Below are 67,579 nucleotides of genomic sequence, written 5' to 3' on the forward strand. Positions count from 1 at the left end.
GAGCAGCGGATTAGTGGTCACGCCTGCTGAACAGCGGCCGAGCCCACAAAGCGATGCCGACAGGAGCGATGGCTTTATAGCTGGAGGAGCGATTGGTGTCGTGGCCGATGGGACCTTCCAATCTGTACCGAGGACCAAGTGATGAAAAGGTGGCATAGCTAGCCACGTTGGAGCTTGAGTACTGTCCTGCCAAGACGCACATGACGAAAGCTGGGCAGATCCAGGGAATGGTTGCGCGCGCACCGGTGATGCGCACGGCGTTGATCTAGGCAGCACAGGAAGGAATAACAGAGCTATGGCTTGACGGATAACCTCCATGACGAAGAGCAGTGGATTAGTGGTCACGCCTGCTGAACAGCGGCCGAGCCTTTCTTTTTTTATTGTTGCTTGAGTAACGAATCTCGAATTTTGGGATAGCCGGCTCTAACGTAGCCTACCTGCCCATGTTTCTACTTCTAAATAAAAAAATAATAAAAAGAAAAGAAACATGTCATGGGGTGTTCCTATGGGACCAACTTCGATACTGTATCTTTTTTTCTACCCCCGACTTACGCCACTGTTATCCGAACCACATTAATGAACCGCGTTCAAGTGCTGCCCTGAAAATCACTGATTTTTGCCGCTGTGCGAACAATGCCTACTCCCAGGCACAAAAGAAAACTTAGCAGGCACTGTCATTCTAACCCGGCACTGCGTATTACTGCGCAAATATTTATCGACTTGGTGTATTCGAATGTGGCTGGTGTCGCTGATACAATCTCTCGCGAGCACCTCATGCTCCGAAACACCTGTCACTAGGGAAGTGAATCCGTTCAGACGGCGGTGGATTGCGTCCTGTGTTCTTCTTCATCATCATCATCAGCAGCAGCAGCAGCAGCAGCAGCAGCAGCAGCAGCAGCAGCAGCAGCAGCAGCAGCAGCAGCAGCAGCCTATTGTGATTATGATGATGATGATGCGTCCTGTGTTCACTTTCTACCAATTCTGTCTGTCAGTGTGGGACGATTTGTGACACGCGCTACTTTAACGCTTCCAAGTGACAGTTTCTTCGTTGCTTTCGAGCAAGTAGGAACAACCAACCAGAATGAATGAATGAATAAAGCCTTTATTTGAAGGAAAGGGACGGCTCTAGGCCACTGTTGGGGATTAGGTGGGAAAGGAATGTGGGTTACCGGATTGTTGGCTGGGGCACATCTTCATCTCAGTCTTTGATCTTCCGATTTATGCAGACTCAGGTGCATCTTCAGTTCCGTCGCTCTCGCATGGGCTGTTCGACCCCTTCTACACTACTCGAAACAAGCCACTTTGTCTGGCATATGTCGCAATTTCTTTCTGTGTCTCAGGGTTAGTTTGTATTCCAATTCCTAGGGTTATAATGTCTCCGTGCAGTCACAAGGGAGATCCAACATTCAACCGACTAGAATAAAATCCGTGAAATGTTTTTCTGCTCGCAATGCAGATGAGCACCCGCTATAACAGCAGTGTTGTTCTGCAACTGTTACACGTGGTTTAAAAATGTCCGTATGTCAAGACGGGGCCCGCTCTGGCTAGTTTTCATAATCGGGGTTGTCGTTCCAATCCTGTAAGGACTTGTCGCACAAGTCAAAGAGCGCCAGTATGGAGATTGTTACAAGCCGACGTGGTGTGCCGTAGAGCTGTCACACCACCTGTACATTCGTAATTCCCCACGTGGAGGGTTTCCAAACTTAACTTTAAGACTGGTACGCCCCCAGCTGTACACAGCTGGGAATCTTGGGCCAAAACGTGATGGCGTTCGCCGTTTTCTCGTGATTTCCGCAATCCTTCTAGGTCACTTATGATCGGTGCCGACGCAGGTCGCCTGCAAAACGTCGCAAGAACGTTTGGGTCATGTATTATTGGTTCAACAGTAAATCAAGCAGACATGGTCAAAATAAACCTCTTAATTTACCATCCTCGTAAATGTTAACGCGTGAACCTTCTTTGTGACAACGACGGAACCTCTATTCCGGAATACTGTGGCAGTCGACAATATACCGGGTGTTTTATTTTAACGTTAACAGAATTTTTGAACATCAGCTGTGGCAATTAGCACAAATCTACTTATTGACCTGGAATACTCGAAGAGGTATACATTACTTACACTAGAAATCAGTATGCATAATCGAGTCAATAACAAAATTTAAAGAATTAAATTTTCAACTAATTACTTCAGCGCACATATTGCAATACTCGAATTGAAGCCAATGATTTCACAAGGCACATCTACTTAGAACGAACTTGGAACTAGCACAGGTTTTGAGATAGGCGCAGTCAAAGTTGCCGTAATAGTGCACTGTTGTGCCACTTCTTTAACAAAACTAATTTTTATGCACTCAAAAGTTACTGGAACACCAATGCATTTTGTCGCAAGCTTTGGGAACTCACATCTCGAAACTGATGTCATCCTTAGAATTCGTTCCAAGATGGATGTGACTCTAAAGGTCACCGGTTGATATTGACAAATTGCAATAGTGCCATAAAGCAATTAGTTTAAAAGTTAATTAGCAAGAAATGTTTTCATTTTTCAAATATTCAGTTTAATTTCTTGTGCAAGTAATGTCTGCCTATGAGAGTAATATAGCTCAATAAGTAGAAATGTGCTACATGTCACGGCTGATCATTAAAAATTATGTTAACGACAAAATAAAACACCCCATATAGCTTGAACAGGTTAAGGGGAAAAAAGGAACTCGGTAAGAACTGTGAAATCTGATACCGACGTGACTTGATTATAGTTTTGTCGCCTTTGTAGATTTTCACACCTTGTTAAGCAGTTCCAGGCGCTTTCAATGCTTCCACTGGTCCCATCTACGCTGTTTTACATCTGCAGCCTTCGTCTACGCGAAAGAGGGCAGGTGGTGGTGGAGGTAAGACTCCCCTCCACCCACGCTGTGCCTGGTGAAACGTCGGATGCACACCCTGTAATCCGCGAGCGCGGTTATGCTTCCCCCTGTTATTCAGAAACCAAATCGCCCGTTGCTTAGGACTGTGACTCTTCCGACTGTCTGCGGGCGTTTGAGAAAGCAGCAAGACGCGCAGTGGTGCGAAGAGGTCCTGGAGCCCGAGCCTCAGCTCGCCAGCGCTGACGAGAGTCACCCTGTCCCACGGGAAATCGAGGGCCTCGCTGCGCAAAAGGATCCTCTCTGTGTTGGCCGCCTCCTCTTGGGGGTGCTTCCCTCGCTCGGGCCGGTCCTTGCTCTTCGGTGTAGAAACCGTCTCCATCAAAGTGGCCCCAAAATGCCACTCTCTCGCTGTGCTGAGGGTTCATCCTCTCCGAGTCTTATTCCCAGCGCTCCAAGGCCCGCGCCGGCCTTCCGCTCTCGAGCTTCCTTCGTAAGCGTGAATTGTTAAAGAGCCGTGCGCTTACGCCAGAGTCCGCGAGCGAAGTGCAATCTTGCATCTTCCCGCGCATACTGCGCGAGCCGTTTGCGCGCTGCGTACTTTCGCAATGTGCATTTTATACGCCCGCGCTCCCTCGTCGACCGAGGTTGGTAAGTCGCGAGAGCGCTGCTATAGTAGCTGGGTGACCTTTATCACCCGCCGGGTGACCCCACTACGCAGTGTTGCTTACATAGTAAGCCCAGTTCTGTAAACACGAAGCCAAGCGTATTCACCGCAAAGCGCCGGTGTTTAAATTCTTTTGTCTTCGTATAAGCAAAAGAACGTGCAAATGTCAAGGAACGCCCTTTCGAGACACAGCGTACCCCGCGCGTTCCCTCTGCCCACATCGCGAAGAAACAACAGAAGGGGCACCTCGCATCACTGATTTGCGAGCATGCTGCCGGCAATTAAACCCCCCAAAAATAGTCTTCATATTTTCGTCTCTTTCGCACGCAGTATCTTGCTTTATTGTCTGCGTGGCGGCCTCTACTCAAACTAACAGGGCGTGCAGCACTAAAAAGTTTACGCGCTACTTTACAGGTCTTCAAACTAGAACCTTCCCCAACCCGGTGCACCTACATCGCATCTACCCCGAACTATACCCAGATCACTTGTGCAAATTATGTAGGACAGAACACGCCACGGTAGAACACATTCTATGAGATTGCGCACACCTTCTAGATAAATATGCAGTCTCCCCAGAACAGCTTGGGGTGCGGTGGAAAGCCGCGCTGATCAGCTCAGATCTGCAAGATCAACTATGGGCCATCCAGCGAGCTCGAGAGGCGGCCGGGAGACAGGGTCTCTCTACCGCCCCTGGCGCGGCCTAGGCCCAGGCCTCAATCCGCTGGTCTCAATAAAGTTGTTTCACTCACTCGCTCACTTAACACGTCTTATAAGGTGAACAATAACACGTGCGTTTCTGCTCTGCATGTACTCGTTTTACAGCGAAACTGTTAGGCCTCTAGTTGGTCGGCATTTTTCGTGGGCTCGTTCTGTGCTCCCCCAAAAACATTACCGCCACCTAGCAGCCACCCAGACAGACCTCAAACGGCAGCGGGAAAAGGGTTTCAGTTTCCGCGAAACAGAATTACGTTATCTCGTATATTCGAATTACAATCCGAAGCTATCATGTCTGCAGCTTGTAGGTAAGTCGTACTTCACGATGTCTCTGACGGAATTTACTTTGAAAAACTTAATTAGTTCGATAAAGCACTTGCGCTTGGCGGAGGGCCTAGACGAATGAGCATGTGTGCTGCACTTGCGCACACGTGCGTGCGCGCGTGACGTACGTCGCTTGTGGTGATGGTGCTTGTGTAACGTCGTCTAACTTCTGCAACAGCTCAGTTGTACATCCACTTTCACAGGGTGGAGTGGAGGCGGATTTTTTTATTGTCTTTTCTTTTTCTTTCGCAACAGTTATTAAATACAAAGCAGGTGACCAATGGGGCATATTCCTTCCTTACTCTTCCTAAGCAACGTTTCCAACTGCTACTCCTCAGCCTTCTTGCGGCAAAACTCGCAGCGCCTAAATCGGAAAAAAAAAATTTGTTGTGTACAGTGTACACGCCTTCGACACGGCTGTAAAAGTTAAAGCCGCATAACATCGGCTTCTCGTTATAAAAGTGAACACACACCTGACCTTTTGCGCCGCGGTATGCAGCATGATATTAACTATTCGTTTATGAACCTGAAAAAGCGAGCTTATAAAATAGTGAAAGCGTAATAAAATATCCTAGACGTTGTTTATTTTTTCAGCCGACTCGTCTGCTGGCACTCTCATAAATTAGAGAGAAAAACAAGAACACTGTTCATGAAACGCAGGCCTCGGCAGTTTTGTGAAAGCACAACGGCTGGCAAACGCAACCCGGCTTGTTGTCTTTTGCACCACCGGTCGTGATCCCGCAAGCACCGCCACTACGCCACTGGTAGGACTACAAGGAAACAAGCCAGCGGCACAGGAAATTTGGTTAAAGCAGCAGCGGTTGTTTTCCTTTCTTTTGCGTCCTGAGACCTCGACTCTTTCTACAAGCATTTTCATTTTGCTTTGTTTTGCTTTGGAAATTTCCAGCAGCCGGCCATTGTTCTTAAAGTTGCCGGTTACTAATATTGAGGCAGCTTATAACAGCTAAAAAGGCGAACCTTCCTACGGTGTTGCAACTGCCAAGTCGCCGTGTGCGACCTCACTCGTTCACACATTCGACGCTACGAAACTTCAATATTATTTGCCATCACTTCAGTTTGGCTTATCAATTCGTAATCAACTTCAAATAATATGGTGTTAATTTATTGTCGCCAGTGTGGCACTTTCAGCAAAGAATTACGGCTTTGCGTGGGAACTCAAATGACGAGACCTTGGTGACTTACGTATACGTGGACTGAAATGCACCGTACTTGCCTCACCTTCTACTGTAACTTCAAGCGCGGCGCAAAAACAAATATCAAGACGTAATTGAGGTATAAATTAAGGCCACGAATTTAAAGGGTAAGTGGGTAAAAAATAAGACCCTTTATGATATAAACCGAAATTAGAAGAGAAGAGCAAAAAAAAAAGCGATTAGAGTCCGGCTGGTTCACAAAGGAGCTTATAATGTGAAATCCTCTAAGTTCATATTCCCGGATTCCAGTATACTTTTGTTATCTTTGTTCTCCCTGTGACAGCATGCGCACTTATACTTCACCATGTTCGTTGCTTTTCATTAATGATATACTTTACTTCTGCTAATGTGGTTCCAGTTGCAGACCGGCAGATCATATCCGTACTCTGGCCATGAATGGACGCTCTCCGTGTGCTTTAATCAACCAGCACGAAAAGCAGTGAATTTACTAGATACACTGTGTGCACTGCTGGCATCCCCTCCGTTAGTGAAATGTCCAACCATCATTTCGTGCACACACAACGGTCATTGCAGAAGCGACCTCACCGATCGTTCGCGCAAAAGATAGTGCGCTTCCTTTCAACAGCTGACGCATGCGAACAACTACAACACTTCAGCGTGTGTGTTTTAGTTTTTATTTTATTGCGATAGCAATTATATGGACACTCCAAAGCAGATTTCTGCCGTCGGCGTCGCCGTCGTCGTCGCCGTCGCCATTGCCGTGAGGTTCCGTATGACGTCAATGCAGATGAAATCGTCGCCGCGCGCCGAACGCTGTATGTGCGAGTGAAAGGGCGCGAGGGACGCGCTCTTTCACGGGGAGTGAACCCACGGCGGAAAACAAACGCGCGTTCTGCGCCGTGCTTCCTTAAGGGCTGCAGAAGTAGGCGTCTCTTTCCTCCTTTACAATAACCCTATATCCTCCTAAGACCCCTTGTACAATACGTTGCACGTTGCCTTCAACATTCTTTTAACGCGATAGCTTTAAAAGAACGTACTACACGTAGTTCCATCTTCATCCCTGCTCAGGTGTCGTGTTTTGTTTTCTCGCTTAGTCCTGTCCCTTCGTCGTTTTGCGCTAAAGTGTTAAGTATGTCTAACCAAAAAGCCCACTTTGGAATTTTCCTTAATGAAATGCAGGTTTTACCATAGCAAACATGAGGAGATGATGATCTTTTTTTTTTTTTCGCGTACATGGAGACGCACCTTTTGGCATCAAACTGCTGTATAGGTAAATTTCAAAAATTGCTTTTCAAGGTAATAACTTAACAGTAGACAATAAAGACCACCTTGAAGACCGATTATATCCCATAGTTGTGTACGGGTTTCATGAGTATATGTAGAGCAAACGCGCCTTCTTCCGAAGCGCTAAAGGCGGTGGGGGGGGGGGGGGGGGGGGGGGGGAAGGGAGGTGACATTTAGCTGCGGTACCAAGTGCCTATGTATATCAGAGGCTCCGGCACCAGTCAGCAACGCCGCACGCATTTTGTGCGAACGCGGGCAAAACGCCGACGGCGTCGACATTAGTTCTGCGTGTTGAAGGTGCTGCTGCATGTCCAAGTTTATAGAGCTGATAAAGCTACTATCATTTACTCCGTATAGCTCTCTACAAATTTGCTATCGCAATTGATGCTTCGCCTTTCAGGTGAAACTGCGACCACTTTTCTTCCGCGTCATTGTTGTTCTGGCCCGAATTGTGGCATACTATCTCTCTCTCTCTCTCTTTCTCTCTCTCTCTCTTTCTCTTCATTTGCATTTTATCCTCCCTAGTTTCCCACCCCCAGTGTAGGGTAGCAAACAGGATATTCCCACCTGGTCAACCTGCCTGCTTTTCTCTTTCTACCACTCTCTCTATAGATACTGCACTTTAACATTTAGTATAGCATCATTTTGGACTATCCACCTAATTCACAGCCAAATGCTCATAGTGGATGTGTGCCACTGAACTTAAAGGTTGAAGTTCCTACATGCCACTCTGGTGATTTACGATGAAATCGCTGCTTCAATTTCCAAGTTACTTTCAGATATAGCGCAAATAAGTGTGTATGTGTATTTATTTGCGCTATATCTGAAAGTAACTATTTTAGACCAACTAACCCAACAGGATGTCCTTCATTTTCCAAGACCGTGGTGAATGGTGTGAGTTTCCACCGCAGAAGAGCCAGGAGGAGGTCTTACTGCGACCGTGCAACAAAAAGAAAAAGAAAGAAAAGGGGGAAAAAATGTGCGCCTCCATTCCACCCTGTGAAAGTGGATGTAACGCGAAGCTGCTGCCGACGTCACACAAGCGCCACTACCACAGGGCGTCGCACCGTCGAGATCAATGTAGCGTCCACGACCTCGTTCACACCCTTTCTGTTGGTGCTTCGACGACGCAGTGCACGTTCGCGGCGTCCATACGCTTTCGCGTGACCCGCGTGCGCGAAGTGAACGTCACTGTAATTTTAACAGCGAAGCTGTTTAAGCTATCCGTAGAACCGTGCTCGTCGATCGAAAAAGCCTCGCCTGCTCCTACTCCGCCAAGCTCCGCCCACCTGCCTAGACACTGCGCGCAACTGCGCCCCTTTACTGCGCCCGAGGCGGGATTGTGACGTCGGCAACGACGTCACTGCGCGCCACCTGCTCTCCACTCCGCTAAGATCCGCCCACTTGCCTAGACACTGCGCTTGCCTCGCCGGAGCCCCGTATGTCGGGAGCCGAGCCTGGTCAAAGTCGCAACTCCTTCCGGGATGTCATGCGATAACAGATGTGGAGGCGGAGCTTGTTCGTGACGTCAGCGATATTATAAAGCTCGGTGGTGTATTGTGTGTTCCTTCCGCTTGCCCTCGTTCTTTCGCACAGTTTTAACCTTCCTTCAAGTATGAATAAACTAGCCAGCAAGAACGTCCTACCCATTAAATAATTATCTCCATTGGCAAAAAAAGGACGGCGAATTTCGGGTTCATACGTCATTTACCTTCGATAACTCCCTCTGTTGAACTGATTCCCAAACAGTCAGCTAATAAATACTTTGCTTGAATTAATTCAGCGATACAAGATCATTGATAACAAGCAGTCTCCTAAGCAACAAAACAGAGAGCTAGTGTTGGTTAATTCCCAGGTTAATGTTACACTTTCACGTGGGAGCAGAGATAAGCTTAAAATATGTGGTGCTCGTAGCAAAAGCTACGAGCAATTCCAGGATGATAAATTAACAAAAAAAACTACAACAAAACTATAAATTACAATAAAATGTCAATAATACTAGTGACTATACATGGAAAACACGGAGAATGCGGGAGATGGAAGCAACTCATTTTTTATTGAGCTGCTTAATTTCTTCTTTTTTTTCATTATTCGATTGGCAATAATAGTCCAACCTCCCTTTGCTTTCACTCATTCCTTTCGTTCCTTTATTTATATACTGCCCCCCCCCCCCTCCCCCGCGTTTCCTTTTCTTCTTTTTTTTTTTAATCACGAGCACAATTTTCTTGCCGCTACTTTTATTCTCTCTGTCAGACACGATAGTTCACTGACCTCCAGCAGAGCAGATACACCCCCCTTCCCCTCCCCGTCGTCCTGGCCCCTTCCGCGAAAAGAGGAACCTACAATGACAAGTCAACCGGCTAACACACGGCACTGCCTCAAATTCATCCACCGACTATTAGTAGCGCATTATCTTTCTTTTCAGTGTTACACCCTCGCCGCTAACACACTCTCGCTCGTTACCTCACATGCCCGCCTTACCTTCTCTCCCATTTAGAAGAACTCTACCTATATATATACTGTGCCGAGGATAGCATATGTCGCCTTGAAGAAGACAAGTCCACTCGTCGAAACGTTGGCTCCTGCTCTCACCTTGTTAGCCCCGAGAACGACCTACAGGGGCGCTGCGAGCGCCGCTCGCGTGACGTCAGGGCACGGACTCGCGCCTGTCGTCTGTTGCCGTTCGGGCACTGTCCGGGCGCCTGCGGCAGTGTTTCCGTTTGTTCACTGTCGTTCCCTGTGCTCGTATACTTTTGACGGTCATCTCAAATACATTTTACGACGTCTTCATTCGCGCAAACTTATTCAAAGAGCTTATTTCCTTGGCGACAATTTATTTCTCAAGGACAACGCTGCAGTGCCAGCCGAAGGAGCTCAGACCAGCCCATTGCGTGTTTTTCATGCGCGGATCTAGACATTGCAGATTGAGGGACTAATGAAAAAGCATAAATAGCACATGACTAATAAAGGCGATAAACGCAAGAACATATCACATAGGAATCCAGTTAGGATACCATACCTGCAGTGGTGCAACGAGCATGTATGTCACTGTCTGCTAGATATGACTGCTACATTTACCTTGATTTTAACCCATTAAAACGTGTTTGTTTATGACGAGTAGCGCATAGTATAATATCTCATTTTTCATTTCTAAACGCTCGACAATAACACGAGGACCTGACACTGCAGTTTAGATTCAATCAGCATCACTTGTTTCTTTAACTGCTTCTCAAAATTAGGCCGTTCTTCATCGGTTAATGTTTTTTGCGGTAATTTGAAGTAAAGGTAATTGAGGCTTACAGCTATTTGCAGAATACGCAAAAGAATGTACCAATATTTATTCACGGTTCCGTGCTACACGTTCAACTCACTTGTGCAATTTACTGCCGCTTGTTTCTTGAGAAATAGACATCACGAATCTGTTTGGCGAACTGACACAGGCTGCTCGGCCCAATTTTTTTATTGAAATATGCCTTTTGGAACATATGGCTGCAGCTAGAAAGAAGCCTAAGCCTCATTCATTAGTAGTATGGGGCTTATTGGAGATATCATTGTTCCCATGTGGAGGTCAAAAATCAAGTGAATTCATTTAAGGCTTGTAGTGTCTTCTCTATGAGGCGGATATGTGAGGTTCTCTTTTATGTACTCACGAAGCAAATAGTTCACAGTTTGTGTAGTTAAACAAACGCAGGATCGAGACATGGTGAGGCAGAAGGCGTTTGAATTTTCCTCTTCAACGCAGCCTAAGCTGTGAACTGCTTCATGGTTTCAATTCGAAGTTGTAGTGAACTGATGGGTTTCGCGAATAATGCATCCTCGCCATATCGACAGTCGGTAGATTTGTTTGCGTAAGGGCTGTGCCATGATGTCGATAAAGGCAACTGAGGGTCACTATGAAACATTTTCTCGCTTGCAATTGATAGGCTCTCGATCTTAACCACGAAACTGTTCTTTCAGGTGATTACTGCTATGGTATTCGTGTAGTATATACATACTATACGTGACGCACCGTCGTGTAAACAGCCATGAGCAATGCGTTTCCTGGGTACCTGTTTCAGAGAACGGTGAAAGTATTAGCAAGCGTTTTCATGCAAAATGCGCGCCTAAGTTTTCCTTTTACGCATTAATAAAGTACCCATATTTGATTAGAACAACTCACCATAGTAATAAGAGTCATCATAAAAGATTCGCTGAGCAGCTTCCTTCCAACACGCATTTATAATATTGACATCAAATACCAATACCAAGCTTTTTCTTCCTTGTGAAATGCAATGTCTCTCATAGCTAAGCACTAAGGGAATGTTAAGTGTTTTGCGGAGCATCATACACAACTTCGTGTGTTGAACTTGCAGACATCTTTTTTACGCAAAGTTTATGGACAGACACTGCGCATATACGCATTGCAAAACCAGTACACCCCTTCAATGCTACATACCTGGCGATATCCACGCCGCAAATTTTCACGACTCGCGGTTTTGAAGAAAAAACTGCCGTTCAGGCATGACAGTAAAAAGAAGCCGGCATATCTGTCAATAAGTACGGCTCGAGCCACCAATACTCCAAGCATGCACGAAGGGAACGAGCGCGCGCAGCAGCCGAGCGAGCGCCGTCCTGTCCGTGACGTCACTCGTAGAGGGCGCCACTCCAAGTTCTCGCCGCTAATAGTGACTATACATGAAGGTTTGGGACCAACATCATATCAATACCTGCTTCTGGAACAAACTATATACGTGTATTGATACGCGTAAAAGACGTAACCGGTTGTCAATCAGAATAACAGAATGTGTGCCATGGGAAGAGGAACGCATGTTAGCGTAGCGAAGGACCAGATAAGTAACAAAATGAGAAAATTCGCTTGCATAAATAGGGTATACACACGTTTGATGAACGACATCGGTAATTGGAGTGCTCTCGGAAAGGCTACTCTCATGATGATGATGATGATGATGATGATGATGATGGTGGTGGTGGTGGTGGTGGTGGTGGTGGTGGTGGTGGTGGTGGTGGTGGTGGTGGTGGTGGTGGTGGTGGTGGTGGTGGTGGTGGTGGTGGTGGTGGTGGTGGTGGAATCTGTTCTAAAAAACTCATTTCTACAAGACCAGTAAAACATTGGAAAGCCGAATATACAGCTTCACTAAGCCGAGAGCTGATCAAAAAGGTGAACATTGTGCGGTGCCCGACTTTAAAGTGGTATGTCGAGGTTTTCGAAACAATTAAATAAGTAATGCCGAAATATAGGAGCCGCAACGTCACATCTGTCAAAGGAGGGCGATTGAAGATTCCTCCCAAACGACTGCAGTACGATGATTCGGCAAAAGAATGGGAAATGTTCGCGGCAAGTGGCGAGAACCGCTGCAGGCGAACCAGTAAGTGAGCTTGGAGATCAGTTTCTTTTCAGCAAGGCTACGTTCACGGTGGCGTGCTGGCGAGGATCGTCTATTTCGACCACACCCCCGCGCCAGCAGCGCCAGAAAAAGTGACAAATTTTCGAAGAATTCCGAACACGCACAATGGGCTAGCCTAAGAGCTATGAAGCATCCCTGCTTCCTTCACCCAGCCCAACGCGTGCTGGGAAAACTGGACTGCTCCCCCTAATGAGCGTCACACTTTTCATATGTATATAGTCGATAGTTTACAGACACCACATGCCTCCTGCGACCCGAGACACCAGAAGACTCCACGAGAGGAGGTCACCACCCCGTCCTTAACAATACGGCTCGGACCATTTCTGTTCTTGTAAAATTGTTTTCGCCCCTCCTATAGACGTGCGGCATCGCACCTGAGCATGCAGCGCTGCGTATGCAGGTGCGAGGCCGCCCTTCTCCATAGGAGAACATCCTCAGAAAGCGCTGGCAGAAGTGCAACACTGAAGAGGAGGCGCACTCTCCGAGGTGGCGGCAGCTCGAGCGGACACCGCGGGCGTAATGGTCCCTGATTGATGGGGCCCGCGTTCATTCGACCTAGCGACACCGGCACTGGGTGGAGGCCCATCTTGCGTCATCTTCTTGCGGGACACGGCCACCCCATCCCCGAGGAACCAGCCCATGTGAAACTGCGCTGCTCCACCCCCACCCACCGTACGTATTTACGGCCCCAAATGTTCTCCGGCACGCCAACCGCACGCGGTCCGTTCGTGACTGCGCCAGTCGGCGTAATTTGGTTCACGATGAAACCGTACGACTGACAACGGCGATCGGCGTACACGAAGAGCCAACGCCGACACACTTTCCGGGCCATCGCCTCCGAGAACAAAGGCCTCTTGACTTGACAGCTACGCTGTTGAGTGAAATTTGTCTTTCGTTCGTCGCTCTATTCGTGCGTGAGCGATTGATGAACGCGTAATGTATAGAGCCTGTAGTAGCGTACGGGCAGCACCAATCGAAGACAACGGTGGCCATACACGACGAGCACCGAGCGTCGCTTGAGTCAACTGCAATTAGGGGCTAGCGTTCTTAACCACCAATTTTCCTTCTATCCATTCACTGCTTTCGCAGAATTTCCACGCTGCGATAGCAAAAATAAAAAGTAGAGAGTCCGTAAAACGACTTTTTCGTCCTATCTCTAGCGCTACATCTCTGACTACATGAGGAACCAAATTGCTCAATTAAAGTTTCAGGACACCCACAAGTGCCCACAAGATATTGCTCCTAAGAGGACACATCTATCTTCAGAAACATTTCAGGCATTATGAATACAATATCAACCGTGTGTCCCAGCTAACGTTAGAAAAGCTGTTAAAGGAAAATGAAGAAAAGAACACGGCGCAATATACAATTATAAAACCTACCATGCTCATTCGTCATAGGTCTGGTGACCGAACATCACCGTAGGTCTTATAACCGTATCTTAATTGCACCATGTTGTTTTTTTATTGCGATAGCAATTATATGAACACTTCAACCGGATTTCTGCTGTCGCCGTCGTCGTCGCCGTGAGGTTCCGTATAAAGTCCTATGGCCATAAAATCGTCGCCGCGCGCCATATGCGCGAGTGAAAGCGCGCGGGAGACGCGCGCTATCACGAAGAGCAAACGCACGGCGGAAAGCAAACGCGACCGTCGCGCGAAAGGCCATGGGGGTATGGGAGGGAAGGAGGCGGGGCGACGCTGTGCTGCGGCACGAAATGCGTATCTTGCAACCAGACGCAAGGGGAAGTGGCCACTCAATCTCCCACGCGAAAGCAAGAAAGCGGGAAGGCAGCGCGGGAGGGAGGGGGGGGGCAGCTTCTACTCTGCCAACAAATGCGCTTGTACTTTGCCCGGCTGTGCCGGTCGCCCGCACCGTCTCTTATCTCCCCACGTCTTTGACCTTTGTATGCGCTGTGCATTCGCCGCTCAGTTTCCGTTGAAGCGATAGACCGCACCAACCTTCGCCTGCTGCGGCGGCTGCGCTTGCTGCCAGCGTTTCGACAGTCGTTGTCTGCGGTCATTCAGTGTGATCTATTCATGTTTGCTTGTGCGCGCTGACACCACGCTTGTTAATTCAGTTAGTAAGCGAATGTGTCCAAGTTTATGCAGCCGATAAACCTACTATCCCTACTCCGAATAACTCTCTACTAATTTGCTATCGCAATTCATGATTCGCCTTTCGGGCGAAACTGCGACATTTTTTTTCTTGTAACAGCTTTTTTTTCTTCTTGTAACTGGGACACACTAGATAAGCACGGTCCTTATTTTGCAGGAATATTACTGACCATGGAAGAAAAACTAAAGGTAAATGTGAAAGTGGTGCGCGTCCTTGTGGTCAGTTTACTCAAAAGAAAAAAAATCAAATAAAATCATAGGGGGCCCGAACCAACGCACGTGTTACGAGGGACACCGTAGAGGAAGTGGTGTCTGTGTGTGAAGGCAGGAGTTCTACGGATTAATTTCATCCACCTGGGATTCTTCAACGTCCAACACCAAATCTAACTACACGAGCGTTTTTGCATTTCGTCCCCATCAGGATGCGGCCGCCGGGGCCGGGAATTTAACTCGCGACCTCGTGCTCAGCAGCAGAGCGCCATAACCCCTAAGTCGGTACTGATGAGAACAAACGAGTTCTCATGCTCCACCATTTTCGTCGGGGTTTATCGGCAGCAGGAATCTTTACAAGTACTTACTGTGTGGAGCGAGCACCTAACTGAAGGACGCTGCAGAAGTGGTTGACTCGATTTCAGGCAGGAATGATCCGTCAGAAGGACGACCACGAACAACAACTTTGGAGGAAAGCGTTGCTCGGGTGAAGAAGATTGTCGATGAAGTACCTCAAATCAAAGTCTTATTGAAATAATCGTCAGTGATGAATTCCACTACAAGAAAAAGTCTCCTAGCTGGATTCCTCGCCAGCTCTAAGCTCGAGTGGAGTTTGCGAAGAACTTCCGCACAAAGTTCAAGAATTGGAAGCCCCGAAATTTCGCGAATATATTGCCACTGGAGATGAAGCCTCGTTTTTCGAAATGGACTCAGCCACCAAGCAGCAGAGCATGGTTTGGTGATAGCAGGGACACGAATTGTGAAGTCGGCCGTCCGATTGATGTTTGCCTTTTTCTTTGCTCAGGATAGAATCATTGCAGCTATTATAAAGAAAGAAGGAGAAATGGTTACACCCGATGCTTACGGCAAAAAAAAAATGTCTGAGCGAGCAGTTCAATAAGCTAAAAAAAAAGGCCATTCCATGAAAAAATTGAACGAATGACTCTTCCATCACGACAAGGCTTCCACGCATTGAACCACAGTGACTTTTCTCTTCTTCGGCGCCTTTCGGGTGAACCTTTTGAAAACCCCAGCATACTTGTCTGAATTGGTCCCTTGCGACTTCTTGCTCTTCCAACAATGTCGAGACCAACATGTGAAGTGCTCAGTGACCATGGCATTCTGCTGTTGACCACGAAGTCGTGGGTTCGATTCCTGGACACGGCTGCCGGATTTCGATTAAGGCAAAACGCAAGAGTGGTCGTTAGTTTAGATTTAGGTGCACGTTAAGTAATCTCATGTGGTCGGAATTATTCTGGATCCCTCTACTAGGCGTCCCTCATAACCCACTGTGCTGTTTGTGTAGGTGAAGTGCTACAATTTAATTTCAACATGTGAAGTAACAGCTACGAGGACCGTCAAGATGGGATACGGACAGTGAATGAAGGGCTGGCCAAGTTAGGAAAAGGTGATTTCCGGGATTGTTCTACAACGTGTATCCACCTACTGGAAAAGTGTATAGATGTCGGTGTGGTTATGTTGAGAGGAAATACACAAAAAAGGGCCCAGGAAGAGAGAGAGAGAATTTATTTGAAGGAAGGCAGAGAGGTCGGCCTGAGCTAGCATGCTCTAGCCTGCTACTCTGCACCAGGAAAACCAGAAGCACAGGTTGCATCTTGGTTATAATACAGAAAGTGAGTGGGCTTGTTGAACTCCGTTTTAATTCCAAGTACCCACTATCCGACGTTATACTTGTAGCACTGCAAGATCGTGTAAGGCGTGCACTTTCCAGTGTCGAAATTCGCACGCAAGTTTAAATACCTAATGGTCAAACCATTCACAAGACAAGCGCACGACCATTGCACGACCAGTTTCCCAATTCAAATTTATGTGCCTCCTAGGCACCGTTGGTTCTGCTTTTTTGCAAACGCCTTCTGCTTTCTATTCTCGCTGTGGAGCACGCCGAAAATCAAACGTGCTATTACAGGCGCCTTCAAAGGAACAAGCATCTGATACTGTACCGATTACAGGGCACTGACAAAATAAACATTCTGCTTTCAATAAGTGGTCCAGATTGCACAGCCGCCTATTCACAATGCACAAGGTACACATTCAATTCCCTAAAAATGGTGCGATCAACATCGAATAACATTGTCGTTGTAGCGACCACGAAGTGCCATCCCTCAGTGATCTCAGATATTTGCGTGTGCGGTGGTGGTGCAAAGCTATATAGCCAGAGCGTACTTTTTGCATATTAGCCAGTAATCACGCTAATCAAGCTTGTTGAAAAAAAGCATGCGTCGGAAGCATTTTGTATACGAAGTGCGGCGGGCGTGAACACTCAGGGCGGCGTGATTCGACAAGTGCGGCTCAAACACAGCCGAGGCAACTACGCGCGGGTCAAAATGCAAATGCGGTCGAGCGCATTAGGCTGGCCGCAAGTTGGCTTTCCCTGCGCGGCACACGGGCATCCACTGACACGGAGTGTCGTAGCACTTGGAAAAGTGTCCAGTTGAGATAGGTCGCGCGTTCAACATTTTTCTCCCATTACATCCCCTCCAGAAGGGGCCGAATGAATTAGCCGGCTTCGGCGAGCTTAGCCCGCGAGCAGCCAGAAAAGGAGTGCTCGTGAGCGGCAGACTGAGATCAGAGAGCGTGCCTTCATCTGCTAGCAGCTCGTGAAGACGGAGTGCGTGTTATGGGTCGGTAGAGTAGTGCGGGTGAATGGAGTGGGCCGTTTGACCCCTACGACCAGCGCCATCCCCCGCCTTGCTTCCTGTATTATTTATGCCACGAATTATATAGTGCACTTAGCGTTTAGTGTTCCGAGCCCTGGCGATGTGCCCGCAGCAGATCTGGTTAAGACGCACTGTTGCTCTAATTGTTTTGATAGGTCCTTTACTTGAAAGCAGTAAAAAGAAGACGCGTGGTTAAAAGTTGAAATATCAAACACACACGGGATCCTCACTGTTTGTCAACTTCTTGATCTTTAGTGTTTCTTTGTCGTTGCGAAACTAAAGGCCGCAGGGCGCAACCAGCGCGCATGTAAGCGAGTGTGCTTTCCTGTTTGATCATGCTAAGCGAGGGTGGTGGAGTTGAGCAATTTTAATCCTCCAACAGCGGACGCTCTTTCTCAGTCAATGTCGATACGTTAACTATTTTGCGACAGATGAGGGAGAATCAATGATCCGGTGGTCTCCTCCCAATAAGGATTGTCCGAATTCCATAACTGGCTAGCCTCCCTGTCTTTCCGTCTGTTACTGCTTCCTTCCTTCTATGCTGCTTACTTAGCTTCGGAGGTACGATGAGAATCGTCAGAATACGCAAGACATGGCCGGTGGCTTCGTCGTTATTCTAAATTTTGCGCTTCAGAAGCAGGAAGGTGTGGGTATAACTTATTTTAAATGACTCAGTTGCTAAGCATAAAAAAGAAGACAGCTAACATGAGCTATCAGAAGCGCAAAGCTACGAGAATAGAAGTTCACACACCGATGCAACCCAGTAAAGGTATAAAAAACAAGGAGAAGTAATAAAAATGTCACAGTTTTGCCCGAAAAGCGGAAAATTGATAGCGAAGTCTTATTGGTCATATGAATTCCAGCAAACATTCGCTTACTAACTAAACAAGCAAGCTTTCACGCGTGCACAGGCAAACATGAACAGACCTCACTTGATGACCGCGAACACTCTCTGTCGCAACGCTACCGTGATAAGAAGCGCCGGCAATGAGGAGCGAATGCTTCGTGCTGCCGCTCACTTCACCACGTCCTTCAATAAACCACCGACATAGGCACTCGGGAAGACAGAGCACATGAAGCCACCAAACATCTCGGCTCGCCCTAACCATGGCATCCGCCGCATATGTCCTGCAACATATACGGCACGTGGTCCACGTATGCGCTCATGCGTGCTGACAGACGTGCACAGCCACGGCCGATCTAGAGGAGGGGACGCGCGCTCTCCTCCCCCACGGACGGTAGGTGCACGCTGGCGTCTAGAACGCGCTTGATCACGCGCTAGAACGTGCTTGATCACGTGACCTTCACCATCGAGTGCGGGGAAAGTCTGCGCGCACAAAGCCATCAACCTTCTGGGCTCACCCTCACACCCTCAGGATACAGTGCGCGGGCCGCTCATTCTCATCGCACTTGGACTTTATACGAAACATCACGGTGACGGTGACGGCGAAGACGACTGCGACAATTCGCCTGGAGTGTCGAGTCGCGGTTTCGGCGAAAGGCGAAGCATTCATAGCGACAGCAACGTATTAGACAACGCGCGGAGACGGCGCACATCAAGTCATCGTCCTTCTCGTGTCACCATCGCATACGGCGCGCGGGGCGCAATCTTATCGCTCTTGAACTTTATACAGAATATCATGAAAACGGCAATAATTCGCCTGTAGTGTCCGTATAATTGCTATCGCAATAAAACGACTAAATATTAAGGAACTAGTGGCTCTGAGAAAGTGCGGATCTGCCGGAGAAAGCTGTACTGTTTCGGTCAGAAAAGAAGGAAGCATAAAAAATATTCACCGCCGAGTACGATACTCCCTAATGCGAAATTTGAGCGCAGTTCTATGCGCGTTTTCATTTCGCGATATATCGGCTGGCGGGGACAATCTGTCTTGTGCGGCACGCTCCAAACGGAGTGAAGTGTGGCGCGACTGCCTCGCTAATCGGGAGATCGTGAGAGGCAGCGTGTGGCTGACGTGTGGGCGCGATTCACAGCAGCCGCCACAGACAGACATCCGCCCATGCAGCGCTTTGGTGAACAGACGACGCGTAGAGGGCTTCGATGAGCGCGCCCCCGCGAACGGAGCGGAAGCGAGCGAGCTCATCGAGGCACCCTAATGACGCGTGGTACTCTGGCGTCATTTCGTGGCTATCGTCGCCATAGTCAGTCTTGCACGGCACTTCGCTTTTCTTCTCACGCTTTCGCCATACCCTCCTCCTGCGCTTTCCTCCTTGCCCTCTCTTCGCTCTCGCCGTCTTCCATCGCCCACTGCGCTCCGCGATCGCTCTCAACTTTCGCTGTACTCGTTCGATCGGTTAGAGGTAAGACGCCGACGCTCGCCACAGGAACGCGCGCCTAAGGCCTCATAATTCACACAGCCGTCAAACGCTGCGTCGCGTCACCGTCACGGCACCGTTTTTCGTCCGGATAGAGGGTTTCCGAGTCGTTTTCCCCTCAAAAACGAGTCGCCGGCGACGCAGAGCAGTGCTCTACGTTTCCGTCGCCAGCACGGTAACGGAGCCCCGCCCCTTCAATAATGACCAATCAGAAATTAAGAAGCCGTTGCTAAATACCGCCATTTTACAAAACTGAAGCTGGCAACAGCAGCGGCTGTTTGTTTGTTTGTTTACATGCGTTCCACGTGTGGCACATCGAAAACTCAGCTGTGCGTTTCGTTGGTGCTCCAATATGCGACATGGACAACCCCGAAGGCCGAACTTGCAATTCCTGCACATGTTTCGCCCCCACGTACTTCTTCGCCGCCGAGCTTTCCGCGCTTGTTGCTGTCTCCGCTTGCAAAGCAAGAACAGCAGCAGAAAACCGCTCAGCATCACGAAAGAAGACCCGTCGTACAGTGTACCAAAATATAGGGTAGTGGGCTCAGCGGCGCCAGGCGCGTGAAGCCACCGATGTCAATTTGGAAACAGAGCAATAGATTTACATCGATGGTGCAACGCCGGGTTTTCCACAAGGAAAGCGCATGTTGCTACACATTCAAAGAGCGGCATCGTACGGTCGAGGTCAATGTAGCGACCGCGTTCGCGGCCTTTGCGTTTGCTTCGACGCCGAGGTGCTCGCTGTGCATGTTCGCAGCGTCTCTTTGCATGAGCAGCAATATGCGCTTTCCCTGTAGCGCAGCAAGCGTCGCACCGTCGATTTCCAAGTTGAAATCGGCGGCTTCATCTCGTCCCGTTGCTGCTGGTGCGCAGTGAGCACACTACCTTTTTATTCTAGTACACTGTAGCCGTGGTTGTTGCGGCTCGCCATTACATAATTTCTTATTATCTTATGCAGGCATTACACCAACACAAAATTATTTTACAGATTCAATGCATATTGTAGATTATATTCCTCTTGTTTAGGCGAACACGGGACCAGTCAATCAACACTGTACGAAACCGTGCTGCTGTCGACGTCGCCACCACCGTCGCCTATTCGTACACTGCTCCGTCGCGTCTCCTGTACGTGTGTTTTTTTTTTTTTTTTTTTTTTTTTTTTTTTTTTTTTTTTTGGCGTGACGGTGACGCGACGGAGCATTTGACGGCTGTGTGAAGAATGAGGCCTAAGAGCTGCGCTCTAAAATTAAATTCTAGGGTTTCACGTGCCAAAACCAGGATATGATTATGAGGCAAGCTGTAGTGGGGGACTCCGGAAATTTTGACCACCTGAAGATCTTTATCGTGCACCCAATGCATGGCACACGGGCGTTTATGCGTTCCGCCCCCATCGAAATGCGGTCGCCGGAGCCGGGATTTGATCCCGCGACCTCGTGCTTAGCAGCACAACGCCGCTAAGCCACCACGACGGTTAAGAATGTAGCTTACGAGCCTCATCGAACAGTCATGGTGCCTAACTGTTCATTTTATTAGTGAACGCTGCTAGAAACGAGAGTGGAGAACGGGCACACGAAAGGAAGTTGCTTTCCCAGCGCGATGAGTACGTTACTAAAAAAGAATGAGATCCTTCGTTGACTAACCCCCATATTCATAAATTCATCTTTAACTTGAAGCCGATGCTTCTCTTGATCTAAATGACTACTGTCGCGAGCGCACCGAGTGAGTGAGTGAGTGAGTGAGTGAGTGAGTGAGTGAGTGAGTGAGTGAGTGAGTGAGTGAGTGAGTGAGTGAGTGAGTGAGTGAGTGAGTGAGTGAGTGAGTGAGTGAGTGAGTGAGTGAGTGAGTGAGTGAGTGAGTGAGTGAGTGAGTGAGTGAGTGAGTGAGTGAGTGAGTGAGTGAGTGAGTGAGTGAGTGAGTGAGTGAGTGAGTGAGTGAACTTTATTTGGTCCACATTAGACGCGAGTAAACTCGACGTCACCTGGCTAGGCGCACTCGGGGACCATCAGGTGAAACCTGACGGCCCTCTCGCGGGCGCACCGAAGGAAATGCAATGAGCGTCCTGGGCACGTTCACACTTGATCAGTTAGATCAAGTCAAGCCTCGGCTTCAAGTTCGTTATATCATTCGTTATATAGGTCACTTCGTTGTAAAGGTCGCGCATCGCACAGCTCACAATAGGACCGGGAGAGAATTATTCCTTTGTTATACGTATCATTTCGTTGTAGAGGCGTTTGTTGTAGAGGCGCTCGTCTGTACGGGGGTAAGACGTATAGCTGAAGACGCACGCTCGGTTTACCCCGAACTTCTCGCTGGCATCACAGTAGCACGGAAGTGCACTGCGTACACGCAAAAATCGTCTTTTGCTACCTCTCTTTCTACCTTCCCTCTCCTTCCTCCTCTACACACTTCCTTCAATCCACACATATTTAGTGTCAATGCTTATACAGTTCCTTTTTATGTGTAACGCCGTTTGGGACTTCAGATGTTTTACTTTTTGTATTGTCATTTCACGTACACAAATGATCTTCATATGCACATTACGAGTATATCGCTTGTACGCGTTGCGCTTGCATATGTATTGGATGTACCATTGTTTCCTTTTGCGTTGTCCCCTGTGTTGAAGAGGGTTATTCACTATGAAACCACGGCGGCGCTAGACTCCGCGCACGCAGAGAGTCCAGTCTGGCCGTGGTGAGAAGTTCCTCTCTCCAATATGTGCTCACTCGATAAACTAGAAGCCTATCACATGGTGACGTTGCGGTACTTGAATTTTGTTATAGGTTTGAGCGGACTTCTCACGTAGCTAAACCGAGGTGCGGAGTGTCGCCCGGAGATCTGCGCCGTCGGCACGGCCGAAAGTCATAACGCACCTAACCAATTCTATGCCTCTTTGTATCTGGTAAACAAGCTTTACGTAATCGTAAGTTCTGTTCTGTACTAAAGCTTCTAGTCGGCGCGGCGAGCAAAGCCTCTTAACCCGCCCCACCTCCGACAGAAACGTCTCGTTAGAAGAATAATTCTAACCAATAAGAAGCAAGGAGTTTCAACACTTTCGGAACCACCAGCCGTCACGACTTCGTTGTAGTAGCATGAAAACAAATAAATCCGCAGGAAACAGAGTGCGAATAACATTCGGAAATTCAAATACACGCTTTCAACATTTTTTTTTTCTACTCCGGCGGCTGCTGCTTATGGCGGGGCCACGCGCGCCTTATCTTGAAAGTGATCTGCGATGAGGACACAGTGCGCCGACTGCTGATAGCTTCGTGTGCGATGCGTTTTCGCCGCTTAGTTCGTGTTGAAGCGAGAGGCAGCAGGAGGGTCAATTCGCTCACTGCTCTAGCCACGCTTTCTCACTCCAGCGTTTTCAGAGCGAGTGTGCGCGGTCATCGATTGAGATGTGTTCATGTTTGATTGTGCGTGCGTGACACCGTGCTTAATAATTTAGTTAGTAAGCGGATGTTTTTACAAGTTTATATGGCATATAAAACTACTACTCTTACTTCGAAAAGCTGTCTACTAATTTGCTATCACAATCGATGCTTCGCCTTTCGGACGAAACAGCGACTTTTCTTTCATCATCATCATCATCATCATCATCATCATCATCATTAGCCTATATTTATGTCCACTGCTGGTCGAAGGCCTCTCCCTGCGATCTCCAATTACCCCTTTCTTGCGCTAGCGTATTCCAACTTGCGGCTGCAAATTTCCTAACTTCATCACCCCACCTGGTTTTCTGCCGTACTACTGCCATCTTGCATAGTAATATACAACAGGAGAATACAGGTTTAAGCTACAGTCTACAAAGAGAGGGAGAGAGGAGAGAGAGAGACGCAAAGCAAGGAAATCAAGGCATAGACATAAACAGGGATAATTGGTAATTGATGTACAAACCTTGCTCATCAAGACATAGCAGGGGTGAGTACACGTTTAGTTAAACAAATGAGGACGGAGGGTGGCCTGTACTCAACATCATATATACATATCATCATCATCAGCAGCAGCAGCAGCAGCCTATATTTTTATGTCCACTGCAGGACGAAGGCCTCTCCCTGCGATCTCCAATTACCCCTTTCTTGCGCTAGCGTATTCCAACTTGCGCCTGCAAATTTCCTAACTTCATCACCCCACCTGGTTTTCTGCCGTACTCGACTGCGCTTCCCTTCTCTTGGTATCCATTCGTTAACCCTAATGGTCCACCGGTTATCCATCCTACGCATTACATGGCCTGCCCAGTTCCATTTCTTCCGCTTAATGTCAACTAGAATATCGGCTATCCCCGTTTGTTCTCTGATCCACACCACTCTCTTCCTGTCTCTTAACGTTAGTCCTAAGATTTTTCGTTCCATCGCTCTTTGTGCGGTCCTTTACTGCAAGCTAATACAAGACCCGACAAATGAGAAGCGAAATCAAATTTATTCGTTACGTGGCGCTGGCCCACGGGCTCCGGCTCATACTCAGTCCAAATGAAATGCAACCCGTGATAAGGAGTTGCTGCTGCTTCTTCTTTGTTTTGAACCCTTCATTTATCACTGAACCATATTCTTCCTCTGATTTTTTTTCAAGTAACTTTCCTTAATCCGCTCAGAGGATCATCTAATGAAAGGGTCTTCAGAGTCGGTGCTGGTATAATTCGTTTTTTATTATTATTATTTAAAAGCAGCCGCCCTCAACTTCCCCACCTCGTGCGCCATGGGATTAGAAAAAAAAGTGGAGAAAGAACGACGACTTACCAGCATCACTGCGAGCTATGAAACTGAACCCATTATAAGACGCCCTTTGTTACACCGACAAAAGATCTTTCCCTGTATGTATGCGTTTAAGAATTTGCATGAGCAGATATACGCCTTGAATTCGGCCGGATACGTAGGCTGCTACATTATACTTCAACCAACTCTATATATGCACTATACGGCTCGCATAATACACTTCTGAGCATACCTGTATGAAAACGTTGACGGTGAAAGCCTTACGAAACTTTTTCCATTGCGTTTTTCCTCGTCTTATAGCTCTCTAAGCTTAGCGTCAGAGGAAGACCAGTTCGCAAAGCATTTTCTTATGCAAATGTAAATGACATACGATTAAAAGACAGTACGACACATCACTTTCTTCTGACTCAGTTCACAAACTTTCCCGTTAAAAAGAATCGAAAAATGCGTATCAGAGCCGGAATAATTTTTTTTTTAACCTTTACATGCACTATCGAGAAAAACGAACACCTACAAGGTATTTGATGTTCTAGCACAAAAATTAATCAACTGCGCCACAAAGCGATCATTACCTCTATTCTGGAACTCCAAGCACAGTGTGACTGTGGTTGTGCCAACCTATGCTGGGAAATTCAGAGAGAGAGAGAGAGAGAGAGAGAGAAACGAGAAGGGAAAGGTAGGGAGGTTAACCAAGGACGTGCCCGGTTGGCTACCCTACGCTTGGGGAGAGAGAAGGGGGAAGAATAGATAAGGAGCGAGAATATAAAAAATAATAAAGGGTCAGTCATTCACACAGTCAGTCGCAGAGGAGGGTTCACTGTCACAAGCGTTCACACAGTCCAGTGTCCTTCAAGAAGTGAAGAGCTTTTGTGGCCTTTCGCATGCAAGAATGCGTAGGCCATGGTCCCAGAATATTTTCTTCTTACAGCACTCTGCTATCTAACATGCTGAGTTGAGCTTGAAGAATCCGTCGTTGGGTGTCAAAAGCTGGGCAATGACACAGAAGGTGCTCTAGCGTCTCATCGCACCCACACGAACTGCATGCCGCACTGTTAGCCATTCCTACTAGGAATGAATAGGAATTTGTAAACGCGACGCCCAACCACATGCGGCACAGTAAAGTTGCTTCGCTACGGGAGAGTCCAGGTGGCAGGCGAAGTCGCAATTTAGGGTCGAGAGAATGCAAGCGTGAGTTGCTGAAACCTGGTGAATTCCATCTTAGAAGTGTAATGTGGCGAGCAAGTGATTGAAGTTGCCGCGCAGCGTCCGTCCTTGAGAGTGGTATAGGCACTCGCTGATGTTTTTGATGAGCCGATCGAGCAGCTTCATCGGCGCTGTCGTTGCCAACAATTCCGCAGTGGCTCGGCAACCACTGAAATACGATGTCGTGTCCTTTCTCGATCACGTGGTGATGAGCTTGCCTTATTTCGTACACTAGCTGTTCGTGTAACTCGTGGCGTAGGGCAAACTGCAGAGTTTGTTGGGCTGCTTTCGAATCGCAGAAAATGGCCCAACGATTTGGTGGTTGCTGGAGCACGTAATGAATTGCACCTTGAAGAGCCGCAAGTTCTGCTGCTGTCGACGTGGTGTTCTGAGAGTATTTAAATTGCAAAGAGACGGCGTCCGATGGAACAACCACTGCTCCGGTAGAGCTGTTGGAATTGGTGGAACTGTCCGTGTAAATATGTATTCGGTCAAGATAAGACTCGTGTAGGCAAAGCAGGGACAACTGCTCCAGGGCTAAGGGTGACAGGTCTGATTTCTTAGCAATCCCAGGAACTGAGAGGCACACGTGAATTTGCCGGAGACACCACAATGCCGATGTTGGGCGTTTTGCAGGCTTGAAGCCAGAAGGTATCGACTCGTGTTGCCTCGTCACAATACTACAGTATGTAGCCTGTGGTCGTCGCGCTGGCAAACTGGCTAAATGGTGGGATGCCAGTCGTGAAAGGTGTGAAAGGTGGGAAATTCAGCTACCTTAGAAACCTTAGAAGCACAATGTAACCCGTAAGTTTCAGGCGTTTCGAAAGTGAGCACGCGTGCGTGCGTGCGTGCGTGCGTGCGTGCGTGCGTGCGTGTGTGTGTGTGTGTGTGTGTGTGTGTGTGTGTGTGTGTGTGTGTGTGTGTGTGTGTGTGTGTGTGTGTGTGTGTGTGTGTGTGTGTGTGTGTGTGTGTGTGTGTGTGTGTGTGTGTGTGTGTGTGTGTGTGTGTGTGTGTGTGTGTGTGTGTGTGTGTGTGTGTGTGTGTGTGTGTGTGTGTGTGTGTGTGTGTGTGTGTGTGTGTGTGTGTGTGTGTGTGTGTGTGTGTGTGTGTGTGTGTGTGTGTGTGTGTGTGTGTGTGTGTGTGTGTGTGTGTGTGTGTGGCGGGGTGGGGGGGGTAGAGAGAGAGAGAGAGAGAGAGAGATTCAGAGAGAGAGTCCATAATATATCATAATTGTCCACTGACCAGGCGTGGTAGCCCAGTGGCTATAGATGTATGGCGTGGCGCTGCTGATATTGAGGTCGTGGGTTCGATCCCGGCCTGCATTTCCATGGGGGTGTCATGCGAAAAACACTCGTCTACTTAGATTTAGAGAGGGAGAAGCAAGGAAAAGAAGGGTAGTCAAGCAGACGCACGTCCCGTTTGCTAACTTGTACTGGGAAAAGGGGATATAAGTGCGAAAAGAAGGGAAGAGCGAGCACTAGTGACGCGCACAATTGAGGTGCGTACCAAGTCTATAAACGTTTACAGAGATCTGTCGAGTACAATTAATGTAGCAACGCCCTCATTGCTTCGCACCAGCGACGCGCACGGCCATTGTCCAAGGATCCAAGGTTACTGCTGTCCAGAGAGGGCGGCACTGGACGTCATAACGGGAACAAAAGCGCAGGACGTGTTCAGTAGTTTCTTCCTTCCCGCAGGAGTCGCACGTAGGTGTGTCGCCCATTCCAATGCGGAACGAGTAGGCTTTCGTGAATGCTACCCCGATCCACAGGTGGCATAACATCGTTTCATTGGAGCTGGAAATTCGTGATGGCAGTTGCAGCTTTAAAGAAATATTTTTTTTAAAAAGCGCAGTTTCGCCCGAAAGGCGAAACTGCATCGATTGCGATAGCAAATTAGTAGACAGCTATACGAAGTAAGGATCGTAGTTTTATCGGCTGTATAAACTTGTAAACATTCGCTTACTAACTGAATTAACAAGCATGGTGTCACGCGCGCACAAGCAAACCACGGAAACTCGCTGTCAAAACGCTGGAGTGAGGAAGCGCAGCAATCCCACCACAGCCCTTTGAGGTCAAATATAGAACAAAGTGAATAAACGTTTAAATAACGACGACCCCACAACGCCCCCAAATTTGTGCGATGCTCCTGCTACTCGTGCAAGCTGCCCGAACTGGATACAATGACGACAGTACGATGGCAAAGATACTGACAAAGCAATTGACGAGGATGGCGGCATGAGGACGATGACTGCTCAACGACGACAATCGCACGATGACCACTCGGCGACAACGACGGCGCCTGCCGCGGCGTAGCACAATGGCCAGAGCAACCACTGTTTCGAGTTCGTAAGTTCTGTCGTAGTAAAATGTTGCTTATGTACATCTGCGTCTTATTCTAAATAATAATATTATAAAAAATGCATGAATCACGGCGCGGCCATGCTCTCTGCAGCGTAGCTTAACGGACAGATGGACAGAGCATACACTGTTTTGAGCTGCTGACTGCTGTCGCAATAAATTGGGAAATAATATTTAAACAATGAAGAAGAATAAAACCAACATGAAACGTTGTCAGTTAAAACACTGTGACGTTTGCATTGCTGCTGACTGTTGTGAAATGTGATACACGAATAGTGTTGTTCACAGTGTGACATGTGAAAGAAAGAGATTGTCATTCACCCGGTGTATAGTACGAAGCTACATAAGAAATCCGGACCATGGACGAATATTGTTTCAACTGCAAAGCTTTATTTCTGATAAACCCGTATGGGTTTCCTTAGTAGCGTCGTTCTACACTCGGATGGATGACAATTTCTCCCTTTCATGAACCTTCCTCCACCTTGCGGGCTTCCGCAGAACTAATTCGCAAATATATATATATATATATATATATATATATATATATATATATATATATATATATATAAAGTAGAAGGGGGAAAGAGGGGCTCGATTTTTTTAATCATAATCATATAAAGCCAACAGAGAATGAATCCAAGGAAAACATCGGGGAAATCAGCTGTGGTTGAGACTAAAATTCAGGAAATAACAAAAATCATGAGCCATTCTATTCTGTGAAGGTGGATGACCAGCGAAGCTATTTAGCACACGACACAGAGGTGGCACATAATTTTGAGCAAAGGTACGAACACATTTATTGTCCTGATCGGTTGTCATCATGACGATAGGTACGCACACACATTCTCGTATCACCTCTGTTATTATCATATTAAGTCCATCATATTCGCGTATAGTCCAGACTCCCGAGGAGCAACGCGCCTACGAAGAGCGACGGCAGGAACAAATACGAGAATGCAATCGTCGCCGGCGGGCGGCAAACACCACCGATGAAGATCGAGCACAAAACGCCCAGCGAACGGCAACTTGTATTTCTGGTTGTTCAATACATTCGCGCGGACGACGGGACCGCCGCCCCGAGTGGCCGAATGAAACTAGACACGCGTGACGTTTCCACGGCACCGCCACCACGGGAGAGCGGGAGGAAAGGAGACTAAATACGCTAGCGCTCGGAACGCCTACTACAGTGCACTAGAAAATACTTCTAGTTCACTGTAACGCCGACAAACAGAGGGCGATGCGAACGTAGACATGGCCGACGGCCATGCCTGAGACCCCTGTGCCTGGGACCTCCTTGGGTACCAGGTGTGACAAGGGTAGTTCAAGGACGCGTTACAGGTCCCGGAGCCCACCACCCGGAGTCCATAGGGGTATGTGCCATTGCACTTGGACCCTTTCTGCACAATCTCCGGGATCGGCCCACGAAAGTGGAGTTTTTGCTCGCACACATGGAAATTGCACGGGACTCTAGCCATAAGCAGGCAGATTTCGGAAGACCAACGCCTCGCATAAAATTTTACGAATATCAGCGTATTTATCATTTTAAAGTATACTCGATCCTGGCAAGTGGACTAATTCGGGACTGCAACTTTGGTGCAAGTCCGTCGATAACTCCAATCGCAATCCACATGACCATGACCATAGCCGATGTCGCGTTTTATGCCTCATTTCGGGAGGTATCATGGAAGCTTAGCCAATGCAGTGCAACCTTGAAGGGGCAGATGAGTGTTTGGATACTGCATTACAAGTAAACCTTAAAACATTGTGCAGATCCCACGCACTGTGCCAATCTATGTCATGCGAAGCGTCATGTTATGCGAAGCGAATCTACGTTATGGAGTTTCGCAGAACGGTGCCAGGTGGACCTACGTGTTCCTGCAAATTGAGTAGTTGGGTGCGTGTGTCGCGACATACGTGTATGTGACGATAGCGGCACGACGACAGCCACGCTGTAGACGATGGTATGTGACAGCAATGGTACGATTTATACGCCGGCCGTTCGACGTGAGCCTACGACACGGCGATTGTTGGGTTTTACATGAGTAGCGGACGAACCTAAGCGAGATAAACACCGATTGTGATGTCATCCGCGACTACGTGTTATACAATCGTGCGTACATATGGCTATTTCATGTGGTGTGTGTTAAAACCACGATGACATATGTGTACTTCGGTGAAGAAATGTTAAAACTTGATTAACTTGAGCGATCATGAAGTCCGTACAACGTTGCACAGTTTCTACGTAGCGTAAGATGCTACGAGGAAATTACTGGACAGGGTGGGCCTGTCCCGCCAATAGTGCAGTCTCACACAGCGCGTCAAAGTGCGAGCTGACACATTGAAAGAAGACGACAAAGTGGTATGGGGTGGAAGAGTCTTGGAATAGGCTAGTTTGTTCGTGGTAAACGAAAATTATTTCATCGCGAACTAGACAATGACGAAATGGAGACACATAGAAACAGGACTAGTGCTGACTTTCAACTGAATCATTTAATCGCTTAAAGTCAGAAATATATGTGTGCGCACAACATCGGAAAGTCACACGAAACCTGTAAAAGTTCAACTTCTTTTTCCAATAATGATAGTGATGGCATGCTGATGCAATTACTTCCTTCCAAATTGATAAAATATGCCTCAATGATTACGCGTACAAGCTTATCGCGCGCCCGTTTTCAAAATGTGGTGTAATGGAAAAGTGGAGCTAGTGCATCTGCACTGTTACAATGAAAGGCAAGATGCCCACTAGATTGGTTCTGAACAGCCAGCTTGTGCTCTCGAGCACGCTCATTAAAACATCTTCCCGTTTGGCCTATGTATAGCTCTTACCGCAACTTAACGGAACCTCGTACACAACTTCACTATAGTTAGCTTGGCGAACCGCAAGACATGCTTTCGTTCACGCGTATTACGCGCGATTGTTTCAGCTATGGAACAAACGCGTGACAACTTGCACGATGCAATAAAAATTATGTTTACTCCGTATTTTCTTCCTAGCTTCTTTACACTGCGCGATATTTGGTGCCAATAAGGAATTGCGTGCAGTTTTTTTTTTAACGTATGCAAATCCTCTCACACAAATTTTAAATTAAGCCACGGGGATAACCCCGATTTTAATGCGCGGGTTATCACCGTGGCCTAATTACTCCGTGGCCTAATTTAAAACTGATGGGTCACGCTTTGTTGCTATTGCAATTAAATAAATATACGTAAAGTTATGGGGCAGGAAGACAGCGGTGTGAATTAGAAAGCAAATGGGGGTGGCGCGTATTCTTGTGGAGATTAAGAGGAAGAAATGGCGCTGGGCAGACCATGTAATGCGTAGGGCAGATAGCCAATAGCAGTGGACGTAAAATTATGACTGCTGCTGACAATGGTGACAGCGAAAATCCCCACAGAACAGGGCTAGGCGACATCGACACCAATGATGTCAGAGTGGCGCCGTGTGCTCTTGCTCCGGCCGGCGTTCAAAGCCTCCTGGTGCCTGCGGGGCGTACGCGACTTTAAATTAAATTAAATTCTGTGATCTTATACGTGCCAAAACCACCACGTGATCAGGATGCACGCCGTAGCGGGGGACTCCGGATTAATTTGGAACACCTAGAGTTCTTCAACGTGCACCTATATAATAATTAAACGAGCTGTTCTTGCGTTCCGCCCCGATCGGAGTGCGGCCGACGGCCGGGATCGAACCCGCACCATCGGGCTTAGCTGCGCAACGCCGTAACAACGAGTTACTGTGGCGGGTTGTTTGCGACTCTCCGAATAATTTCGCCGGTTACGTAAACGATTACAGTAGTGCCCTCAGTGGGGGTCCTTTGAGATATCTCCACCCATGCGTGTGCAGTACAGCTCCACCTTAAAGACGGAGAGGGGAGTACTCGTGGGCGGGAAGATGCACTGGAGGCCACCCGTCTGCGGCCTAGCTCGAACAGCGCGGAAGTAACAGGAGCACGGCGCTCGCTTTGCATAATTGACCAAACAAGTCCGGGCGCCATTAGTTTTAGGCGACTCTCTTAATTAGAGAATTGCTAATTGGCAGCGTCCGAGAGAAATCCGATCGCGCCGGCCGGCAGCGCGCAGGCCGGCCGATGAGGCTGCCGGTGTGGAGTGCTCGCCTGGGGCGTCCAGACACTTGGTGCAAGAGTTGCCAGAGTGCGCTGCTCCCGGATAACAACCATGGACCAAAAACGCTTAAGCTTCGCCTTTAAGAGTGGAACGCGATTGCATTCAAAGATCCCTGACTGCTTTCGTCTCACGTTCGCGGCAACTGCTGCTTATGTAACCGTAATGTTTGCTTGGAAACACTGGCGGCGAACTCTATGCACGACGGCGAGCTTTCTGGTTCTCTTTTTTTTTTTTTTTCCCGCACGGCGGGCGGCGCCGCTGTCGCGGATGGATGGATGGATGCTATGAGCGTCCCCTTTGAAACGGGGTGGTGGGTTGCGCCACCAAACTCTTGTTATTATTTTGCCTAATGCCCTACCTTTATTTTTGAGAAACACAAATATAAACAATTCCAGGCATCAACCTTTTTCATCCATTACTGGGAACTCTGTTTCTGTACGTCTCCGTTGTTTGTGGTCTCCCTACTTTTCTGCCACCAAACCTCCAACCGCCTCTTACTAATCTCTAACATGTTTACTTTGCCCGTGCTATCCCTGAACTCAAGGACTTCAAGGAGGTCAGAGGAGCCCATAGACTTGCAGCTGAGCGCCATCTGAGTGGTGTTGCAAGGAACCGAGGGGGGCGCCGCTTGGTTCAAATGGCAGCTTATGGTTTCTGTTATGGTTTGCAGTACATTCAAATGACAACCCGACGCTATCATGTCTATAGGTTGTGCAAGCCGTACTTTACGAATTTTCTGACGCACTTTACTTTGAGAAATTCATTTTGTTCAGTAACGTCTATGCGCCACGCGGAGGGCCGGTTTGGTTCGGGATGCATGGTTCGGGATGACTTTTCTCTAAAGTGCAACGCCGCCAACGGCTTTCTGCGGCACGGGGCCCTTGCCGCGCTATCGCGTTAAAATTATCCCACCCTTTTCGGCGGGTCAGGGCGGCAGCAGCAGCACGCCTGTACGTATACTCCAGAAGCAGGCGAGAATGAACGCGTTCGTAGCACCAAACCCTCGATAATCAACCAGCGCTGACGCGGTGTTTACGAAAGTATGGATCGGGCAGTAAAGCCTTTATGGCTGCTGTTCGTACGAGGAAAACAGACTCTGCTGAGGCGAGCATGATGTTAGGCGCTGTCTTCGTCACTCTAGCGTATCATTATACTGTTTTTTTTTTTTTTTTTTTTTTTTTTTTTTGAGTCGTTGGCCAGAACACTTGGACTGTGCAGTCAGGGCTTCCTTGGCATTTTAAACAGCCTTTTTAAACAGGCATTTTAAACAGGCCATTTTAATTGTGCTGGAGGGAAGGATGACTGGAAAGCCAAGACCGGAGAATAAGGCGAATAATTGTTGACCTGGAGACCTACTGTTTAGGGCTGTGCGAACACCTTCACCAACAGTATATGATTTGAAATCTGGGCGAGTTGGTATTGTTTTATATTTTACCAATATACCGGAGTGCACTGGGCCATGACCAACTGGAATAGACGAACTGACGCCAAACCTTTACACAATACAATTCAATCTTTATCAATGTCTTGGTGAGTATACAGGAGAAATTGTCCAAACACTGTTTGGACTTATAGCGAATGGCTATAGTTATGGGTTCAATTGTAAAGTAAGAAAAATGTACAACACAGCAATGGGAGTATATATGGCACAAAAAATACAGATAAATGCACGTCATAATTGGCGGGTTAAAATGGTCACGCAGGCGAACCCGCTGCTGGTCATATTTAGGGAAATTATGAAAAAAGGATCCACTGCGGCGTCAGAGTTGTCGCAGAAGCTACACTTAGTTGCTACCGAACCACGTTGTTATCGTATACGAACATGGTGCTCGGTTTGTGCGTCAATAATCAATCAATAATTAAATAAATAATCGATCAATCAATCAATCATTTATATACCGTGCCCAGGAACAACCCTAAAGTCTGAGGGCTAGCGCACGCATACACTAAAAAAACTACAGGGGAATATAAGCAAGAAAAAAGATTATTTAAAAAGTTGTCGCAGTTTCACCCGAAAGGCGAAGCATCAATTGCGATAGCGAATTTGTAGAGAGCTATACGGAGTAATGATAGTAGCTTTATCAGCTGTATAAACTTGGACATGTAGCAGCACCGGCAACACGCAGAACTGTTGTCTACGTCGTCGGCATTTTGCGCGCGTTCGCACAAAACGCGTGCGGCGTTGGTGACTGTTGCCGGAGCCTCTGGGGGCGGCTCGGAGGTTTTTGACGCCATCAGAACGGGACACTCGTCGAGCAGCGTCGGAAGTCTTTACCACCTTCTCGCCTCACAACGTTTTTTATATAAATAGGCACTTGGAGCCGCAGCTAAACGTCGCCTCCCTTCCCTCCCACCCCCCCCTCCCCCACGGCCTTTCGCGCGTCGGAAGAAGGCGCGTTTGCTCTACATATATGGTGATTGTAAAGGAGGAAAGAGACGCCTACTTCTGCAGCCCTTAAGGTAGCACGGCGCAGAACGCGCGTTTGTTCTCCGCCGTGGGTTCACTCCCCGTGAAAGCGCGCGTCCCTCGCGCCCTTTCACTCGCACATACAGCGTTCGGCGCGCAGCGACGATTTCATCTCTATTGACGTCATACGGAACCTCACGGCGACGGCGACGGCGACGACGACGGCGACGCCGACGGCAGAAATCTGCTTTAGAGTGTCCATATAATTGCTATCGCAATAAAAGAACAATTTTGAAAAGAAGAGTCTACGTACAACAAAGCGCAAGGTAAATACAAAAGAAAAAGCAGGAGAAGGGCAGTTGAACAATGCGTGAGACTATGACACGCAATGGACGTATGCAGTGGCTCAAGTTGGTAGAAACAATTGGGTCATATGGCCTACGATAGATAGATAGATAGATAGATAGATAGATAGATAGATAGATAGATAGATAGATAGATAGATAGATAGATAGATAGATAGATAGATAGATAGATAGATAGATAGATAGATAGATAGATAGATAGATAGATAGATAGATAGATAGATAGATAGATAGATAGATAGATAGATAATAATAATAGACATCGTCACGTCATCACCGTCGTACGCTTGTCGTCATTTCATTGTTGCCAGGCCACCGTCGTAACGCTTTTGTCGCACCGTCGCCATCATTTCAGAAATGTCATCCAAATGTTGTCACGCCGTCTTCGTCACAACGCCCTCGTCGTTCCACCAACATAATTTCTCCTTCATTTCGTCATAATTGTGCTATCGTCAATCAATCGTGATTATTCCACCGTGGTGATTGCGTCGTGGTTATTTATCGTCTGAATAATCCCATCGTCGTCATGCCGTCGTCCTTATATATAATGCCTTCGTCGTTTTATTGACGTCATTCCTTCTTCGTAATTCCATCGTCGTCACTGCATGCGCGGTCTCGCACCATGCGGTCCTCGTCCTACCATCGTGAGATAACCTTGGCGAGCGATTCCTAGAGGTGATCGCGCTCAGGCGAGACATGGACGACTCGACGTTCCATGGAAGTAGCGCTGTGATTTTGACAGCAGCCCCAGCTATCAACAAAGGGAATTCTGCCGTAGTATATCGCACAATTAGTCCAACTAATTCAATTTGGACTTTTAAGTGTTCGTTGTTCTTAGATAAATACCTTAAGCCTACGCGGATGCTGAAAACTTTCTCAACATTGGTGAGAGGGATGTGAAAAAGAAAACAGAACGCTGAAAAAGTTATATTGTATCAGTGAACTTTTCTTTTGAAATCTATTTTTACACGTTAAGTGGCTACACCCTCTTGTTCGCAGCCTTGTATATGTTTTTCTAGCACTATAGGTTGGTTTCCTGCGAAGTTACCAGAATAAGTAAGCAGATAATATTCCAATCTGAAGGGAAAAAAACACCTACGTTGTACACGCACTGTAAAGCAAAAGTAGACAGAGTCCAAATTTGCATGTATTGTGAAACAGGAATGCCTAAATTGTAGACTGAAAAATTTACACCACTATAATGAAGCCGAATAAAGCAATAAAAATGGCAAGTGTGTGAAAATATGATTGCACATGAGCGTTAGCCCTACGGATCACCAATTTCTGTTTAATGAAAAAAAACCTTCTAGTAACCGTGTATAATTGTATTCCGAAAGCCAATGGACCAGCGTATTTTAATTTACATTCGCACCAAATTTATTGTCTTCAGTTCCATCACTGCACATCCCAATGATTGCATGATATTCAAAAGCGAGATTAAATGGCTGGCGGTGTCAACGGGAGTGTTCACTTATGCCTTCGCTATAGTATACTGCCGCACAACTACTTAGAAAATGTAGTCATCCTCATCAGCAGCATATTTTTTTTATGTCTAATGCAGGACGAAGGCCTCTCCCTGAGATCGCCAATTACCCCTGTCTTGCACTAGCTGATTCCAACTTGCGCCTGCAAATTTCGCAATTTCATCATGCCACCTAATTTTCTGCCGACTTCGACTGTGGTCCCCTTCCATTGGCACACATTCTGTAACTCTAACGGTCCACCGGTTATCTGCCCTTCGCATTACATGGCCTGCCCAGCTCCATTTTATCTCTTAAGCCCAACTAGAATATCGGCTATCCCCGTTGGCTCTCTGATCCACACCGCTCTGATCCACAACGCGAGCACAGGAGCGCGTGACTTTCTGTTCCTGCTGAACCGTCAGTATACGTCAGAAACAGCGGCACACGCTAAGTTGGTTCGAATGTGCAGCACGTATTAGAGCCACATTGTTCTGGAGAAGCACAGCTTGCGCGCTCAGGACCGCACTTCTCAGCAGATAGCATAAAGGTGATGTAATAAGCAAACCTTGGGCGCACACCCACCATTTAAAGCATCATTCCTGGGGCTCTATTTTCGACACGCATAGCGGCTGCACGGCCGCCATTATCCGCCATGTTTACTCTCTGATTAGCTGTCGAGAGGTCACGTGCTTTGAAGTTTGTGCCGGGGAGCGGAAGTTTCGCAAAATGCAATTTTCTGTTTTCCTCAAGGGGCTCTATTCTCGACACTCATGTCGACTGCACGGCCGCCCGAAGGAGGTTTAAAAAATATATCCTCCTAGGGCGGCCCTTATCCATGCACCATGTTGACTCTGTGATTGGGTATCCAGAGGTCACGTATTTTAACATTGGTGCAGGGAAGTGGAAGTTTTGCAAAACGCAATGTTGCGTTTTCATCAAGATGACGAAACGTGGTGTGCAGCTGCAAAATTTATCGACAAATACTTTTTTTTCTGGTCCTTGGCAGCTATATTGCGACTTTAGACATTTAAAAAGAAAGTGAACGGTATATATAGCATGCAGAAGCCCGTGTAATGTACCTGCTATTTCGCGAATATGTGGTGGCGGTCTAAAGTAGCTGCCACGTCTGCTTCCTGATTGGCTGAAGGAATACTCCGTGAGGAGCGTCACAAAAATGGTCGTTTCGTCAACGTCAGTTTGACGTTGCGTGACGTTGAGCAGGGCCGCCATTCCAGACATTTTCTGCCATAATTTGTGGTGCGACGAGCCACGGGAATTACGCTAATGAGCGGCCATATGCAATAGCGGCCAAGAGGCACGCATATCGCCGCATTTTCCACGTCGTTTGGTGCCATGAAAATATTTTGTTAATAACGCGTGCTCATGCATTTGCATCGCTCTCGGGTGGTACGGGTGGTACTTGGAACGAATTCTCAGGATTACACCATATATATATATATATATATATATATATATATATATATATATATATATACAGGGTGTCCCAGTGCGGCAGTGAAAGCGGCAACAGAAGAGCTCTCGATTACTTCTCTGGGCAAACGATGCCAATCACGGATTGTACGGGGGAAGAAAGAATCCATGTAATTGTTAGTTCTGCAAGAATATTCGCTAACATTTTTTGAGTGGAAAGAATGAGTGGGACGCTGTGTAAGAGGTTTCAAGTATGTGCTTTTGTCGATTCCAAGGTTATCATGGTATATCATGTAGAATGTCTTTAGCCTTTCGCGATAGCGTCTTGTTTGTAGGGATTCCAGATTTGCAGAAATTAACTGAGCAGTTGGCGATGTTTTGCTGCTAATTAATTACAATTAACTAATTAAATCTCAGTAACGAAATAATTACTGGCGGCTACTCCACTGTACTGGAAACAATACGCACTAGGTTTGCTTCGCGTAACACCGTTCCTTTTTTAAATCGTGCTGCGTGATAGCTTGGACACCCTATATATATATATATATATATATATATATATATATATATATATATATATATATATATATAGGAAAATCAGAAGAACAACTTCGCGGTTATCTTAGGTTTATTATTTTCCCAACAGTTTCGGTCGGTGGACCGACCCTTGAAAAAGGTCGGTCCACCGACCGAAACTGTTGGGAAAATAATAAACCTAAGATAACCGCGAAGTTGTGCTTCTGATTTTCCTAAATACGATTGGCCCATTGAAAAATCCAGTTAATATATATATATATATATATATATATATATATATATATATATATATATATATAGTGAACGAGAAGAAAGGGAACCGAGGGGCCCGATTTTTTAATAAGCATATCATAAGAAGCCAACAAACAATAACACGAAGGACAACATAGGGGAAATTACTTCTACTTATTAATTGAATTAAAGAAATGATAAATTGATGGAAGTGAAAATGGATGAAAAATAACTGTGCGCAGGTAGGGAACGAACCCACGTCTTCGCATTACGCGTGCAATGCTCTCACCATTGAGCTACCGCGGAGCCGTTTTCCCATCCACTTTCTGGGGTATTTATGTTTTACAACTAGAACTAACCCTGGGAGTGTTAGCCAGCGCCACCACTCACAAACCATAAGGCGGATGTGGAACATCCTTTCTGCCGCAGGCGTCACGAGCACGTGATCTTTCTGGGTGATGGCAACTGGTCAATAAACCCACATATGCTACCTGAAGGCATCATTGTTGCCGGATTCGAGCCCATGTATGGTAGCAAACTCCAACTTGCGCCTGCAAATTTCCTAACCTCATCATCCCACCTGACTTTCTGCCGTCCTCGACTGCGCTTCCCTTCTCTTGGTATCCATTCTGTAACCCTAATGGTCCACCGGTTATCCATCCTACGTATTACATGGCCTGCCCAGCTCCATTTCTTCCGCTTAATGTCAACTAGAATATCGTCTACCCCCGTTTGTTCTCTGATCCACACTCTCTTCCTGTCTCTTAACGTTACTCCTAAGATTTTTCGTTCCATTGCTCTTTGTGCGGTCCTTAACTTGTTCTCGAGCTTCTTTGTTAACCTCCAAGTTTCTGCCCCGTATGTTAGCACCGGTAGAATGCAATGATTGTACACTTTTCTTTTCAACGACAGTGGTAAGCTCCCAGTCAGGATTTGGCAATGCCTGCTAGCGCTAGCGCTAGCGCAAGACAGGGGTAATTGGAGATCGCAGGGAGAGGCCTTCGTCCAACAGTGGACATAAATATAGGCTGATGATGATGATGATGGTAGCAAACTGGACTAAGTCTGAAGCAAGTACTATAACAAAGTGGGACGGACACCGGAGTATGTCGCATATAGCTGAAGCTACGAAAGTCTGAGAATGTTAAACAATCATGACTTGAGAAATACGGTACGTCGCTACATAGCTCGAATGCTAATCACATTATCGTCGACAGTCATCGTGAGATGAGTTGTGCCGTATTTTTTTATTCCTACTTCCTATCAAAAGTATAGTCAAAACGTGCCAGAAAGTATGCGCAACTGGCGCGCGCTGACTTGAACATTTCGCAGACTCGCGGCCTCGCCACGGCGTGTTTCTGCGCAGTGTGCGCTCAGTGATAAGCTCTTGAATCCCTAGCGGAGAAAAAAAAAACAGCACTACCAGCCGGTCACCTGCTTCTCGCGCATCGGCACAGCTGTCCAGCGTGCGGCACCCGAAAGAGCGCAGAAGACGCCCGTACAGGCCAAGGCGCGCGCAAGGTGAGTCCTGTGGATGCGGCGGATGCGAGCGCGGACAGCGTGCCCAGGTCGAGTTGAATTAATTCTGGGGTTTTATGCACCAAAACCACGATTTCATTACCGGGCCGAGTTACCGGTGGGCGTCATTTCCACATTTCCGCCCGCTACAGGCTGGAATTGCGTTCAGCATTTGCAGGCGACCAACGCAAACGGCGGTAAAATCTGCCATCGCAGGTAGACAAGAATCCGCGCTAAGCCGGCAGCCAACAGTGACGCAAATTTATTTTCTTATTACACGATTATTTCTTTTTCGCCCGACGACTTGAACACAAACTCTAAAATGGATTTTAGTTGTTTTGGTGTTCCGTCGAACTGTCGAATGGCACCCGCCGCGGTGGCTCAGTCAGCTAAGGCGTTGCGCTGCTGAGCACCAGATCGCGGGATCGAATCCCGGCCACGGCGGCCGCATTTCGATGGAGGCGAAATGCAAAAACGCCCGTGTGCTTGCGTTGTAGTGCACGTTAAAGAACCCCAGGTGGTCAAAATTAATCCGGAGCCCTCCACTAAGGCATGTCTCATAATCAGAACTGGTTTTGGCACGTAAAACCCCAGAAAGAAGAGCTGTCGAATGGCACAATATTCTTGGCGCAAGTAAGAATATAGGCAACAAAAAAAAAAAAGGGCGGACGAATCTATTCGAAATGCGATCTAGGAGAAACATAAGTTTACATTTAAAAAAAAACAAATATTATGCAAAAAAAGTAAAGTGCGAAAAACTGTATTCGTAAATACGATGACTAGACTTCACTGTAGAGCCGTAAAATAATCGGCCATATAGGCCAATTTTTACGCCTGATTTAATATATGCAGTTTACTTTTTGAAACGCGTTCCAGAAGTAGGTCCCGTTGGGTAGAATCTTGTTCTGTTTAGCTAATCGCGTATACGGTTAATATTCACTAAAGCTGATCTGAGAATGACTATAATGAAAGCAGATGGTTCTTTCGTTTAAGTAAATGCATACGAATGTTATTCTTAACACTGTCAGAAACGTCGACGACATTATTGGCTCGAGTTGAATGCTCAGCATTGGTTTCGTGGGAACCGAACGAATATTAGTATTCTCATGGAACAATTTTGCAGATTTAGTAACGATGTCAGATGAGTGATTTAGATGTCACTCCCAGCTCAGGATAGTAAAATTCAAGCCGTGCAGCTATGTCCGGCTACGGTCACGCCCGCGCCGACGACGTCTTGATCACTTAACCGAGGAAGTAGAGCCACCGTGTCTCTGTCCACTACCCGCCTCATCCGTACCTGCTGCTGTTAACGGCCAATGTATTATCTCATGCTTCGGAGAAGCATTCGAGAGGCGCTGCTTACGCCACCGCTGCAATGTTTTTTTTTTTTTTTTCCAGCAACATTATCGCGTTTCTTTCACGAAATCGGAAAATTATGTATACGTTAGGATTGAGGAGGCGCCGCTGGCAGACTTATTATGACGTATGAAGACCCGGTATGTTTGTTTTGTTTTAGGTTAGGTTACGTAACGAAATACCTTACCTTCAGCGTCAAAACTACTAAGAAACGTTCCTTATTGACCCTTTTCGCGGAGCAGTTTGTTTTAAAGAAACGAGATGGCGCTCACGGCGGCGCGCCATACGTCTCCTCAGCGACCGCGCACGAATACCAAACCATTATCGCTTCTACCTTGCTTCTGTGCCATCAGCTGTCGGAAAGGCAACTGAGGTTTCGCAAACACACTGTGCTCCAATGATGCTAGATCGAATCATGTGCATTGAAGACGTGTGCAGTAGTTGGCTGGAAAAATAGTGACTGGCATGTTAAGGAATAGAATGAATCTGAGTGGTCAAGTTCGCGGACCGCTGCTGCAACTGTCCGAACGTGTTACCGGCACTTCGTGATGTATGGCTTTACTCGAGGATACAGAAATTTGCTCACCCGCCAGCCTTGTATCGCTAACCTTCAAAGAAAGGGCTTCATCCCGAGAACGTCGGCAAGAGTGAGTACCACTCGTTAAACAATGACAAAGGGAGTAGCGCCGCTTCCTGTCATAGTAAGTTTCGCGCACGTCATATATACATATCTGTTTCAAATTGCTCGAAAACGTACGTCCACTCTATCGCCGACGTAGCAAGAATAAGTGAATGGGCGCACACTTGAACATATGCGCACTGTATACGCACAATAAATGACGGACTACACCGATGGCGCACGAATGGTCGAAGCTCAATGTTTCGTGACGGTCCACAAGAGTAAGCGAGTTACTAGCTTTAATATATATTTGCTACAAGATATTACAATGTACAGAACAGCTACGTTTCAAGCCTTGTGCGCAGCAAGAACAAATTTGTCGGAACTGAGCACACCCGCGAGCGATTAGGCAGAAAATAATCAGATAGTGGCCGCACCAAGGAACTTCACTGAGTCAGAAACTGACAAGCCACTGCTTCAAAATATTTGCCGAATAAAGAACAAAGAGGAAAACACACTAATGCTGACTGAATTCATGAGCGGAATGTTTGGACAGCTTGGAATACATATTCAGCCCCTCTTTTAGAACAAGCACCATATACGCTGCTTGTGCCATTTGGACATAGCTTAATCAGCTCCGAAAGCGCTTTTGCATGTTCTCTGAAGATGTGATCAAAGCTTTGTGTCGTCCACCTAGTGACCGTCTACGATATCTCCGAAAACAGGTTTTCTAAGCCGCGCCGGCGTCATACACTTCCATTGTAAACAAATAGGCAACGGAGGCAGAGTTGAGGCAAGAAATGGACGCGTCACCACGTGATCAAACATGGCAGCGCCCACAGGATCGCCGCGAAAAGGGTCAGTAGGGCTATCGCTGTCAAGGCCACGGTACGTTCGAGACCTCGGGATTCTTCTGCACTTGCATGCTTTACTCTCGTTTCAGATGAGCCTCGTGGTCGGCGACCTTGACAATGACGGCGAGGGAGAACGCATTGTCATCGAGCCTTATCGTGAGTGCGCTACATAAAAGAAAGCTTTAGCTATTACCCTGGTTATTGAAGTATATGTTAAACGCACAAGTGCTATTCTTAGGCAGCCGTTGAGCTGAGTGAAATGTTTTCTTTTTTTTTTATTAGAGTTCGGGTGACTCTTCGAAGCAGATTCTTTATATGCAGGCCTTCAAATTCGCTTTTAATTCAACCAAAATCGAGAACCTAGAAAATAAAGTTGAAGCATCAAGGTTATTTCTCTATTGCTTCGAAACAAAAACATATACTGCAGTTCTTTGAGCAGCAAATGAGGGAGCGTTTAAAACAGATGAACTTACAACGTATTAGCTTAGTTTACATAAAATACTTCTCTTATGTGTCGGAAAACATGTTACTCATAGAATAGTGCTTTTTATTATTTCTAAATGTACAATATCAATATGTGCACTTTACTCTAATGCATGCAGTTGAGAAAATTGTGATCTTCTGTTTTTGTTGCAGAGTTATGGTTGCAAACATAATTTATGAATATATTTTAAGTTTCCAAAAGTTCGAGAGACAAAATAAAATCACTACTGCGAACATTCACTAGACTTTGTCCTTTTCCTTTAAAAGAGGAAAAGAGGAATCTTATCCTTTAAAAGATAAAAAAAATCCTTCAAATCGCATGATCTCGTGAGATCCTTTCTGCGTTAACAAGCGTATTTGAATGGAAAAGACAAGTGCCGAATCTACGTCATTTAGTTGTCGACGCGAGCGCACCGAGCGGAGAAATGTAACACGTCAGTCCCGTATGCCAGAACATTGTTGCTTGCACCAGGCGACTCTGAACATTTGGGTCGAAAATGGATAGCAATAAATAGCACCTTCACGGGAACAAAGACGTCTTTAGCTTTCTCTAAATGAAGTGAATCGCAGCCAAAGATAGAACATTTCTGCGATAAGGATGAACAGTTTCCTGGGAGTGTTGCACAGGAATGACTAAGCCGTAGCACAATGGGGCCACTAGTGATGGGCGTCTGCTCTGACAGCAACGTTGCTTGCGCCTTGTCTGCATGCTGCGCCCATTGCGACACCGTTGGTCACGTATACGACAGTAGACTTGAGGCAACGTGGATGGTGATCCCTCAAGCGCGCCTTCCGCAACACTGGCTATACAGTGGCAGGAGGTCATTCGAAACCGATTTTTCCAGAGAGCTCTGGGGAAGGTAGGTCACGCATACGTGTGAAGTGCACGGGCTTGACGTCTTAGTGCGACTACGCTTAATAATCGCATGTGCACGGTGGTAAAATGACTAAGCCACTGTTGTAAGTGCCTGTTTCATGAACAGTTACTGCTGAAAGAGCAAGAAGAAAGAAACCGGACGAAGTCGTAGACAGACGCAGGTTGGCTGCGGGCACCACAGCCGCATCAACTATCACGCGTCCCGAGGAGGAATGTATAAGACTGGTAAACGTATAAAGGGGGAAGAACGGCGGAAAAAGAGGAACTGAAAATTCGACACTGCAATTAGTGGACAACGCGAGCGAAAATCACGCAGAACATGCCTGGTGCGCAGTGCGCGCACTTTTGTCTACAATGTAGTGTTTCCTTTGCCAGCTCATATCCGACCTTGGTCTAGTCGTGCCGGTGGCGAGATCTCTCGCCATTTCGTGGAAGTAGTGGATGCCCAATGATACGGCGCTTGGTTTGAATCCGGTCCCATAGAATAATGCATATGCATCTCAGCCAGTCCGCGAATGCAAAGATACTCGTGCACTTGGATTTGAATGCACGCTAAAAGGATCCAAGCATCTAGATATTAAAAATTTATCGGAGGATCCTCCACTACGGAGTCCCGCATAGCCCACCATGAAACTTTGAGACGTAAGCCATACACATACCCGCACACACAAAACAGCGTAATGTTCAAATGACAAAACCAGTTGACTCACCTGCTCCTTCTTAGTGGGAATAGCGCCTGCTTGCGTGTGTGGATCAGTTTCTTTTTGTTACCGCTGCTTACAAGCCAGCAGCAGTATTCCTATACCTTGCCTCTCAGGTAAGGCGGGAACAGCGAAACACCGTCTCACCCCCCCTCAAAATTTGGGAATCGAACCCACGACCTCTCGGTCCGCGACGATAGATCGCCGAGCGTTTAACCCATTGCGCCACAAACGCATTTGCAGAGAGCTACACAGACGCGCCTTATATATCTAACACTCCTCCGTGTACCCGCGCTCTTGTTCGGGGCGGTGCCGCCGCCTACGAGCAGAAAAGAGAAGTACTGCATTAAGACACTAACGCGCACCGACAGTGAACGCTTCGGTGGTCTCACCACTACGACGCCTCGATGCCAGCATTCGAAGGGACGCTGGCATCAAGAAGCACTACCAACGCCACCTAGGTGGCGTTGGTAGTGGCGTTCACCGTACTCAGCACAGCGGAGCGTGGCCTCCGAAATTAGCTCTGAAAATGTTTCTGAAGTTGATCGCGGAGGCTGCAATTACGACGCGCTGTACGCGCTGATTTGACTCGGTGACGATTCAGTTACGTGCTTTGTCTTGCGCGTTGTATTAGTGTGTCAGTTACGTGCTTCGTCTTTCGCTCCCTTTTTCCTTCCCTTTTCTCCTGTTATCACTTTTTTTAGCGAGTTACCACTTTTCCGCATCGGGTATGTTTCTAGCCTCCTTCGTGGGCCGATCCCAGATATAGTGCAGCAGGCTAAAATTGCGGGCTGATATGTGCGACTGGGTATGTGCCTCTGGGGCAACTGGTCACCGTGATGTTCGGGCTATATATACATAATGCTTAATTAAACGAATAAATCAACATAAATAGAAATGTCTGCCGGAGGGATTTGAACCGAGGACCTCTAGCACAGCAGCCTGATATTCTAACCATTTTATTTTTGTATGTGTGCTCTAACTTTTAGGCCACGACCTCAGCGTGCGGAATAGAACATCGTTAAGAATTTCCCGCGTGCAAGCCAGCGCGTGGAGACGTTTCGTGCGTTTTCTGAACGCTGTCGGTCTCATCTCATGTACTGTCGACGTGCGACGCGTGCAACGCTGGCGACGCTCTTCATCACGCCAGCGTTGTCAGACGTTTCGTAGCTGACAGGGCGCTGTTGCTTCTATCCAGCAGGAGTCGCCTTAAGTGCTGTCCCAGTCTATGAGCACATACAGCCCTGTGTATGAGTCGCGCCAAGATGTCGCACCCGCGTGTACTTTGAAAACCGTCCGAGGAAGTCCAAACACAAAGCTGAACCTTGATATCGCTGTCAATGGCTCGCCCTTCGGGTGAAGCTGCCAGTTTTTCAGATAAATTGTCCGACGGCCGGAATTGAACAACGGACCTCCAAGCACAAAAGCCTGATACTGCAACCATTACGTCACGGATGGTTTTCCTCCATTCCGGCGTTCCCCATAATCAGGTCGTAGTTCTGGCCCATGTAGAACTCCTGAAAATGATTAAAATTATTTAAGACGTCATCATGGGTCAAAATGCGGGCCGTTAGCGAAAATAGTGGTCTAAAGATGTAAGCCGATCCCGAACATAGCGTAGTCAAAAAAATTTAAAGTCCAACGGTCCTCCTACTCCCCTCACGCCAGTGGTGACGCGATACAGACCAGTGGGCAGTGACTCCGTCCCTATCTCACCCCCAACTCGCTCGGGAAGACATCGACTTCAACTGGAGGTTGAATCGCCTTCCAACTTAGGATTTTCTTTTACTCGGTGCACCGGCTTATTCTCCTCCCCCATTGAGGGTGGGGGCGAAAGATCTACGCGTCCTATCGTGGACAATAGAGACGCGAACAGCGGAGCACGTTCCCGAAGCACAACTGAATGTACAGTGCGCGCCGTCGGCCAGTCATCCTTGTCCATATGCGCGCGCATATGGCTTTCCCGCAGAGTACAGGGCTGCTCACCCAGTGCAGCGGGTCGGGTGAGGAAACAATTAAGCATCGAACAATGTAGTATATGCGACATTATCGTTTTAGGGCGAGCAGCGCCTCGCTCTGCGTGGAAACCACATGCGCGCGCGCATGTGGACAAGGATGACTGGCCGCAGGCGCGCACTGTACATTCGTTTTTTTTTTTTTTTTTTTTTTTTTTTTTAGGGTTTGACGAAAACTCGTCTGGCGAGGAAAGAACATGGCTGTATAAACGTACACTCACCAACTGAAGAACACAAAAACAGATTGACGTTTCGGCGCCCAGTACGGGTGCCTTGTTCATTCAGTTGTGTTCATTCAGCCATGTACATTCAGTTATATGCTTCGGGCACGCACTACTGTTCGCGTTTCAATTGTCAACGATAGTACATAAACGATGCTAAGGACGATGCTGCCCTGACGAAGACAAGTGGTCTGTCTAATCATTGGGCTTCAGTGGCATTGCTTATTCTTCGACAGTTCCATTCCATTTTTATGTACTAGACTGGAACAAGCCAGCTTGCGCGACGGTCTTTCTTCGCTGCTCGCTCGCTCCGTAAAGTAACACCCTCTGCGCAGCTGCGTTAGAACGTAGATCTTGTTCCGTTGTGTCAACGATGGCAGTGGTGCATTCAGTAACTTGACGCGCTAAAACGTGCTTACCAGGACCAATGTCACGTCCCCTTTCTGCCAGCGAGACAGCATATAAGGTCGCCTTGTTTGCCATAAAGCCTCTTCGCGCGCTCATTCTTCCTCTTCACAACCACAATCTCTCTCTCTCGCAGACTCCTCGTCAGTGCTGAGCTCAGAGACTGCGCTGCTGTTTCTCTCCGTGGCCATCCTGGCTGCGGTGACGGCCTGCTGCTGGTGCGGCTTCTTCGTTGCCTCAAAGCGGAAGCGGCTCTCCACCTACCTTCGCCAGCTACACGCGCCATCCGAAGTCTCGACATCGGCAGAAGCCGAGGCCAAGACGCCACCGCGGCCGTCGCCGGCCCACAGCCTAGTTTACGCGCATTACCTGCAGCCGCACCTGAACGCCGGTACCCCACCTCTTCCGCCGCTACCCCAGCTGCATACGTCCATGGAAATGGGCTCTCGGCCTCCGGTCTTCAAGCACATCCACTATCCTTACGTCTCGTAGTACAGGCTTGCTCTCTTAATATGTGCTAATGACCGATCAGTTTTTGGTTTGATTTTATCGCCATTAGTCTCGTTTGTTTGTTCGTTTTTACCACAGCGGCGTGTTTTTAGTGCATGGCTCTACCAATAAAAATAAGGCTCCATCTGTTCATTTTTGGAAAACTTGTCCGCCAAAGAAGAGCTGCGCCTAACCAGGCAGGAAGGAGGAAAGATTTCCTAATCCAACCGTTCTTACTGTTTATACCCAAAATATTGCCATCAGGCTCTGCCCGTTTGTTACGGAGCCTTCGGGACAAAATTTGGATACATATCGGGCCCCAGTAATTCTCTGCTCTCATATGCCCAAGAAAGTGTGACTTCCCGAATGATTTTCAGGCGCGCGGTTGAGCTGACAACTGGATATATTATCTGGATTAAGGTGCATACAGCCACGTGATATCGGTTGTTCCGTCGGGTGAGAACTGCCGCTGTGCGCCCTCGCCCCTCCGAGTGGCCTCCTCCTCCTCGCCGGTCCTCAAGCTGTGTGTAAGGTCAAAGCGCGAGCGCACGAACGGTGTTCTCGTCTCTTCTTGAGTTTCTACTGCAATGGGGATGTTTGCCTAGCAGCACTCTATCTAGCGTTCCAACGGTAGAACGAAACAAGTCAATGGGAGCTATGGCGAAGCGGGCGAGCAAGCGTTGCTTGTCTTCCACCATCACCGTGGCCCAGTGCCTTCAGTACAATCACTCCCCACCGAAAGAGGAGCCATCCTGCCGACTATAGGGGCGGGAGAACACAGGGGGGTCGTGGCACGGCTTGAGGCGGGAGACGTGGACAATTTCCTGGCCGCAACGACGCTGGCCGCAACGACGCTGGTCGGAAGACGTGGCTGGAAGAACGCAATTGTTCAAATTGCGGCAAAGCTTTTCACTAATAGAAACGGCGGCTCCGGTGTCAATAAGTGCGTGTACGGTGACGTCATCTACAGACAGTTCAATTTCGTTCGCAGGAGAAAAATGAAGCCTTGAAATGTTCGGCGTAAACGCAGTTCTTGCCTCGGGAACTGCGAATGTTAATTTTCCTCGCGGGCTGGACTGAGTCGACGAACCATGGGGGAAATGGATCGGCGACGTGGGGAGGGCGACCGGCGTGAATAGAAGGGGCGGCGACTAGAAGACGAGTCCGGAGGAAGATTAGACACGTCATGACGCGGAAGTCGAGCAGGCATGTAGACGGAGGCGCCGCCACTGTCAGGGAAATGGAAGTTGCGACGGCGGCAGAATCATGCTACCTGGCCCGGGGAACCACATGAATAGCATATTGGCCGGTTATCAGGCGTGCGCCGCGGGTTGACAACAGGGGCTCTAGCGGCCGATTTAAAAACGGGAACCGGACGTGAAGGTGGTGGCGGTACATGGAAAGTTCCGGTAGTCTGGTAGGCGTCAGGAGCTGGAGGAACATAAGGCCGGGCGACAGCGTTAGCGTACGTTAGTGGTCCAACAACGGGATGCGGAGTAGGGGCAGGTGGCAGCGCCTCAGCAACTTGCGTTTGAAGCACTTGACGAAGCGAAGGAGCCAAGGATGTCACCGGCTCGGGAGGGCAATCGCCAGAGACAGTTGACGCGCGACTTCCTGGCGGATGAACTGCTTTATGGGCGGAATTAAAGCATAAATGTCGGCAGCGTCGCCGCTGAAATCCAAGGAAGCGAGATCCGCGGTATCCTGCTGAGCAGCACGTGTTGAGGCACGCTGCTTGCGCAGCTCGTCGTACTGCTGACATAGCTGAATTACCTCGGCAACCGTCTGGGACTCTTGGCGACGAGCATCTGGAAGGCGTAGTCATCGATGCCTTTCATGACGTGCTTGATCTTGTCAGCTTCGTCCATGGATGAGTTGACGCGCCTGCAGAGCGAGAGCACGTCTTCAATGTAGCTGGTAAAGCTCTCGTCATTGCGTTGAGCCCGACTACGCAAGCGCTGCTCAGCACGAAGGCGGCGAACGGCGGGACGGCCGAAGACCTCAGTCAAAGTGCTCGTGAAAGCGGACTAGGTGGTAAAACTGGATTCATGATTTCTCAACCACCACTTCGCCACGCCCGTCAAATAAAAGCTTACATTAGTGAGCTTGGCGCGGTCGTCCCACTTATTATATGCGCTTATACGGTCGTATTCGACGAGCCAGACCTCGACGTCGAGGTCGTCTGCTCCGGTAAATATAGGACGATCGCGCTGTCGGTGGCGCCAGGGCAGACAATGGTCGTGGGAACGGGAGCAGCAGCCTGGAATGGTCCGGGATCAATCATCGCAGGAGCAGGTGGTAGCGTCCGACTGCGGAGTTCCAGGATGTGGAAGAGAAACCCAGCGCCTCCACCAGATGCAATGGGGATGTTTGCCTAGCAGCACTCGATCTAGCGTTCCAACGGTAGAACGAAACAAGTCAATGGGAGCTATGGCGAAGCGGGCGAGCAAGCGTCGCTTGTCTTCTTCCACCTTCACCAGCACCGTGGCCCAGTGCCTTCAGTACACTACATTTAACATACCACTGTAGTGATGGCGTTTCAGAAAACCGCGTGTATTAGGGACTTGTATCGCAAGGATAGTGATACAGCGTCATTTGACAAATGTCTGCTCTCTACCGCGCATGTTGCTTGCACATACTGCCCGAGGCTATAAAGAAACCTACTGTTCGAATAAAAAAAAACAAGTCGGGGTAGCTTGCACTAGTGGCACAAGGCTAAAGACACAGCGGAGCTCATCGGCTCCTAGCTGGTCCTGGCTATACGAAGTGATGCTAAGTTATACGAAGTGTATATAAGCATTTCCTCGTGGTCCGTGGCATCGCAGAACGCCTCGCGAAGCTCTTTCAGTTCGAGCACACGTATGGGAAGTCGGGCGAAAGCTATGCACAGTGTACAGGCGGCGCGCAGCAGACGACACGCCGGGATGACGTCACGGCGCATGCGCAGTAGCGCGCAGCTGGTGGGAGCTCGGCCGAGCCACCGCCAGAGGCGCCTGCTGCAGTCATGGACACCGCGAGCGTTCGGCGTAGAGTGTACTAGACCATTGTCTAGTACACTCTAGTTCGGCGTAATGCGGGGAAACGGAGAAGCGCGGATGGCCTCGGCAGCACCTCTGCGCGTTGCCTCGTTGGTGCTGCTACAATTTGTTTCTCTCTTGCTCGCTCTCATTTTCTCTTTCTCTCTCCCGAGCATAGCGCGCGACGCTCCGCGAGGTGGTTGCTAGGCAACGCAGTCGCAGGCGGCACATATTACGGCCGGCTTAAACAGCTCCGCGTTAAAAACGTGTTCACTCTCGCACGCGCGTGTCAGGACGCTTCAGTGGCGACGAGGCCGTCGAACCGGTGGGCGCTCAGCGGCCATGGCTACGCACGGGGGTCCCCCAGTTTTTGACAAAGAGGCAGACAACTGAGAAGCGTACCTGTTGCGCCTGGAATCATACTTCGAGGTGCATGACGTCATTGGTCACGGTACTGAGCACCAGGACAGTGGATCTCTCGACAGCACGCTGCGCACCGGCTAAGATACAGGACCTGAAGTACGACGACGACGCCGCGAAGTTCCTGGGCGAGCGATTTGCCCCAACGTGCAACGAAATTGCCGAATCGTACAAGTTATTTATAAGAAGTCAGCTTTCAGGCGAGTCGGCGAACACATTTATAGTCGAGATACGAAAGATTGCGAACGGTTGCAGCTTCGGTGACGCGCTCGACAGAATGCTGAGGGACCGTCTCATTTGTGAGTTACGCGACACGAATGTGCGTCGGAAATTTATTAATTGTTGGCAAAAACACAACTCACACTGAGAGAGGCGGAAGAAGCAGCTCGTGCAGCAGAGATGGCGGCTGTAAATGAGGAACAGATGGCAGGTGCATCAAATACGGTCAATGTGTACGCTGTGCTGAGCGACAAGAGCCAGTCCAGCAGATTTCAACCACCGCAGAATGCGGCGAGCAGACATGACAGGCGGCACGAAGTGGAGTGCACATGCTGCGGCGGAGCCGGTCATACAGCGGGGAAATGCAAGTTCCGTCATGCAAAATGCTACTGTTGTCATCGGCAAGGGCACTTGGCTCGTGTGTGCCAGCAACAACCGCGTCAAAAGAGCAGCGTATAGATTACTGTGAAGGGCACTGGTCGGACAATAATGACTATGAGCAATTCCTGCTCAACCTACAAGCGCCGTCGGTGAGCATGGTTCAGACACTATTCTGCACCCTGGAATGGGACGGCGTGCCGCTTCGAATGCAAGTGGACACAGGTTCCGCCATGTCGATCATAACATGGCGCACATACGCCAAAAACCGTCAAAGCTGGCCCCGACTTCAGAAGACATCCTTGCAACTGACCTGCTTCCTCGGTCAGCTTCCCATCCAGGATCAACTGAATGTCTCGGTAACGTACGGCGGGACAACCACTGAAGCTGCCTTGGTGGTACTGCGATTATCTGGGCCTAACCTGTGTGGGCGAGACGTTATCAAAGCGTTCGAACACGGGAAGCAGGTGCTCGCAGTTGCAATCAAGTTTGATCCCGGTAAGCCTTCGTCTACTATGGACTCTGTGCAAGTGAAGCAGTTACTTAGCGAGTTCGGTTATGTGTTCTCGGATGAGCTAGGATTAATTAAAGGACCATCCGTTCAATTGCGCTTGCGCGATGGAGCAGTACTTTTTCTTTCTTTTTTTTTTTTTAAGCACGCTCGGTACCCTATGCGATGAGAGAAGCAGTTGGCACGGAGATGGATCGAGCTCGTTCAGACTGGAATTCTGACGCCTGTGGTTAGAGCTGACTGGGCAACGCCGATCATTCCGGTCGTTAAAAAATGGCTCAATACGACTGTGCGGCGATTTCAAAGCAACCGCCAACGCTGCGTGTCACACAGAGAAATATCCACTGCCTAAAATCCAAGACATCTTTGCGAACTTGAGCGGAGGAGACGTTTTCACCACCATCGATCTGAAGGACCCATACAGTCAGCTGCCACTACATGAGGAAACAAAGATGTTTTTAGTGGTAAACACGCAGAAGGGACTATTCTGCTATAACAGGCTACCTTTTGGCGTGGCTTCCGCCCCAGCCATTTTCCAGAGACGCATGGAAGCCATCTTGCAGGGACTACCGGCTGTTCAAGTTTATTTAGACGACGTGGTTGTGGAAGTGAAGGAGGACAGCTGCGACAAGTTGCGCGAAGTGTTCTGGAAGTTTCGAGAGCACGGTGTCAGGCTTCATCCAAGCAAATGCAAAGTACGACAGAAAGAAGTCGAGTATTTTGGGCACCGTATATGCGCAGACGGTCTGTTGCCTAAAATGGAAAACATTGAAGCCGTACTAACAATGCCTAGGTCTATGTGTGTGTCTGAGCTGCGTTCCTTTATCGGCTTCGTGACGTATTACAACGCGTTTCTGGGCAATTTGGCCACGGCGCTCGCGCCACTCTTCGAGCTGCTAAAGAAAAACACGTGTTGGCAGTGGGGAGCAAGACAACATGAATCATTCGATGCAACGAAGCGCTTGATAAAAGGCACCAGATTTTTAACTCCTTACGATCCGGAAAAGCTCATCATCTTGGAAACGGACGCGTCATCGTACGGCATCGGCGCTGTTTTATACCACGGCGTAAACGGAGACTCGAAGCCAATCAGTTTCCGATCGCGCACCTTGAATGCCGCGGGGCGGAATTATGCATAAATTGAGCGGGAGGCGCTGGCAGTGGCGTTTGGCGTGGCCAAAGTACTTGCTTGGTAACACATTCACGTTAATTACAGATCACAAGCCACTGCTGCGACTTTTCAGTCCAGACAAGCCCGTGCCGGCTCTGGCAACCGCACGGATTCAACGTGGGTTTCTGCTGCTCAGCGGCTACCCGTACAAGATCGAGTATAAGCCGGGAAAGGCCCTTCCGGTAGCAGATGCCCTGAGCCGTCTCCCAGAACGCCTTCCGCACGATGACAGCACCCGGCAGTCTATCAGCAAGGACGCCCGTGAGTATGTACTTCTCGCCGAGCATCTTGACACCACGCTGGTTTCATCACATGACTTGGCCCGAATCCCGGAAGCCGACGGCACGCTCAAACAAGTAGCTGCCTATAGACCTTTTCACTGATTACAAACATAGGCCCTGCACGGCTTCCGGTTTTGCTCACTGACGTAGCTGCTAAATGTAACTGGCAAAGAAGCAACCATGCTTTAAAACTTAGCAGACAGATAAAGCACGTGACCGGAAGTTTCTTGGGGGCGGCATGCTCGCTGCTGTTATCGCGAGCATGAAACCGTCTATATCAGGGATGGCTGGCCTTGGAATGCAGTGTTCAAACGAACACTTGCGTCCTTTTTTTTTTTTTTTTCAAAAGACATGAACCTGTGTTAAGTGATGGTATCGTCTACTGGGGCCATCAAGCAGTAATTCCAGTCACCGCGCGGAATATCGTGTTGCGCATGCTACACGACACGCATCAAGGAATGACATCAATGAAAAAGTTGGCACGCTCAATTCTTTATTATCCGGGGACGGATAGATATAGAGGATCTTGTCGGCGCGTGCCCCGTGTGCGTGCAATGTTCCAGCATGCCACCGGCCAAGGAGCCAATCCCGTGGCCGGAAACACTAGAAAAGTGGTCAAGGGTGCACATAGCTATGCTGAGCCTATTGACTGACACATGTTGCTCATCGCGGTTGACTCGCACACAAAATGGATAGAAGTAAGCCTATTGAAGATATCCAGTGCGGGACAGACTATGGAGGCGCTACACACAATGTTCAGTTAAAGTCCCTATATAAGAAAAGTACCGCCATCCTTTGATAAACGCCGCTTCTCTCTCTCCCGTATCTCCGATTGGACGATGATAGCGTGCGCTTTTCACTTCTTTATATTTTCTTTTTTTCCGCCTCAGAGCCATGTTGAAAGTCCTCTGCGCAGCCGCAGTCGGCGGCGGCGGCGAGCGCCCGGCCTGAAAGCTTCAACGTGGACTTTCTAGGTGCGCCACCGTCGACTTGGCTTTCGCAAGCAAAAAGTAAAGAAAAAAGCAAGCGCTTTAGGAGACGAGGCGGCGGAGGAAAGAGTAGATGGCGGTACTTTTCTTATATAGGGACTTTATGTTCAGTAGGTTCGGCCTTCCCGAACGGTGGTCTCTGATAATGGCCCACAGTTCATAAGTGCGCAGTTTGTCTTTCATGAAAGAAAACAGTATTCGTCACTTACGCACCGCGCCTTATCATCCCCAGTCAAATAGGTTAGCGGAGAGGGCAGTCGGACGATTAAACTAGGATTGTGCAAGAATCCTATAGTGGCACACTGCAAGGCCGCTTGGATAGAATTATACGTCAGTATCGCCGCACTCCTCTGCCGAACGGAGAAACACCAGCCACTATGCTCCTTGGCTTCACACCTCGATACCTGGTGGATAAGATCGTGCCATGCCCATTTTCAGACGCAGATATACAGAGTGCCTCAGAACCTGCCAAGTTGGAGACCCGATTTGGTACAGTATATATTACGGGGCAGCAGCCAGATGGAAGCCAAGAGTTGTGCAAGCGCACCAAGGCTCCCGCATGGCAACGATCCAGGCAGAAGACGGCGAGCTTCATCATCGACACGACGACCACTTGAAGACTAGAAAGGCCAGCCACGCGGCATCCGCCGCCAGTAAAGAATCCTGCATGGCGCCGCCCCTGCGCGGGAGGCTGGGTGTGCGCGCGTGACAGAGGATTTTAATTCGCGTTTTCGCGACGTGCTAGCGTGGCGTAATGTTTCGGAGCAGAGTTAAAGTACTCGCGCAGCATATTGCGTGTTCAGGAAAACGAGCGCAGAGAACCAAACAGTCAAGTATGAGCTAAGCTCATCCTTGGCTGTTTTTACCAGAAACGCTTGGATGAACTTCGTTCGTGCATGGCACAGAAGAGGTTAATCCTTTGTACATGAGAAGCAGTTCACAGCACTTTCTTTTGTTGAAAAAAAAAAAAAAAAAGGCTTTCTGATTTTGAGGAGAAAGCTTTTGAAAGGATAAGTTGCTTTACATGATATTAATCTCTAAAATGTATGCTGTTCGAGGTACCACTTCAGAACAGCTATATTGGAGAGTATTTGGTATACTTCAGGGGAAGCATCTCAGTAAAGTGCTGGTACTGCAGATTATCAAGCACTGCATGAAATAGAAATAGTTGATGTTAGAGCTTGGTATGCTGTGTGTCAAAGCGCATCCGTAAATGAATTACTTGAAGTACCCATACTCCTTATCGTAGTAGAATTTGTGGAGGAAATTGGCTGGAAGCACTTTAAACAGCCATTTAAATGTTCTCATCTTTAGGCATTATTAATGAATTCTAGGAGAAATATTGTTGCCAAGTCGCTTAATATCATTAGGATTGGCATTTCCCACAATTGCTGCATTTTTCAGTATCACTGCTGCAGGCTAAATCTGTTACAATTTTTTTAATTATTATTCTCTATGAACAATCCAATTCTGGGCCGGTATTTTGTAGCGATGCCTCTCCGGTAATAATGCCTTTTCGCTCTTATCGCGCTTTGTCAGTGGTCAGAGCGACGGTCCGCTCGCGTTATCAACGGGATCAGCCGGCCGTGAGCGGTGGATGATAAGACTAGTATAGAATAAGTCATAAGGCATCGCTACAAAATCGCGGCCCTGAGTGACACAAATGTGGCATCCAGCAGGCAAAGCTGAGCAACAGCAACAGCTGGGGCAAGAGGATTCTATCCCCCTACGACATTGATAGACTGTGTTTTAAATATGAATATGATTTGTTCTTAGAAATTAGGGCATCAGTGATTGAGAAGTGGCTTTGCAGGTTGATGTAAAATGCGCTCTTCATTCACAGCGCGCAACTCTGGCAAATGGCAATGGTCCACAGTGAAGCAGTCAGGCGTCGTCTGGTAGGTCTGTCGGCGGCGGCTGCTATGAACCGCGCCCACGCTGGCTCTCGCGATCTCCAGATTAGCGAGGCAGTCGCGCCACACCTCGCTCCGTTTGCAACATGCCGCATGAGACAGATTGTCTGCGCCAGCCAATATATCGCGAAATGATAATGCTCAAATTTCGCGTTAGGTAGTATCGTAATCGGCATTTTTTTTTCCTGAAGAGAAAAACTGTTTCGTCTTATCAAGTTAGGTTTAGAGCCTTTATTTCAGTTTCTTATGCAAAACGTCGTTTGCGTCACGTTACGAAAGCAAAGCAGGGCCATCAGCGCCATTTTGTACGCGTCGCGCCTACGTCACGCCTCGGAGAAAATGGCGGAATGTCCAACGAGCGAGAGAGAGAATATACATCTTTCTTTATTCAGGCATTCTTTAAGCGTTGTCTTGTGGGTGGCCTCCCCTTTCCACGAAGCCATAGGCTTTCGCCGCGTCCACGGCCCTCGCTACCAGCTGGCGCTGGCTTGCGAGGGTGGAGCTGGCTAGGGCACTCTCCCAAAGTTCAGGTGTGTGGTACGGACAGCCACCTACCATGCGGTAAAGGGTGCCCTGTGCTCCACAAAAGTGGCCAAGTGGAGAGGACATGTAGAGGGTGAAGTGGTAGTTTCTAGATGGGTGGGGGAAGCTGTTGGTTTGGAGTGCTCCGAGAATGCGGTCTTGACCTTTGGTTGGCTTTTGTTGTCCGTCGACAATTTGCAGGCGCAAGTTGGAATCAGCCAGCGCAAGACGGGTAATAGGAGATCGCAGGGAGAGGCCTTCGTTCTGCAGTGGACATAAATATAGGCTGATGATGATGATGGGGGGGGGGGGGGGGGGGGTCTCTCTGGAATGAATAAACTTCCCTTTTTAAGGGCAATAAAATTTGTAGAAGACTGTTCCGCGCTGTCAGGCACGGCGCTGCCACGCCGTGCCTCGACAGTCAGAGGGCAGCCCCGGCTGACCTTCAACTACAAAAGCAGCTGAGCCGCCATTCCCCAGTGGGACTCGGTGCCGACGCGAGCAGCATGCGCTTACGCTTCGTTCTTCTTCAGGTTGGTGTATCATACCATACCGTTCCTAATGCGAAGAGACGTCGTCTGCTGTCGGCACCATCCCCCTTGATTCTCTTTTTCTTGTTGCCTTGAAAGTGTTCGGTTTGCTTGTTCTTTTGCCGAACTTTCTGTCCCACGTTTACTCCTGCTTTTATCAGGTGATGTAGAGCTAAACCCTGGACCACTGACAGATGAGCAGATTGAAAAACTTATGAAAGCTGTCGATGTTATTTCCTCCCTTGAGATAAAACAGCAGCAGCTGCTAACCAAGGTCGCCGCTATGCACGGCAAGCAGGCCGAACTTGAGCAGAAACTAGATACTATGACCACTAAACAATGTGCAATAGAAGAGGAGGAGTTGTCGCTAAAGACCGTTAAATCGGACGTGAAACTGGTTCAGTCTTGCTTTAAGTCCATGACAACAGAACTGTCAAACCTGACTAGGTGCTGTGATGATCTAGAAAATCGCAGTAGACGTTGTAATCTTGTCGTGTATGGTATTGCTGACACTGAACACGAGACGTGGGACCAGGCTGAGGCGCAAATACGCAAGGTATGTGACAATGTTCTCGGTGTGCGACTAAGTGATCGCGACATAGAGCGTGCGCACCGCGTAGGACGTTTCAATACAAGCAAACCACGTCCGCTTATTGCTTGCTTCTCTTCCTACAAAACCAAGCAAAATATATTGTCGCAGGGTCGCAAGCTGAAAGATACTGGTTGTGCTATCAGTGAAGATTTCTCGCCACGTGTGCGTGCGGAAAGAAAACAACTTATTGCATACGCCAAACAGCAAAAGCGCCCTTTTAAGCTTCGTTTCAACCGCCTTTCCATTAACAATAAGACGTACAGATATGACACAGATAGCAAAGAAGTCGTACACTGCAACTCGTAGCTAGAAGGGCCCAAGAAGCTCCGAAATTGCACTGATGCTGACCTAGCAGTGATGGTGATAAATTGCCGCAGTGTCAAAAATAAAGTTGATTTTTTCGCTTTTGTTCCATCATTGTATCGCCCTAACATCATCATTGGTACCGAGTCTTGGCTCGATGATTCTGTGCCAGATGCCTACGTCTTTCCTTTGGGATACACTGTGCACCGAACTGACAGAAACACGCATGGTGGGGGTGTTTTTGTGCTAGTTGGAAATGACTTACCAAGTTGGCCAATACAAAATTCATGTCGAACATGTGAAGCCGCACTGTGCAAGATTTCGCTGTCAACCGGAAGAACGCTTACAATAGGATCATTTTACAGACCACCCGGTGTGAACGCTGAGCCCATAGTAAACCTGTATGAAGAACTTATGACGACACAAAATGATATTATACTGCTAGGAGGTGACTTTAATGTTCCGGATGTACTCTGGAATCGTGAAGAACCCACATTTTTCGCGCACTCAGCATTGCACGACGCCCTGGGAAGCTTCGTAAACGGCTTAAACCTATCTCAGCATGTGTTAGAGCCGACAAGGGTGTGCTCAGGCTCATCCAGCGTTCTGGATCTTCTATTCACAAATGAATCCACCATTGCAAAGGATACTACATGTGTGCCTGGCATAAGCAACCACAAAATAGTTATATCTTCTCTCAAGTATCCGCATCGGCATAAAAGTAAGCAGTCTCAAAGAAAAGTGTATTTCTACAATCAAGGCAATTACGGCGCAATCCGAGATGAGCTAGACCTTTTTTACCCCACGTTTGACGCAAAATGCAGTCGTCATGACGTCAGCGATGCATGGTTGCTCCTGAGATCGAAAGTCTTAACTTTGATTGAGCAACACGTCCCATCGAAAATACTTAGCTCTAGGAGACGAAGGGACAAACCATGGATGACGCATGAAATTCGCAGCATTATTAATAAAACGCGCCGCTTATTCGTTCGTTTTCGCAAGGTCAAATCAGTTGCCATCCTAAATAAAATTTCCGCACTTCAGTATTCTTTCAAGAGCAAAATTCGTCAAGCCAAAAAAACTTTTTTTGAGGGTATGGAAGAGTCCATAAAAAATAACAGCAAATCAATTTGGAAATTTATTCAGAGTAATCGTAAACAAGATATAGGTGTACCGCATCTTCTTACGGTGAACGGAACTATTACGGACAATGAACATAAAGCTGTAGTCCTAAATAATTACTTCAAATCAGTGTTTCGGGCAGACTCGCCCGGAGATAGTGCCGTTTTGCCAGATGTTCACCAAGTAATGCAACCGATGGACGCAATTTCGCTCTCTGAAGAAGGAATCTTCCACCTCCTGAGCGCCATAAAGCCCAGCAAAGCAAACGGGCCAGACATGATACCTAACCGCGTTTTGAAGGAATGTGCACGCCCCATGAGTCGCCTTCTCCATCGTCTGTTCACACTTTCACTGAAAATGGGAACAGTTCCAGACGAATGGAAAGTTGCAAACGTTGTACCGGTTCATAAAGAAGGATCTAAAAATAATGTTGAACATTACCGCCTAATTTCTCTGTTATGCGAAGCATCAAAAATATTGGAGCATATTTTGTACAGCAACATAGCTAAACATCTCAGTGAGCACAGCTATTTTTTCCAGAACCAGCATGGATTTCGCCAGGGCTTCTCCTGTGAGACACAACTGGTTGAATTCCATTTCGACCTTGTGTCCGCGATTGATAAAGGATCCGTGGTGGATTGCGTGTTCTTAGACTTCAGAAAAGCGTTCGACCAAGTCAGTCATCATTGCTTATCCCACAAGCTAGCCCACCTTGGTCTTCCTGAAAATGTGTCTAAATGGCTGGAAAGCTACCTTTCTTCTCGTAGTCAGCTTACCATTGTCAACGGTTCGAAATCATCATCAGTTCCTGTCACGTCTGGCGTACCGCAAGGATCGGTGTTAGGCCCCTTGATGTTCTTAATCTTCATCAATGACATATCAGAAGGAATATCACTTCGAAAATACGGTTGTATGCAGATGACTGCGTTGTTTATCGCTCAATTGACACTCCAGCTGACATCGAAATTCTTCAATCTGATCTGAATAAAATTTCTGAATGGTGTGATGATGAATGGTGTTTAATGGCGCAAGGGCCAGGTATGGCCAAAGAGCGCCAGGCCAATGTTAATAGGTTGACAATGGAGCAATGAATTGCGAAAGATAGATGTGTCGTGGCTGTAAAAGGGCCTAAAAACAATCGCTGTAAAATGCGTAAAATATATATGTAATAAAATTATGGCAATGGCTAATGAGGTGCACTATGAGACGAAGGAACAATTTGCAAGATAATCATGATAAATGAGAATTTATCACTGATAAGTCTTTTCAAAAAGCACTACTGCCTTGACAGGCCCTTGAAATGCAAGGGCCTGGAGACTCGTGCTATACAAAACTACTATCGCAGCGGCATCCTCTGGAGAGAGGATGCGCTATGAAACTATTGGGCAAATAACATGCAATATAACATCGCTAAGAAAACCCAGGACAGATTTGGTGTTAAAGAGGGGTTTGTCACCCAGAAACATAGCGGGATGGAGAGGGAGACAGTACCGGTACGCTAGAGGAAAGTGCCTTTTTCTCTCTGTTTCGGCTTCCCTGCACTCCACGAGGGCGTGAATCTGAATGGTCTAGTACCTGGCGCATGGCTCTAAACACAACGAAATGCAATTACATTCGTTTCTCGAGAAAAAAGCTAGACTCGCCAAGCTCCTATGTTAACAATGTCAGTTTACCGCATGTAAAGGAGGCCAAGTACCTTGGTGTATACTTTACGGATACCCTGTCATGGAATGAACACATAATAAAAACCGCAAATAAAGCCAACAGAACCCTTGCATTTTTGGTTCGCGCTTTCCATGCGTGCCCTGAAGGCGTGAAAAAGGTCCCGTACACGTCATACGTTCGTCCTATTCTCGACTACGCGAGTCTACTCTGGGATCCTTATCAACAGAACATGATATATTTGCTGGAGCGCGTACAAAACCGAGCAGCCAGGTACATAGTCGGTGACTATCGCCGCACAAGTAGCGTCACCGCTATGAAGACCAGATTGCAACTGCAGACTTTGAGCGATCGTAGACGGTATCTTAGGCTGAAGTTCTTTCATAATATTTTCCATGGGCACTCTGGCATAGACAAAACGAACTACATGCTCGCACCACATTACATTTCGAATCGCCGCGACCATGCTTTTAAAGTTCGGGAGACAACTTCCAGAGGCAATTTGCTGAAGTATTCATTTTTTCGACGAACGGCATCTGAGTGGAACAGGCTTCCTGAAAACGTTGTAAGCATCGCATCTAATTCTCAGTTTTATAAGTGTGTTCAAGCTTTACAGCACTGCTGTTACCTGATCTTGTACTTGTTTTGTTTTCTGTACTGTACTTCTGTACTTGTTTTGTTTTATACGGGTATCATACCTAGATACTAGCGATCTATTGCCTTTGTTTACCTGCTTGTAAAGCCTTGTTTCGCTTGTGTGACACTGTGTTTAATGTTTGCATCCACAAATGTATAAATATGTCTATATCCCCCCCCCCCCCCCCCCCCCCTGTAATGCTCTTGGAGCGAATGCGGGTTTTTGTAATAAATAAATAAAGAAAAAAGAAAGGGGAGGGGCCGGGGGGAGAGAGGGAGGTCTGTGTGCTCCATGTAGTCCCGGCACCTTATGTTGCCAGACGTCCGCCTACCCGTCGTGGTAGGCCTCCGCTACCTCCTCAGCCCACCTCAGGACTCGGTCCTGCAGGGTGGGATCGGAGCTGCGTAGGGCAGTGTCCCACAGCTCCTCGCTACTAATTAATGGTTTGAGGTTGCGCGGAGGGGGGGATATTTTGGGCCATTTCCACATGATATGAGAGAGATCTGCTGTCTGGACAGGGCAGAAGCGACACTTGGGTGTGGGGTATGTGTCGGGAAAGAATAAATGCAAAGTGCGTGGGGTAAGAAAAGTGCGAGTTTGTAGTTGGCGCCACAATATTTCTCTCTGTCGCGTGCTCGACACAGAGAGAGGTGGATACATTAGGCGTTGGTGTTTGTAATGTGTGCAAATTTCATGGAATGTGATGAGCGTGTCTTTATTGGTGTGTTGTTGGGAGTCATTGGGTTCTAGAGTAAGGGCCACATTTCCGTCCACTCGGTCCGTGAATCCTCGAGCAGCGGCATGAGTCATTTCATTGCCTGGTAGTCCTTGATGTGCCGGAGTCCAGATAAGATGTAGATAAGATGTAGATAAGTCCGATGTAGTTTTTCGGCGGGTAAGCGACAAGTAGAGCCGCTGCTGAAGTTCCGAATAGCAGTCTTCGAGTCACTGATGACAGCGCAATCAGGTAGCCCCGATGCGAGTGCAATGGCGGCCTCTTCTGCGTCGCCCGCTGAGGTGGTCTTGACTGATGCTGAGCGAAGTGTTGCTCTGCTTGTCTACGACGTACCGCTCGAGCATAACGATGTTTAGTGTTATAGGCTGCGGCGTTCACATTCCTTCCGCCTGTCCTACTCCTTCCGCCTGTCCATAGCTGCGTTGTAGCGCCTTGGCTCGAAGTTTCCGGCGGTTGACGTGAAATTCGGGGTGCATATGATTTTGGGTAGGGGTTGGATGTCTCTCTGGAGTATTTGCCAGGAGGTTCGGTGAATTCTGCCGTAAGAGAAATTGCGGCACGCGTGTTGGGAGTCTGTTATGATGGTGTCTGCGGTCGTCTGTGCGATCGCCGAGGCGATGGCCACTTCCGCGGCGACGATGGGGTTGCCACTGGGAATGGAGACGCTTGTCAGGTGCTCTTGGCCTCCGATGACGGTGGATGTGAAGCAGGCCCGTAGCCAGGAATTTTTTTCAGGGGGGGGGCACTTGCTGAAGGCCTTGACTATTGGAGGAAAGCACCTATTTTTCAGTAATTATTTTCGGTAAAATCACAGTATGTTAATTATGTGACTTTTTAAATACTATTTTATTAATAGTTTTATATTTTTAGTTTTGAGATGAATCTTCTTAATAGTATAATATTTTATACGGACGATTCGTCTCAATAGATTTCATTAATGAAAATAAAACAGGGTTACTGAGAGCCAAAATTTAAGATGATGTTCGACCGATGTACTCAGCGCTGCAGGACATGGGCACGGAAAGATCGCGCTCAGTCTTGCACATGGTGAGCAACTGTTGCCAAGTTTCTTTGCACAGCGGGGTGGTAGGGAGCACTGCTGGAGAACCCGTTCGTCCCGTTGTCGTGGTGGAAAGTCGTACCCGTTGATTGGTCAGGTGGGCCTCTACGAGCTTTTCGGTGTTGTTGTGCAGCCCTAGCTTCAGCAGCTTGTCGGTAGACGTACTGATTGGCAAGCCCAGAGCCCACTTGTAGGCTTTGCGCAAGAGGGTGTCGATTTTCTTGATGTCGGTGGAAGTCAAGAGTACGTACGGTACGGAGTGACTCTGGAGACAACGAAAGCTTGTACGAAGCGCAGCGCATCCTCCGGCCTCCCGCATGCCCCTTGTTTTATTTTTTATTTTATTTATTCAATACTGCAGGCCCAAATGGGGGCCCAAGCAGGAGGGGCAGAATACATAAATATTTACATATACACGTTTGTATATATATATATATATATATATATATATATATATATATATATATACACACACATGAAAAAGAAATAAAAAACCAATGCAACAAATGCAATGATCAGAAAAAGAAATGAAAGCGATGACCAAATAAGATTAATGGAAGGTACACTGAAGGAATACAACTTAACAAACATTAGTATCACACGGAGTTTAAGGCATCAGGAACAAAAGTAATACGCATATATGAGCACTTGCAACCATTCTCGCGAGAGGGAAAAAAAAAAACAAAATCGACAAATACCAGAAGTTGATGAACGAGCGATCACTGCAAAATGCGGAAAAAAGAACAAGGAAGATGTGGAATATATCAAGCAAAATTCACGTGTAAAAGAAAAAGAAAACAGTAACAAGGCTTGCTAACATAGCAATATTGTTAACATTAAAGACGCATGCGTTCAATAGAATCGGTGCTTATCAATTGTGATAATAGGCTGTTCCAATCTGTTATAGTGCGCGGGAAGAAGGAAAACTTAAAGAGGTTAGTTCGGGTGTTATAAGGTGCTAAAGAATCAACGTGACGATGCCGTGTTCGACGCGCTGTAAGTGGTTGAACATAAGCCTGTGGGTGGGAGGGACAAACAGTTGTTTTTAAGCAAAAAAAGAAATTTCAGTCTTTGTACTTTCCTACGTAGCTGTAGCGTTTGGATATTATGTTGATTCATTAGGCTAGTAGGAGAGTCAGTTGGTCTATATTTAGAGAAAATAAACCTGACAGCTTTACGTTGGATCATCTCTAAAGCGTTAATGTTAATTTTCTTATAGGGATCCCACACAATGCATGCATATTCAAGTTTTGGTCGGATGAGTGAAGCGTAAGCCAGTAATCTAGTACCAGAGGGAGCATGCTTTAGTTTGTGCCTGAGGAGACAAAGTTTTCTGAAAGCCGAGTTACATACGTTAGAAATGTGGCTATTCCAGCTGAGGTCACTGGTTATTGTTATTCCAAGATACTTATATTGGCTGACTTTGGTCAGCGGTTCAGAGCCGAGGTTATAGACAAACGACATTTTATTTATTTTTTTTTGTTATGGACATGTAAACAGTTTTTCCTCTGTTCAATTCCATGCCCCAACGACTGCACCAGGAAAGAATGTTTTGAAGGTCAGAGTTAAGCATTAATTGATCTTCGTGGCAAGTAACCTCGTTAAACAACACACAATCGTCAGCGAATAGCCTAACTTGAACAGGATGAGAAATTTCGTTAGTGATGTCGTTTATGTATATTAGAAATAGTAAAGGCCCTAGCACACTACCTTGAGGTACTCCAGAGGTTACTGAAAGTTCGTTAGAAGAGTGGTTATCAATTGAAACAAACTGCTTGCGATTAGACAAATAAGCCGCCACCCAGTTAATAATATAGGCTGGAAGCTCTATCGACTGTAGTTTTTCTATAAGTTTAATGTGAGGAACAAGGTCAAACGCTTTCTTAAAGTAAAAAAATATTACGTCAATTTGGCTCGACTTGTCAAGAGCACTTGCAAAGTAGTGAATAATTGTGGTTAATTGTGTCACAGTAGAGAAACCCTTCCGGAAACCATGCTGATGAGGAGACAATACGTTGTTGTCGCTTAAGAATTTGGTTATTTCATTAGCTACGATATGTTCGATTAACTTGCAACATGATGAAGTTAATGATATCGGACGATAACTGGTTACTAGGGTTTTGTCGCCTTTTTTTGGTATGGGAACGACACGTGCAGTTAGCCAGTCTGTAGGAAGATTAGCCGAAGATAACGAGGAACGAAAGATAACAACAAGAAAAGGGGCAAACGCTTCAGCATACCTGCGCAGAAAAGCGTTCGGTATGTTGTCTGGTCCTGGAGATGATTTAGCTTTGAGGTTCAGCAACATCGACACTACACCCGGGTGCGAAACAATATCAGAGGTCGAGTTACATTGCATGAGGTTAAGGTTTATACCACCATCGAAATTTGAAAAAACACTCTGAAAATAATTATTGAAGTGCTCCGCGATACGCTGTTTTTCGACAACGACATGGCCCTCGTGAACAATTTGGTCAATTGACTTGGTTTTTGAGCTTAGAAAAGCCCAAAATTTTTGGGGTGCCGTTCGAATAAAATTTGGCAATGTATGGTGAAAATACCAGCGCTTAGCTTGCCATACTTCTTGGTTTAGTTTATTTTGAATTTCGTGAATTGAAGCACGTGAGGCGCATCGTCGTCTTAAGCACTTAACTTTTCTTTTAAGGTGCAAGATCTTTCTCGTTATCCAGGGAGTAGTCTTGGAAGTTTTTTTGGTTTTATTGGGAATAAAGTTGCTAAGGCAGTGAGTGATAATTTCTTTAAATTTATCCCAAAGCACAGTTGCATTGTTACCGTGAAAGTTATCAAAGCATTGTTCAAGATAATCCAAGACACTTTCGTCACTGGCACGAGAAAAATCTTTAACAGTGGTTGTTTTACATTTTGTGGTATTAATCACTTCCAAAGAACAAGAAAAATATACCAGACTATGATCAGAAATTCCAGGTTCAACCGAAACAAAAAAGTTTTCTAATGAACGACTTACAAAAACGAGGTCAAGTATTGTTGCTGATGTACCATAGATACGCGTTGGCTGTTTTACAACCTGTTGTAGATTGTGAGACAGAATGATATCATGCAAGTAACTTAAATGCGAATTATTCCCAATGCAGAAAAACCCGTTCTCCCAATCAATATCTGGTAGGTTAAAGTCGCCTACAAGTAGTACTTTATCGCTTGTGAATGAAACCATGTGTTCAAAAAGATCACGAAAGAATTCTGGGAGCGAGTCAGGTGCTCGATAAACTGCAAATAGCAAAAATGATTTATCCCAGCAAGTAAGCTTTATTGTAACAGATTCCAAGTTATCGGCCTGAAATAACAGAGTAGCGGATATAGTTTTTTTTACCAAAACTGCCTGCCCTCTAGTACACCTGT

At 47.5% G+C, this 67,579-nt stretch overlaps 1 protein-coding gene across 1 annotated transcript; it reads left to right on the forward strand.

The window, feature by feature from the left end:
- The first annotated feature begins 40,022 nt into the window (after positions 1 to 40,022).
- On the forward strand, positions 40,023 to 48,416 carry LOC125942702 (uncharacterized). The gene is made up of 3 exons (XM_049660978.1): positions 40,023 to 40,121; positions 43,037 to 43,103; positions 47,786 to 48,416. Exons 2-3 carry the CDS (start codon positions 43,037 to 43,039, stop codon positions 48,139 to 48,141), a joined length of 423 nt encoding a protein of 140 aa, XP_049516935.1. The 5' UTR covers positions 40,023 to 40,121; the 3' UTR covers positions 48,142 to 48,416.
- Positions 48,417 to 67,579: the final 19,163 nt, after the last annotated feature.

This window comes from Dermacentor silvarum, chromosome 1 (genome assembly GCF_013339745.2).
Source record: "Dermacentor silvarum isolate Dsil-2018 chromosome 1, BIME_Dsil_1.4, whole genome shotgun sequence".
Classification (NCBI taxonomy): domain Eukaryota; kingdom Metazoa; phylum Arthropoda; class Arachnida; order Ixodida; family Ixodidae; genus Dermacentor; species Dermacentor silvarum.

What these genes read in the sequence shown, in the direction of transcription:
- LOC125942702 (XM_049660978.1), top strand. Translation starts at nt 43,037, where the DNA reads ATGAGCCTCGTGGTCGGCGACCTTGACAATGACGGCGAGGGAGAACGC. An exon ending in CATTGTCATCGAGCCTTATC is followed by an intron (nt 43,104 to 47,785) that starts GTGAGTGCGCTA and finishes TCTCTCTCGCAG; the next exon opens with ACTCCTCGTCAGTGCTGAGC.